Source organism: Crinia signifera, chromosome 2 (genome assembly GCF_055691185.1).
Source record: "Crinia signifera chromosome 2, ASM5569118v1, whole genome shotgun sequence".
NCBI lineage: Eukaryota > Metazoa > Chordata > Amphibia > Anura > Myobatrachidae > Crinia > Crinia signifera.
Window position 1 is genome coordinate 136,630,956 of NC_139218.1, and position 72,089 is coordinate 136,703,044.

General features: G+C 45.3%; 1 protein-coding gene across 2 annotated transcripts; it reads left to right on the forward strand.

Moving 5' to 3' along the window:
* Positions 1-11,452: 11,452 nt before the first annotated feature.
* On the forward strand, positions 11,453-57,260 carry CYB561D1 (cytochrome b561 family member D1). Of its 2 annotated transcripts, XM_083172938.1 has the most exons (5): positions 11,481-11,555; positions 23,017-23,090; positions 40,307-40,445; positions 48,041-48,078; positions 48,787-57,260. In XM_083172938.1, the coding sequence occupies exons 3-5, from the start codon at positions 40,310-40,312 to the stop codon at positions 49,288-49,290; spliced, it is 678 nt and encodes a 225-aa protein (XP_083029064.1). In that variant the 5' UTR covers positions 11,481-11,555; positions 23,017-23,090; positions 40,307-40,309; the 3' UTR covers positions 49,291-57,260. The 2 variants fall into 2 exon arrangements, with proteins under 2 accessions (XP_083029062.1, XP_083029064.1); XM_083172936.1 differs by lacking the exon at positions 23,017-23,090 and having other exon boundaries at positions 11,453-11,555.
* The last annotated feature ends 14,829 nt before the right edge of the window (positions 57,261-72,089 follow it).

A 72,089-nucleotide genomic window follows, 5' to 3' on the forward strand; every position in this document is an offset into this window, starting at 1 on the left:
GGGTGGATTTCTATCCTGTGTTTACCAGCTAATAAAGTACAGAATTGAAAAGCAAATTTACAGACGTATACAGTTCAACAGCATCTTTACATTTCTATGACCTAAAGGTGCCCATACACGGTACAATATTTCCGTACATTTTGAACTAGATCGCATCGCACACAAATCACATGCGATTTGCATGGGATGCGTTCCGAAGCTAGTTCAAAAAGTACGGGCTGCACAGACATTATGGGCCTTATTTTGGTTCACTCTTTCTGACAAAATACTTCTTAGATGGACAAAACCATGTGCACTGCAGGGGGGCAGATGTAACATGTGCAGAGAGAATTAGATTTGGGTGAGTAATTTTGTTTCTGTGCAGGGAAAATACTGGCTGCTTTATTTTTACACTGCAATATAGATCTCACTTTGAAGTAAAACCCCACCCAAATCTAACTCTCTCTGCACATTTTGCATATGCTCCCCTGCAGTGCACATGGTTTTGTCCATCTAAGAAGGATTTTGTCAGAAAGAGTGAACCAAAATAAGGCCCTATGTGCTGTGCAATGGGATGCTCGTACCGTGTATGGGCATCTTTAGAATGCTTATGCTGTAGAACCACTGCAATTTCTCATACACCAGAGAATTAGGGGTATGGCTGGGTCATAGGGTTGACAGAACACAGGACGGACAAAACCATGTGCACTGCAGGTGAGGCAGGTGTTACTTGTGCAGAGATAATTAGATTTGGGTGGGGTTTTACACCTGCCTCACCTGCAGTGCACATGGTTTTGTCCATCTAAGAAATATTTTGTCAGAAAGAGTGAACCAGAATAAGGGCCTCAGTTCCTGCTGGAGCCTGCAGAAAAATAGCCCTGGTTGTATTCTTACAAAGGCTGAATGCCATACATATGAGACTTACAGTATAACATTTTCCGCAATGGTGAATGAATGCAGTCTGGAGGTATTTATAAAATTCTATACAACAGGTTTCCTGCAGAATTAGCCATTGTAACTATCAGCTACATATCGCATCATTTTGCACTGTACAGGAAGCTACAGAACAACCTGGAGAGTGCGCATACCCAGTACAAAAACAGTGTAATACGCAAATGGCAAAGACAATGAAAAAATAGGTTTGTTAATGAACCTTGATGCTAATTGGCATGGTAAAAAGTAGACTTGAATAAACAGGCCCCCAAATCTGAGTAATGCTGCCTAGTTCAAAAAGGGAGCCTCCGGAATGGGTACATAAACCAGTGAGAAAGTTAGCCTGAGAGAATCACATGGTCGGACAGCTGTTACCTTTTCCTGTAAGTTGAGTTGTGTGAGCATGTGTTTGCTCTTAGACACACTTGTGTGGTCCGAGACAACACTTGCCTACATCCAGGGTGTAGCTAAAGATAGAAGATGTACAAGTACACAGCATGGAGTGGGCCAAATAAGCAGAGGACCTGATTAAAGGTTGCAGGTGCCCTAGGAATAAACATGTAGTAATACTGATAAACACATGTGTATTGGCAGAGGCGTAACTAGAATCTTGTGGGCCCCGTAGCAACATTTTTGAAAGGGCCCCCCACCATCGCTGTCACTATAATGCCCCTTAGGGGAGGAGAAGTAAAAGGTGAGCGGAGTGAGAGAAAGAGGCTGTCAGGAAAGAGAGAAAAAGTGGGTGAGAAAGAGAGGGAGAGCAGGTTGGTCAGGGAGAAAGAAAGGACTTCATTGAAAAAGAGGGAATGAGCGAAAAAGAGGCGCAAGAGAGAGGGGTGCTGGCGGGAGTGAGAGAGAATGTAAGGAAGGGAGCACGAAATAGTGGAGCAAGAAATATTGAAAGAGTGTCAAGGAACAAAATATTAAGTGAGAAAGGGTGTAAGGCAATGAGAGCGAGAGGGGTATCAGGAAAAAGGGGAGAGAGAGAGAGTCAGGGTGAAAGAGAGAGTGTCAGCGAGAGGGGGAGAGAGACAGTGTCAGGGGGAGGGACTGAGAGACCATTTCAGAAGGTGAAAGAGGGAGGAAAGGTGTCAGGGAAAGTCAGGTAGAGGGAGAGAGAGACCTTGCCAGGGAAAGATAGACATTGCCTGAAAGAGGGAGAGACATACAGGCCCTTATTCTGATCGGTGCGGCCCGATCAGAATATGCGGCCAGGACCGTGCAGACGAATCCCCGCCTTCCATACGGATCGCCACCTCCGTCCGTACGCGGATATGTGGCGATCCGCATGAAAGTGGACGGGGATACGCCTCCTCCATCTTGGGAGCAGCCCCTGCATTCGATGGTCGCCGAACATCGAATGCAGGGCCGCATGCTCCACCAGCGCCCGCCACCCTAGACCACACGGACACTTGTCCGTATGAAATCATGTATGGGGGCGGGCAGCTGACATCCGGCGATGTCAGATGCCCGCCCCCTACACATGCGTCACGGCTTCATTACCATGCATACGCCCTGCGTTTGCATGGGAACGCCCATGAAATGCGGGGCGTATGCATAGGGTAATGAGGCTAAGTAGCCCTTCACGCCCCTCTCCGCCCCCTGTGCGGCGTCTAAAGAATACGTTCGGCGAAACCGCTTGCACATGCGCAGAGTGACCTCTGCACATGCGCAGTCGAAAACCATCGGCGGTTCGACCGCATGCGGAAAAATCCGCACCGATCAGAATAAGGGCCACAGTGTCATGAAGAGTGAGGGAGGTAGAGAGTGTGCCAGGGAGTGAGAGAAGGAGATAGACAGTGCCAGGAAGAGAGTGAGGGAAACAGACAGTGTCAGAGAGACAGAGAGAGAGTGTGTGTGTGTGTGTTAGGGAGATAGAGGGAGGAAGTAAAGCAGGAGAGACTACCTGATTACGCCAGAGAATAGGGTGGGGGGCGTATAGACAGAAGGCAAACAGATGGAAGGACAGTGCACCATATGGCATGGATGGGGAGATGGCCAGATGTTCCGACAAACAGACAACACCACATGGGGAATAAACTGACAGACGGATGTGGGGGCAAAGATGGATAGAACACCATACAGGGGTATAGATGGAAAAATGAATGGGTGACGGGCACAGACATAAAAGGACAGACGCTATATGCGAGCACAGATTGAACACAGAATAGTTGGACGGAAGGGTGGAGGTCATAGATTGATGGACGGACATAGCACCACATGGGGCACAGACTGCCATACAGAAGGGAAGGGGCCAGCAAAGACAGACGGAAGGGTGGAGGGCATAGATGGACATATGAACAGAGCACCACATGGGGTACAGACAGATGGAGAGTAAGCAGCATAGAAGGACAGAAGGGTGGGGGTAATAGATTTACAGACAGAGCACCCCATGGGGCACAGACTGATAGAGGGAATGGGGCAGTATAGACAGCCGGAAGGGTATAGACGGACAGACAGTGCACCATATGGGGGGATAGATCAGGGGGGCTCACCATCACAAGGTCTGTAGCCTCCATCAGTTGTCTACATCTTCCTCTCTGGTGTGGATCCGGGCAGTGACAGCAGCAGTGGCTCCTTCCCCTCTGCCCTCACAGGAGCTGGTCTGTGCAGCACTAGCGGTTCCCCCTCTCCTTCCCATAACAGAGCGCGTCCCTCTACCATCCCCCCTTCATCCCCTCCACCCCTCACAAATACAGCGGCTCAGGCAAGGTACAGTGGTAGCAGAAGTTGAACCCGGCCTGTACCCTCAACCCCGGACAGCAGCTCCTCCTTCCTCCCTACATTAGCAATTTCACTTTCTGGCCAGCATCCGGAAACTACTTTGTGGCTTCTAGAAGTAAAACCCGGGCCCTGAACTTGCCGCGGCAGCGCTGCTATTTTAAATTACAATAAAAAAATTCTAAAGGGTGCAGGGGATTGCTGCTAGACATGGGGCCCCCCAAGCTCCCGGGCCCCGTAGCAGCTGCACCCCCTGTACCCACTATAGTTCCGCCACTGTGTATGGGCGTTCAGGGACTCGCTAGTCATACTGCCCTAGTGCATGTAACAAAGGTTATACAACTGGCATGTAGGATCTAATGATTGTGGCTTCGAAGGAGACTATGGGTGTGCCCACCGTTTTTGTGGGCGCACCCATGAAATGGTGGGTGGGCCCATCGGAACACCCCCTGCCTGTTACTCAGGCAACGAGTGCCCAAGCAAATTAAAAATTTGCCAGAGGCGGTCTCTGCGGGGGTTTGTACATGCGCATAATGGAGCAATATACGCATGTGCAGGGCCGCTGTGTGAATGTCACAAGGCATTCCCATGGGGGGAGGCAGTCAGTGGGATGGGACATGGGGACACCCAGTGTTTGCTGGGCGTTCCCACAGAAAAATTGTTCAGCAAATCGCTGGTCGTCCCCATCTGAATGTAGGCATGTCGGAGCTTGCAAGGGGCCATTCTCTTTATAAAATAAAAGTCAGTCCAGACTGACATTTATTTTCGGACGGGTCAACAATCATTCAATGGACGGCGAACATCAAATGATTATTGGCCCGTACGCTCCCATGCAAATGGATATGTTTGAGAAACATCCATTCGCATTGCAGTGGGGATGTACGCCTGGTGGTAAGGGGGCACTTTACTGAATTAGGCCCTTACTACAGTCTGCTATACCTAGGCTCCTCCATGCAGTATATATCACCAGATCATCTGTTCAGACTCAGAGTTGCTACTAGTGTTCATGTGCTACAGCTGTAGACAAGTACACAAGTACTAGGGGTCACATTCTTTATGCATTTACCAGATCGCTGGGCTCAGGTCTGAATCGGGCCCTGAGGACACTGCATTATGGTTTAACAAGTGTACTGTGAAAGTCGCTTCCTGCTACAATCCTCGAAGAAGGAGACTTCAAAAGTCAGCAACCCTGGGTCAGATGCACAAAGCTTCAAAAAGTCATAACGTGGAGAGTGAAAAACTACCAGCTATTCAGCTCCTAAAGGCCCATACTAGACAATATCTTTCCGTAAGGGCTTTTTGAACGATATTGTGAACAATATTGTCCAGTGTGTACGCTGTGCATCATTAACGCCGTGTCACACGTAGCCGCGACGGAGCGCGGCGGGTACAGTACTCACCCGTCCGCGCCCGCCGCCGGCTAGCGTGTGCAGGCTCCGGTCTGCGGTGTGCGGGTAACGGCAGCTCTGGGTAGGGATGGCAGCAGTAGTGGTGCCGGGAGGCCGGCGTCGCCATCTTGGTTGAGGGCAGGAGACAGATTGGCCCAGAGTGGAGGTTCCCTCCTCATCCTGTGCTGACAGCCAATGGCAGCCATCCCCTGGGGATATAGGGGATCTGCCTAGGCTGTTCAGTGTCAGTGCAATGAGTCTTTGGAGTCATTCACAACTCCTAGCTGATTCCCGGATCCTGGCTCTTTCTCTCCTGACTCTGGTGCCTTGCTCCCTGCATCTTGCTACAAGGAAGTTTTCTCCTGACACCAATGCTGCAAGTCCTACCTAGTGCTTGTTCCTGCTTGTGTCCCAGAATTACCCTGCACAGCTTCCCGCTGTCCTCCTTCATACAACTCATTCATTCCATCATCTTTCAGTCATCCGGATCCATTTCTTCTGTCATCAAATCAACCTCCTTCCGGATCCTCATCTATGTACTCTGGCTCACCAAGTATACGTTTCCAGATTTCCCTGCCCGTTATTAGTATTGTGCTGGACTCTATTTAATTTATTCCAACTGTCACTTAAAGAAGTATTTGAGTGAAGTTTATCATTTATGAAATCCGTTATTAAACCTGCACGTTTCAATCCTACTCCTCCTGGTCCGTCTCCGGTTCCTGTGCACCACACGACTCCATCCAGCCCTTTAGCCGTGACAGTTTGCACTGACCCGATGGAATCGGGTGAAGCACAGGCCTCCATGACGGATGTTCTTCAAGGCATCATGGCTCGATTGGAACAAGTAGAGACTACCCAGCGTCAAGTGGCTCAATTTCTCCAGACCTTGTCATCACCTCAGGCGGCTCCCTCAGTTTCAGCAGCACCAACCTCCGGAGCTTCGGCCCCTGCTGCTCCCCCTGGGCCAGCTGCTCCTCACCAGCTACACCTGTCAACCCCCAGTAAATATGACGGGTCCCCGAGGGGGTGTCGAGGATTCCTGAATCAATGTGACGTCCATTTTACCCTCCAGCCTTCCAATTTCCCCTCTCCCAAGACTCGGGTGGCTTACATCGTGTCCCTACTGGCGGGCCCAGCCCTGGAGTGGGTGTCCCCCCTTTGGGAGCGTGCGGATCCCATCCTCAATAACTATGAAGAATTTGTGGCCTCCTTCCGTCGCATCTTCGACGAGCCTGGCAGAGTGTCCTCCGCAGCCACGGAGATCCTAAGGATTCGTCAGGGCAGTCGCCCAGTGGGACAATATGTCGTACAATTTCAAACCCTGGCTTCCGAACTCAGATGGAACGAAGAGGCTCTCGTTTCTGCCTTCTGGAACGGCCTAGCCGGGCGCATCAAGAACGAGTTAGCAACTCGCGATTCTCCTTCCACCCTGGCTGAACTCATTTCATTATGTAACAAAGTCGATCTGCGACTCCAAGAACGCCAACTTGAGAGGAATCGCTCTGATCGCCTTCGCCCTCGATTTCCTTCCAATGTCGCACCAGCCTCCAAACCAACCCCGCCTCCTGCGGTGTCAACAGATGAGCCCATGCAAATCAACCGCTCCCGTCTCTCTCTCGAAGAAAAGTCCCGAAGACGGCGAGAGAATCTATGCATGTACTGTGGCTCCTCAGCTCACTTATTGGCTTCCTGCCCGCTGCGGCCGGGAAACGACCGCTCCTAATCTCCCCGAGGGAGGTCCGATTAGGAGTCTTGCTTCCATCTCCCTCTTCTTCTGATTCCACCATTCCGGTTACCCTTGTGTGTCCCCAAGGGAGAAAAAGAGTTCAGGCCCTATTGGACTCTGGAGCAGCGGGAAACTTCCTTTCTTCTTCTTTTGTTACCCAACATGCCCTGCCTGTGCAACCCCTGGATCACTCGCTGGTCCTCACTGCAGTGGATGGGAGTCGAATTCGTAGTGGACAAATCACCCATCTGACCACCCCGGTGACACTGCTCATAAGAGCTCTACATCAAGAGACCCTCGAATTCTTCATTCTTCCACAGTCCTCACACCAAATGGTCCTGGGCCTTCCCTGGCTCTCCAAACATAACCCACACATCGATTGGACCAATATGGAGGTCAAGGCCTGGGGAACAGATTGCCAGTCTACTTGCATTCCTCAGATCCTTCCAGTCTACCAGACCCATCCACAACGTGAGGGTAACTGTCCTTCATCCTCTTCAGCTCCACCCTTGTCGATACCCGCACCATATCGTTCATTTACAGATGTATTCAGTAAAGGTGGTGCCGACACCCTGCCTCCTCACCGTCCTTGGGACTGCCCGATAGAGCTGGTGGCCGGGAAATTCCCTCCTCGTGGCCGCATCTATCCCCTGTCGCTACCTGAGACTGAGGCCATGTCCTCGTACATTCAAGAGAACTTAAACAAAGGTTTCATTCGACCATCTACTTCTCCGGCCGGGGCCGGGTTTTTCTTTGTGAAAAAGAAAGATGGCGGTCTTCGGCCATGTATCGACTATAGGGGCCTGAACGACATCACCATTAAAAACCGCTATCCCTTACCCCTTATCGCAGAACTATTCGACAAGATCAGAGGGGCAGCAATCTTTACTAAATTGGACCTGCGAGGGGCCTACAATTTGATCCGGATCCGTCCAGGTGACGAGTGGAAGACGGCTTTTAACACGCGCGACGGCCACTATGAATACCTGGTGATGCCCTTCGGCCTTTGTAACGCCCCCGCTGTCTTCCAACAGTTTGTAAATGATATATTTCGGGACTTGCTGTACCACTCCATCGTAGTCTATCTAGACGATATACTCATCTTCTCTCCAAATCTCCAACTTCACAGACAGACAGTGTCCGAAGTCCTACGACGTCTTCGCCAAAATCAACTGTTCTGCAAGTTGGAAAAGTGCGTTTTTGAGGTCACGTCCATTCCATTCTTGGGTCACATTCTCTCCGCCACTGGGATAGAAATGGACCCAGAGAAGGTGAGAGCCATCCAAGACTGGGCAGCCCCCACAACACTCAAAGGAATTCAGAGATTCCTAGGGTTCTCAAACTATTACCGGCGATTTATCCGGAACTTCTCTACTATCGCTGCTCCCCTCACTGCTCTCACTTGCAAGGGAGCTGATCCAAGCCGATGGTCGCCAGAAGCATCCTCTGCCTTCCAGCAGTTAAAGAGAGCATTCATGACGGCACCAATCCTCCTCCAACCAGACCTCGACAGGCCCTTCATTCTCGAGGTGGACGCATCCTCGGAAGGGATCGGGGCCATCTTGTCACAAAAAGGTGAGGATCAAGAATTACACCCTTGTGCCTTCCTCTCCAAAAAATTCCTCCCAGCAGAGAAGAATTACCCCATCGGGGAACAGGAGTTGCTTGCAGTCAAAACTGCGTTAGAGGAGTGGCGATACCTTCTGGAGGGGGCTCGACATAAGATCACCGTGTATTCAGACCACAAAAATCTGTCCTTTCTTAAACAGGCTCAGTGCCTTACTGCCCGCCAAGCCCGTTGGGCCATGTTTTTTGAACGCTTTGATTTCCAAATTAAATTCCGACCTGGAACCACGAATACTAAGGCAGACGCTCTATCCCGCTCCTTTGAGACGACCTCTGACCTAGAGACACCTCCTCGTCCAATCCTCGATCCGCTGGTCTTCGCCCAAGTAACCGTACAGCCATCTCCTCCTCCAGGTAAAACGTTCGTTCCCCCCGAACTTCGCAAGAAAATATTGTCATGGGCACATTCTTCCCGCTTCGCAGGGCACGCAGGAGCACAAAAGACCTTGATGTTCCTGTCACGTTCTTATTGGTGGCCAACCATCCGCCACGACGTAACCAACTTCGTTGCCTCTTGTGTAAGATGTGCTCAGCATAAAGTGCCCAGAACAACTCCCGCTGGTCCTCTCCGCCCTCTAACCATTCCCACAGAACCATGGACCCATCTGTCAATGGACTTCATTTGCGAACTACCTCCCTCAAAAGGTCATACCGCAATCTGGGTAGTGGTCGACCGATTCTCGAAAATGGTCCATTTTTTCCCACTAAAAGGTCTCCCCTCTGCTCCAGTACTGGCTCAGCTATTCATCTCAACCATTTTTAAACTTCACGGACTGCCCAAAGAGATTGTATCCGACCGCGGAGTACAGTTCGTTGCAAAGTTCTGGAGAGCTCTCTGTGCCGCGGTACAGGTCAAACTCAAGTTTTCCACTGCCTTTCATCCCCAGACCAACGGCCAGACAGAACGGGTGAATCAAGACTTGGAGGCCTTTATCCGACTGTTTGTCTCGTCTTCCCAAGATGACTGGGTGGATCTTCTCCCGTGGGCAGAATATATGCATAACAACTCCTATCACTCTTCCTCCGGAACCACCCCCTTCTTTACAGTATTCGGCAAACATCCACGATCTCCGGATTTCTCAGAATTATCCTCTTCCGAAGTTCCTGCAGCAACCACTTCATTACAACGCTTTGCTAAAATCTGGTCGGATGTCCACACCGCTCTTCTTAAATCTTCCGCCCGATACAAGAGGATGGCAGACAGGAAAAGAAGGGCAGCGCCCAGATTGAAAGTCGGAGACCGGGTATGGCTGTCTACCCGCCATATACGCCTCCGTCTGCCCTCTATGAAGCTGGCTCCCCGGTTCATTGGGCCATACCCTATCATCCAAGTCATTAATCCTGTCGCTTATAGACTTCAACTTCCTCCTTCCCTAAGGATTTCGAATTCCTTCCATGTGTCCCTCCTCAAGCCTTTAAGGTTGAACTCTTATCAAAAGAAGATTCCCAAACCGCCCAAGATTAACTCCGAAAGTGGGGCTGAATTCGAGGTAAGACGCATTATAGACTCTCGTTGCCGCAATTCTCGTACCCAGTATCTGGTGGAACGGGTTGGGTTTGGTCCCGAAGAGAACTCTTGGGTGGATTCCATTGATTTGCACGCTCCAAAACTGGTAAAGCAATTTCTCCAGAGAAATCCGCACAAGGCCCATAGGCGCCCTGGGGTCACCCTGAAAAGGGGGGGTACTGTCACACGTAGCCGCGACGGAGCGCGGCGGGTACAGTACTCACCCGTCCGCGCCCGCCGCCGGCTAGCGTGTGCAGGCTCCGGTCTGCGGTGTGCGGGTAACGGCAGCTCTGGGTAGGGATGGCAGCAGTAGTGGTGCCGGGAGGCCGGCGTCGCCATCTTGGTTGAGGGCAGGAGACAGATTGGCCCAGAGTGGAGGTTCCCTCCTCATCCTGTGCTGACAGCCAATGGCAGCCATCCCCTGGGGATATAGGGGATCTGCCTAGGCTGTTCAGTGTCAGTGCAATGAGTCTTTGGAGTCATTCACAACTCCTAGCTGATTCCCGGATCCTGGCTCTTTCTCTCCTGACTCTGGTGCCTTGCTCCCTGCATCTTGCTACAAGGAAGTTTTCTCCTGACACCAATGCTGCAAGTCCTACCTAGTGCTTGTTCCTGCTTGTGTCCCAGAATTACCCTGCACAGCTTCCCGCTGTCCTCCTTCATACAACTCATTCATTCCATCATCTTTCAGTCATCCGGATCCATTTCTTCTGTCATCAAATCAACCTCCTTCCGGATCCTCATCTATGTACTCTGGCTCACCAAGTATACGTTTCCAGATTTCCCTGCCCGTTATTAGTATTGTGCTGGACTCTATTTAATTTATTCCAACTGTCACTTAAAGAAGTATTTGAGTGAAGTTTATCATTTATGAAATCCGTTATTAAACCTGCACGTTTCAATCCTACTCCTCCTGGTCCGTCTCCGGTTCCTGTGCACCACACGACTCCATCCAGCCCTTTAGCCGTGACACGCCGTCTGTGTGAGTTGTGTGTGCGCCTGCACAGACTGTGTCTTCTCTGAGTCTGGCTCAGCCAGTGTGTCACCAAAGCAGGGCCAGTGTCTCTTTTGTGCACTCTGGCCTGGGCAGGCCATTGTGCATCCGCCGGGCCACTAGGCTCAGGCTGGCTGTGTAAAGTAATGCACCTACATCACCAAACAGGCCAGAAGGGGGCTACTGAATTTCTGAATTCTGAGAAAATACATCATGTGTTCTGATAGCTCTTTGAATAATGTAGATTACAGAGAGACACATGTTACAGCTTCCTAAAATGTTTATAATATTTCTATAAAAAAATATTACATTTCTGACAGTAATTGAATACTACATTTTCATATAAATATGCTGCCATTACCACAACTGATAACTGATTTTTTTCAGCAGATGCTACGGACCTACTGAACCTACAAGAACCTAGTTGATCCTAGTGATGATGCGGAATTGTAGTTCCATGACAGCACTGCAGCATTAAGAGAAAAAATTCTGTATTCGAAATTAATATTGCAGTACTCGGGAGGCCCACTGAGTGTCGCTGCAGTCGCCGTTGAATCATTACCTGATACAGCAACCAGGAAATATATTAAGTAGAAAAAGCAGGAAGGAAGGGAAGGATCAGGTGTTGCTGCTGCTGTGCGCACATCGGTGTCCGGGGAACCGGGGCCGCGATCGCTCACGGTATATAGAGTGTATGGGGAGTGAAGCAATATGTATTGTTTTCTTCATTGTCAAGATTGATAACGCTTTTAAGTACAGCCAGGTCTTCTTACAAAGCCACTGCCTAGCTTTAGTTAGACGTATTTATGTTCTTATTTTTTTAAGTGTGTATAATAGTTCTAAAGTGTTTTAAGATATATACTGATCTTGTAGTTAATTTTATGCCAATTAAATATTTGTTTCGTATAGCACAAAGTCATACAGTAGCTACCCAACACAAGTCATCAGATTGCGTTAAACTTGACTTCTGCGGATGGGAACGTGCTTTAAACCTTTTCACTGGTGTTTTTTTTTTATCATTTTTAGAAATGTAACTGTTACTATGTATTTATATATGCTAAGGGTACCCAAGATGAGCACAGTGTATTAGAGCAATACACTTGCAGATACATTGACAAGCATCTCCCTATACAAAGTTGGTGATGAAAACCATTTTCAAGCATACCTAATAAAATTTGTTTTTACTAATTTATAATGTTAAGGGACCTGCATACACCTTATGTAAATGTACTTATTTGTTCTGTTCAATGTTTAGACTTAATTTAGTTGGCAGCACCTTCACTATACTGATTTTCCACATCTATCTTCCATGCGATACAAGTTGCATTATGCTTCTAGGTGTTTCTAGCACAGGTCTGGTTTGCATATCAGTGCTGATATACAGACCACACTGTGCTAGAAGCACTACAGCAGACAGCGACACCCCAGGCAGGGGAGAGGAACTGCATGGGTTTTCAAAGATGGCGGGTGCTAGAATAAACACTACTTAAGCACCACCTCTCTTATGATCGTCACCTAGTCTCCACCCAGGTTACTCCTATTTTTAACCCACCATCTAGTTGTTCTCTGGAAAGCCCACTCCTCTTTTCCCTAGTTCACTGTCCCTTAGCATATAAGAGGGGTTCACCTTTCTCATTTTTGTTTCTCTAGTTCTATCCTTGCTTCCAGTTCTCCTAGGGTATATGGTCACTAGGTTGACATGCACTGAAGGTTGACAGGGCTTAGGTCGACACCTTCAAAAGGTCGACATGACTTTAGGTTGACAGTCAGGCGGTATTTCATGCCCTAGCCTCCTCTAGGGCACGGAGGGAGAATATGATATTGTGCCAAGCTAATTGAGGCACCAAGCCCAAAACATTCAGGACAAAACAATGTGAAAACCCTGCGTCGACCTTTAGACTGTCGACCTATTGCTTGTGTTGACCTTATATGACCCTGTCGACCTAAAGCAGTGTTGACCTTTTTAGGTGCCGACCTTCAATGGTTGACCCAATACATGTTGACCTTTGTCGACCCAATGACTCATACTCTCTCCTAGTGCCTTTCACCAACTCTGTGTGCTCATCTTTCATTGGACAAAGGCATATTGAGTGCTAAATTGCTGTCCCCGTCCGTGACTCACCTCCACTGGCCTGTCAAGATACAGTGACTTACCCAACCCTCACCCCTTTGAGTTTGTTGGTTTATTGCTCTGTGTTGTTCCAGGGATATGTGAGCTTACATTTATTGTACCTATTATATGTAAAATGTTACTATTATTTTGTATGGTTTATGTATGGCACTTTGTCTTTTTATTGTTAAGGCGTAACCATTTCCAATCTTACTTTTCCTCTACGTTGTAGGCACAAATAGGTTAAACTACTTACCACTTCTGGTTTTCTCCTGCAGTTCAGGAATTTCTCCCAGATGCCCAGTTGTGGGATAAGCCTTGTTCCCAGTGCCAGAATCCCACCAAATTATCCTGAGATAATAAGTGACCTAGAGCACATTAATACCACTTTCAGGCATAAAATCCCAGCTTCAATCTATCTCATACCCAAGGCAAGGAACTTCGCTTGAATCCGGTGCTACCACTTTCACACATGGGTTATTCCTGTGTCGTCAACCTTCACACCAGACCTGGTTCTTGGCATTTAGTGGGCGTAAGGTGTTACCTGTGTTGCAAGTCCTTGGAAAAACTCAGTGTCGCGAGCCTGCAACTCTCAATTCGGGAAGACCTTTACAGACTTAGGTCCTTATTCTGTTTAACTTGCAAGGCTGCGCATTTCGCAGCCTTGCGAGTCCCCCAGCCAACCGATTGAATTATAATAACCCCCTTAAGCCGGACCCGGGTTGATGCACGTTCATGTTGAAAAAGCCAGGTTTTAGGCTTATGCCTAAAGGGTATAAGTTGTCTAAAACTTTGACTTCCATATTTCTTGTCTTCTCTCAGGCTCCATTTCAAATGGTTTTTCTGTTTGCATTCTCTAGAATTCTGTCTATAAAAAATTAGCTGTAAACAGTAAAATGGGGGCTAAGGACCATTCATTGTGCCAGTAGCACGGCCTCCGCTAGCAATGTCTTCTGCTGGCCCTGCAGTAGTGGAGGATGCCGTTGACAACGACGAGTGCGCATATTGTCAGCGGCATCAACTGTACACACTGGATGATATTTAGATTTGTTGTTCCGACCCATCGACAGCCAATAGGTCAACAAGATAGTGGTCAACTTGAGGGGTTTTTATTTCTTCTTTTTCATAATTTACCATCCACTTGGACTAAAACTGTGAATAGCAAAGTGTGCAGAGCGCAGCAGAGCGAAAGACTTCACCTGAAGCATAGCAAGTGAAGCAGTACACTGATTGGGAGTCTATGTGCTGTATGATAAAAATTGACACCCGAAAAACGTTAGAGGAAAAAAAAAGTGCTGATCTTTTCACATGTTGACCCTATGAACCAAAGCCACGGAGACAGTAGTTTAATATAATAAGTAGGTCTGGCAATTGAGCCTGTAAAGGGCCCCATACATCAGCAATTAATTGTGACAATTTTCAGATATGGAGATGATTGCCACAATTAATTTTAGATGTGTGGGCTCCCCCTTTTGGCAATCCCAATAAAAATCGCCAGTTGATTGCTTAATCAGGTTTTTAAACATGTTTAATAATCTGGTATTATCTGCGGATCGTTTTTATATGTGTGGGCATTCCCAGTTCGTCTTCTTCATCTATTTACATTATGAACAGCTGAAATGACAATCGATTGGGCAATTTCCAGATATGAAGATGCAATCTTTAGATGGAAAAATCTGCCGATCACTGAAATAAATCTGTAATGTGTGGGCAAAGTCAGATAGATTGTAAAATCCATTTATCTGGCCAAAAAATCCCTGTATCTGGAAATCCATAAATTGTGATTGCTGATGTATGGGGCCCATTAGTCTAGAAACAGCTGCACACTATTGGAATGCATTATAAGCTGTCACCACTGTTCTTCCCAATGACATCAATGTAAGTTTCTGAAATCAGACAATAGTTAATTCAATCCAGATGAGTCGAATCTTTAAGAACATTTCTCTCCAAAAATATCAATATTTTTTTTTCTTTGCTAAGGAGTAGAGGGTTTTCCCATTAGAATAGGATGATGGAGACCTGCAGGATTCTCCTCCTAAAACAAATTCAGCAATTGCCTGGGAAGCCAAGAAGACCAGCTTTGGTGAAGCAGTCACTTTGGTATACATTACCATGCAGCAAAGACATAAAATGGTATTTAAATGCAATTATGCAGAGAAAGGTTGGGCAGCTACAATAGGCTAGCTATCTATATTAGTTCCCTATTGTCAGAAGCAGAGAGGAACTCAGTGAATCTGGCTGTTGTCCTGAATTCAAAAATAAATATAGGTTTCAAAAGGTGGTTCTGTTTATGACTCCACCCCTTAAGCTGACGTGGTTAAGCAGGAAATGTAACCCTGCAATATAATTCAAGGCAACGTACTGTTTTGCTGTGACTAGCTGACAATTTACTTTACAAGTCTGTCAGACCAATCTGGAATTCACTTTATTACATACCCACAACTATATTTCCTCTACCTCCCCATGGCAGCCAACTCATGGGTTAAGTCCCGAAGGGTAGTATTCTGGAAGGAAACAAAAAAGAACACTGGCCCCTATATAAGCTCCACCTCCTTAGGACTCAGTGTCTTTTTTTTTCCTTCCAGGGTAGTGGAAGGGCTTACCCTGAGCTGCAGCCCTCTCCGCTGCCTAGAGCAGTCGGGGGTGAGGCATGGATTTAAGAAAAAACGGGTCCCCGCTGTCGAGGGCAGTAAGGGGTACCTGAGGTCTGCTGGAACCGGTGGCCGGACGGGGGCTGGCGCCGGAGGTCGGGTCTGGCGTGTGGCGCATGGCGTACCAGGAAGCTCTGTAAGGTCAGGAGCAGAGACGCTGTAGCCGGGCGCCCGTCGGGCAGAAGCCTAGGTGTCCGGAGTATAGCGTCTGACGTCAGCGCGCAAGGACGTAGGAGCCGGGCGCCCGTCGGGCGCTTAGCCTGGGGGCTATGTGCGGCGGGCGTCTGACGTCACGGACGCGCCGCACGCCAGGGGGCGCGTCACTAAGGCGCGTCACTAGGCTCCAGTAACTTTAAAAACGGAGCAGTAAGCTCTCTAAAAGGGGGCCAGTAAGCCTTTAAAGCGTACCAGGAGCTCTGTAAGGCGGAAAGCGGATAGACTGCGGGGAGCAGTGGGGTGGCAGACGCACGCAGTATTCCAGCAGACGGTAGGACTCCGTTAACAGCATTAGCTGGAGGAGTTATCACCATCCTTACCCTATGTCATTGCTTTAGCTACAGGCTTTAAAGCGGCCAGTATGGATGGGGAGAAGAAGCAGCACAGAAAGTCAGGGTAAGCCAGAGATAAGCACTGGTTGGTGAAGCATTTCGGGTACTGACTGTTGTATGTGTATTTTTAGATCAGATACAAGCAAGGGGCAGGCTGAGGCAAAGGCTAAGCACAAGAAACACCACGCTGCCAAGTGCAGTTTGTGTGACAAGGCCCTGCCGGATATGTGGATAGGCTCCGCGTGTAGCGCCTGCAAACTAACCCAACAGATGGGTATGCCCCAGATGACCGAGTTGGTGTCTATGCTGAAGACAGCGTTGGCTGACACATTTATGACAAAACAGGATGTGGAAAAAATGCAGGCAAAAAGGAGCAGAGCTGAGCTCTCAGGGGGATCCCAAGACTCGGCAGAGGGGCCGGCATTGAGAGAGGAGGAAATGGAAGAGGGGGAGATAACGCAGGATAAAACAGAGGCTGACTTTAACCCAGTGTTATTGGAGAACCTGTTGGTTCTTATCAATAAGTCTCTGAAAATAGAAGAGACCCAGGAGGAAGAGAAATTGCAGGACCTGCTGTTCCAGGACAAGAAGAAAAAAGGCAAAACATTTCCATTATCAAAAGCGTTGAAGGAAATGGTGGACGAAGAATGGAGGCACCCGGATAAAAAAGTGGCGGTGCCACTTAGGGTAGCTAAGATGTATCCATTCGAGAGTGAGCAGGTGAAACACTGGGAAGAGGCCCCGAGGGTTGATGCGGCTATCGCAAGAATTTCCAAAAAAACAACGCTCCCCCTGGAAGATGCGAACAATTTTAAAGACGCGATGGAAAGGAAGATGGAGGTCAGCTTGCGGAAACAGCATGTCACCTCGGGGGCAGCTATCAAGACGGCCGCAGCCATGGCGGTAACAGCCAGGGTAATGAGGTCCTGGTGTCATGACCTAGAGTCAGACACGCTGGACGGAATTCAGAGGTCAGATCTGATAAAGACCATTCAGAACATCCAGATTGCCGTGGAGTTCATGTGTGATGCGTCTGTAGACGCGGTGAAATTAGCGGCAAGATCAAGCGCCACGATGGCAGTAGCAAGAAGAGCACTCTGGCTTAAGCCATGGGCAGCAGATACACAGTCGAAGCAGAAACTGCTGGCTCTACCATTTCAGGGACAGTATCTATTTGGCTCCAAGTTGGATGATATCATCACGAAGATCTCGGGCGGTAAGTCTGTGTGGCTGCCGCAGGATAAGGGGAAGAAACCCTTTTTCAACAGGTCGCTTAAATTCCAGTCGCCGGACTTTAAGGAGGCAAGGGCGTATAGGCCAGGGAGAAGCTTCAGAAGGTCCTGGGCAAATCAGAGCTTTTTTCGAGGCCAAAGGGGCAGAGAAGGAAGGTATTCCGCAAGACACTCTAGCCAATGACGCCAGAGAGGCAGTAGGGGGCAGACTGCTGCAGTTCAAGCAGATTTGGTCCCAATCCGTCCAGGACAAATGGGTGCTGGACATAATAGAGTCGGGGTACAAAATAGAATTTGCGAAGTTTCCGGGTTACTGGAGGACGGAGTCTCCAATACCCCGGGAGCCGAGAGAAAAAGCCGCGTTACTGGACAGTCTACAAAAAATGATCAACCAGAAAGTAGTGGTCAAAGTGTCAAAGGAGCAAGAATGGAAAGGTTGCCAATCAAGATTTTTTATAGTCAGAAAGCCTTCAGGAGGCTTCAGAACGATCCTCGATTTAAGAAGAGTAAATGCGTTCATCATAACGAAAAAATTCAGGATGGAGTCACTAAGGTCTATCCTACCGGATATCGTGGAAGGGTCATTTCTGACCACAATAGACCTTCGGGACGCATATCTGCACGTACCAATATACGCAGGGCACCACAGGTATCTAAGATTTCGCCTGGGAAACGTAACATATCAATTTGTCGCCCTGCCTTTCGGCCTGGCTACGTCCCCAAGGACGTTCACAAAGGTGCTGGTGGTGTTGGTCGCCAACCTGCGGCAGCAGGGGATTTGCGTGTGGCCATACCTCGACGACTTGTTGATTATGGCCAGGACAAGGAAAGAGGCAGAGAGAAGCACGTCCCAAGTAAAGCTGTACCTGGAACAACACGGGTGGTTGATAAACCAGGAGAAGAGTCAGCTCATCCCGGCAAAAGCGGCAAAGTATCTGGGCGTCTGGATAGACACAGAACGCATGACAATCAAGCTAACAGAGGACAGAAGACAGAAGCTGAGACGCGAAGTATCTTCTCTCCAAAGCAAAAAAATCATTTCGTCAGGAGACTGCATGAAAGTGCTAGGACTCATTTCGGCGGCATTAGATGCAGTACGATGGGGCAGGTTCCATATGAGGGCTTTCCAAGGCTGCTTCCTTATGCAGTGGGACGGCGATGGAAAAAACAAGTCTCAAAGGATTGTCCTGTCAAAAAAGGCGCGTCAGGATCTAGCATGGTGGTCGGACGGACCAAGGCTAGAAGAGGGAAGAGTGTTCGCGGTGTCAGGACAAAAAGTGGTGACCACGGATGCCAGCCTGACAGGCTGGGGAGCGGTCTGTGGAGAGCAGATAGTTCAAGGGATCTGGACCCAAGAAACAGGAGTCAAGCACTCAAACGTCCGGGAGATGAGGGCAGTGCTTATGGCCTGCATACACCTACAGAAATGCCTAGTGGGAAGAGACATTATCGTGAGGTCCGACAATCAGTCGGTGGTGTCTTACCTGAACAGGCAAGGAGGGACAAAGAGCCGAGAGCTCATGTCGGAGGTATCGGAAGTAATATCTTGGGCAGAGAGCCACGTAAACAGTCTCACGGCGGTGTTTGTGGCAGGCAAGGAGAACCTGCAGGCAGACAGCCTCAGCAGGGAGATTGTGCAGCCGGGAGAATGGGAGTTGTCCCCAGAAGTGTTCAAGCAAATCGTAAAAAGGTGGGGTCAACCCCAGGTGGACCTTATGGCCACAAAGAGAAATGCAAAGCTCCAGAGGTTCTTCTCAAGGCATTGGGAGCCGGGGGCAGAGAAGCAGGACGCACTGACGTCAGTGTGGGAAGCAGAATTCGTGTACGCGTTTCCACCCTTCCCAATAATAGCAAGGCTGCTGAGGAAAATTCAACAAGAAAGAGTGACCGCAATAGTGATCCTTCCGTACTGGCCAAGGAGACCGTGGTTCTCCAAACTACTGGAGATGTCGATAGCAGATCCATGGCACCTGCCGGATTTAAACAACCTAATAGGTCAGAACAGGTTATGGAAGGCACAGCCCTGTACCTGGAAACTGACGGCATGGCTGTTGAGACACGTATGTTAGAGAAGAAAGGGTTTTCCAGTAGAGTGGTAAGGACCTTGCTCAAGGCCAGGAAAGAATCTACGTCCATTACGTACCATAGAATTTGGAGGAGGTACGTGGAGTTCTGTAAGTCAAGGAACAATCAGGCAAAGGAGATAGGCGTGGTGCTGGAGTTTCTACAGCAAGGGCTAGACAAGAATTTGTCCGTGAGCTCAGTTAAGGTGCAGATCTCGGCTCTGTCGGCCATGCTGGACTGGAAACTAGCAGATAATAAGTACATTCAAAGATTTATTCAAGCAGCTAAGCGGATAAAGCCGTCATTCCATAACCCGCTGTCACCTTGGGACCTCAATCTGGTCCTGAACGCGCTAGTAGAAAATCCGTTCGAGCCTTTGCAAGAAGTATCATTGAAAATGCTTACTATGAAAGTGGTGTTCTTAGTAGCTATCACATCTGCAAGAAGAGTATCGGAACTCCAGGCCCTTTGGGCAAAAGAGCCATTCTTGAACTTCTTTCCAGATAAAGTAGTCCTAAGAACGAATCCGCAGTTTCTGCCCAAAGTGGTGTCCACCTTTCATATTAATCAGGAAATCGTCCTGCCCTCGTTCTGCACGAACCCCGCTAACTCAAAGGAAGAGAGGCTACATACGCTAGACGTAGTTAGGGCGCTGAAAATATATTTAGAGAGGACAAAATCTCACAGAAAAACAGAAAGGTTGTTCGTGCTGACCGAGGGGAAGAATAAAGGGCAGGGGGCCAGCAAGACTACGATCTCAAGGTGGATCAAATCCTGTATTTTGGAGGCGTACAGAGTTAGGGGTCAAGATCCGCCGGTGGGCTTGAAGGCTCACTCAACGAGAGCAATGTCGGCCTCCTGGGCGGAAAAGGAGGCGGCATCAATTCAGGAGCTATGTAAAGCAGCGTGCTGGTCCTCAGTACATACCTTCACCAGACATTACAGAATGGATGTAGCGGCGTCAGCAGACGCCCGGTTTGGTAGGAAGGTGCTGAGCGCAGTTGTTTAAGTAAGGTGATGTAACCTTATTATTATTATTTCATTATTATTATCAGTATTGTGTTATTATGCCCGCCCAGTGTGGTAACTGCTTGGGTATTACCCATGAGTTGGCTGCCATGGGGAGGTAGAGGAAAGTACAGATTCCTACCTGTTAATATGCTTTCCTCTACTCCACCATGGCAGCATTATCCCGCCCGGTTGTTGGTGGTTAAATGATTTAAGTTGATGTATAATGGTGTATATGTATGCTATTTAATCAAGACACTGAGTCCTAAGGAGGTGGAGCTTATATAGGGGCCAGTGTTCTTTTTTGTTTCCTTCCAGAATACTACCCTTCGGGACTTAACCCATGAGTTGGCTGCCATGGTGGAGTAGAGGAAAGCATATTAACAGGTAGGAATCTGTACTTTTTTTTCTTTCAAATCTTAGAGAACTAGGATGGTACTCGCTTAGAAATGCCTTAGACCTGTGCCTTGTGTTTGATATGCCACAGCTGGGTATAAAATGATGATGTTGACCATATACATTGTGCATGTGTGAGAGGAATTGGCTTCAGGATAAGCGTATTCAGCTAAACTGACAGGAAGCTGGCATCTGGGTGTGGTGACCGCCATTTTCTGGGAGTGACAGATTGCAGGCGTTTTTAGGTAGGGTGTGTCTGCCTGTATCAGTCGCAGAGTTGTGGAAGGGTCAGACTTACATTTGCACAGAGTGAAAAAATAATTTGATGGCTTGTGGATAGTGGTAAGGTATCCATTCCCAAGTCACTTAAATTTACACAGGGCGGGTTTTCTTTCTGTCTGGGCGACTATCTATTTGCAGTCCTCTGCAACTTTGAAGATCTGTGATAAGGTCTGAATCAGGCCCCTGATCACCTTAGTGATTAGCTGACCAACAAAGCCAATTCGGTCCCTTTTTCGGGTCTCTGCCAACGCCTTGGAGTTATTGTACATTTTATACTAATTTTCCCTGGAACCTCTTCATCGCAGTCTAGCCACTCCCAAGTTCCTGCTGTACATGATATTCCCATTTATGTTCAAAATTATATTAAAGCTTCACGTTTCTAGCACACCTCACACCAAGCGCTGCCTTGCTCCGACAACGACACTGAGACCCTTACTATTAATAATCTGACAAGCCTAACCTCCGTTCACAGCCTAAACTTTAGCCTCCCACCAGCAGCCTAACCTTAATGTTGACATTCTGACCTGACAATAATCTGTCGTCATATCTGTCAATATTTTAGCAATGTTGACAGTGCTATTGCTGACCTTTCCATTATCCCGCACATTAGAGCCGATTCTGGTTCACATGGAGTGATCTGAATACCGCCCCTGCCCCAGGGCCGGACTGGCCATCTGGCACTTCTGGCAAATGCCAGAAGGGCCGATGGCCTTGTGGGCCGATTTTTGCAGAAAGTTCTTAGAACTTACAGGTTCTTTGAACTTTCTGCAGCCGCGCCGCGCCCGCCGCCCGTCATGATGCGGCTCAGACCCCCTGTCATGATGTGGCGCAGACCCCCTGTCATGATGTGGCGCCTCCCCCCGTCATCATGCGGTGCCGCCTTTTAGGTGGGCCGGTTTGCTGAAAATGCCAGGACGGATTTCTGGTCCCAGTCCGGCCCTGCCCCAATTGTTGGGGCTTGCGGATATGCAAAACCTGACTGCGAACGGCATCAGCGATTTTACACGGCATCCCCATAGGTACTTGGGCATGCCGAAGCCTGAGGGGGTGGGCGGCTGACATCACATGACATCACCCACCCGCTCTGTCTTTATCCCGGGGTGCTGCAAATATAAGTCAGTATCCACTGTGTCTTCATAGCACATCCCCTCGCATGGTTACTAGGAGAAACGGTAGTGGGGGGGTGGAGAGTCACAAGGACTCAGTGACCCCATTGTTTCCACATATATCACCCACGGCTGTTCCAACTGCACCTCTGCTTTTTCTGCATCTGTGCCCTCTTTAGTAGAGCCTCCCTATGCTTTGTTTTCATATGTGCAATTATTTAAAGGTCAGAAGATACTCCAGTGAAATAATGTATTCAGGGTTCTTCAGCATAAACCTTTATACTGTATACAATTCCTTCTAGTTCTGAGGGCTTTTAGTGAAGAAGCGTTTGACTATATCAAATCTGATCCTCTTATTATCCTTATCATTAGAATGTCAGGTGGTTTGGCTCAGCTTCTACAAGAAGAGCAGGGAAGATGGAATTACTGCCTATTGTTTTCAGGATTCCGTAGTTGTAATACTTAGGAAGCATTTGGGCTAAGAGTAGGCTCGCTTCCTGCAATTCAATTATTTATTTATTTTTGCCATTCTATCAAGATTTTCAGAAGAGAGGTGTTTTTTTTATTTTATGTATTTATTGTGGTAATGTACAAATGAAATAACAGGTACATGAGACATTCACTTATAAAAGAAAGACAAATATTGTGGTCACCATTCATCATAGGACAAAAGGGAACATACAGTAGTAATGTGAAGAATTGCTAATATGGTTCTGTAAAGCATAAGCCTATTTTTACATTGCAGTTGCATTAAAAGATACAGCAGTGATGGGAACTGTCCATCTCTGAATCAGCCAGCCAGTGCTAAGGAAGTTAGAGGTACGGAGCTATTGTTTTGTACATAAGAGAAGTGTAGTACCAGAAACTGTGCACATCTAGTTAGCTTGTACTCTACAAGGAGTAAAAAAAACATTTTGGTAGCGCAGTGGACACTTTTGGATTAAACCTAGGCTGTTATTAATTTTTTTTTTTTTATGTATTATTGGCCCTTTTCAATTAAGTTTTACATTTGTTCACAATTGATGGGAGACAATTCAGGTATAACCTTGTCTTGAACCTCCCACAGAATATGTTTCTTTAACTGTAGCAACCTAATGGACCACACTGACCTTCGTGATGGTCCCTATGTACACATAGCGTTTTCTTTACTCTTTTTGTTCAGAGGTCATCTACCACTCCAAAGGTTAAGGGTGAATGTACTGACCTGGGTGTAGGTCCCTATGTTCCCGTAATGGTTTCTTTCGGAGCTCAGGTTTCCTCAGATCATAACACCAGTACCGATAGCAGGTTTCTTTTCCAGAAGTTTTATTGTCACCGATAAAAAGTATCCAAACCAGATAAAAATAGTAAAAATACACAGGAGCCTTTACCAGGTGGAGCCAACAGAAAACATAATCCTCCTCACCCGGGATGAGATTGGGATAGAATGTCCGCTCAGATGGAATAAGACAAATGTTGGTCCCTCCTGGTTCTGGCCTCCTGATTACACCAACGCGTTTCTGACACGGTCCTTCCTCAGGGTGTAATTGCACTATGATAGTTGGGGGTTTTTATACCCTAAGGTGAGTGTTTGTGGGAGGGATCAATGCCCTCCTCCTCACTAGTTGGGCACAAAACCCGGCACCTAATCATAGTTAAAAACTGACTTTGCTTAATATAAACAGTAAAATTTACATCTACAACATATACATATAATAAAAATCCATAAACAGTACAAAATATACATACACCGTGTACTGCTACACATAAAACGATATTACAATCCAAAGGCATATTTTCAAACGATCCCATCCCTCCCGCGCACCCTCCGGTATCCTATCCCATCCGTGCCGGAAGTGGTGTACCGGCCGTGTCACTGACACGCAGACCCGGAAGTAGAGCGGCGGCTGTGAACCACATCGCCTCCGTGTTTTCTCCGTCCGTCCTCCTATATAGCGGGGAAAGATGTCTAGTAGTCCCCAAGGCTGCCATGCATCAACGTTGATGCTGTTCATAGCCCAGATGGCTATTTTCATTGCACGCAGCCGGAGGATCTTCAGGATATATAGACCACGTGACTTCCGGTCTATGAACCGCATAGACTCCACGGAGTGGAACGCAAGCTGTTGTTAGTGTAGTAGAGCTGTCCCTCTTTGTTACTAGCCATTGCCGAGGGCAACGCAACATGAAAAAGATAAAAAACAAATATATCAGTACAATGGAGCTGGGTTAAACATATTAGGATATTCATACAATACTTTTGGACAACCATATTTGAGCATACATATATTATAGAGCATTCCTCAAAAAATAGATCTTATTATGAAGCATTCCTCAAAAATAGATCTTCTAGGTAAAATGAATACAGGTTTAGACATTGGATCAAAGGTTAGACAGACTAAGGCACATAACACTGTTGGACAGTTATCTATAAACATACATATGTTGTAGAGCAGATCTCATGAAGGCGATGGATACGTCCCTTCATATGTCATAAAGGGTAAACCTTGTGTCCGGCCAATCAGAGGAACCATTTTAATTCGAAATCCGCATTGAGTCCTCGTGGAACCAAGGTCCTCAATGCGTATATCGTTTTCATCTCTGATTTGGCCAGAGCCGTGTCCCTATCCCCATTCCTCCACTGAGTAGGTATCAATTGGATACCACAAAATGATACCAAGTGTCCGATCTTTTTATCATGTGCAGTTTTAAAATGCATGGAGACATTGGGGGAAATTTACTAAAGGAAATTTGTAAAAAATAGGTGTATTTGTATCCAGAAATACACTTATTTTTGACATTTACTATCCCGAAAATACGGCAATTCGTAGTCGTATTGATGTGCTATCAATACGAATACGAATTGCCGTATTTTCGGGATAGTAAATGTCAAAAATAAGTGTATTTCTGGATACAAATACACCTATTTTTTACGAATTTCCTTTAGTAAATTTCCCCCATTATGTCTCTCTATACCTAATCTAATGTTTCTCGCATGTTCAGCAAGTCTAGTTTTGAGCATGCGGGTAGTCCTCCCCACATATTGACTCCCACATGTGCATTCCAAAAGATAAATAACATATTTTGAATTACATGTAATAAAGTTCATTATTTCATAACTTTTCCCAGTCTAGTTTGATTTTTCTCTTTCAATGGTCCTGGTGACACAGCTCAACACTGGGATGTAGGAGGGTCAGAAGGAGCCAGGCACCTATCCTAAAGTTTTCAGAGGGTAGGCTCCTCCCCTAGTGCATCCCGGACTCTTCAGTTCGTGTTAGGTGCCCACTGGAGTGGGTGCTATTCTAAAGGGCTGCAGGAGCAGCTGAAGAAATAGAGTAGTTAGGGGATTTTTATTATTTTATTAACTTTCACTCTAGCTAGGTAGGCACAGTGTGAAGATTCTTACTAGTGAATCCTCACACTGCTAGCGCAGCAGGAGCTGACAGAAGCGCGTCCTGTCAGCTCACTGTGCACAAGGGACACGCTGTCTGGCCTCCCTGTGCAGCGCTTACAGCTTCTTTTAAGAAGCTGCCTGGGCTCCGGAGCGTCCTGAAACCGGCTTCACGCTTAGGTGGGGATCATGGGGGACAGGCGCTCCGTGATGGCGGCGGCCATTTTCAGCGGAGCTTACACACTGAGCTCCTGTTATGAGAGGACAGCAGTGTTGTTACAGGCATGTTCCAAGTGGTCCCCAACCGAGGGGGAGATACTGGAACTAGGAAATCCCACTAAGGGAGCGGCTGACTGGGGGTGGTTGGCGCCAAAAGTCACGGACCTCGCAGCAGCAGGGACTTGGTCCCTTCCCTCACTCTGTTTTTGGCACCTTTCAGAACGCTTGCAGCGGAGCTGAGCTGGCTTACAGATCCTGACAGAGTGTTTGGATTTCCTGGGCATCGTTTCCCCGCATCTGAAACCTACAGACAGATAAGTGACTGCGTGCATTAATTCTGTATAAGCGCTGTTGTACATTGTATGCACTGTGTGGGTTACTTTACATCATGTCTGAGCAACAAGCTGTGGTTTTGGGGGAGGGAGCCCTTATTACACTGAGCACTTGTAATGTGTGTACACAGAAATTTATACCTGAGCAGAGGGCCAAGGGGGGCTTGTGAATTGCTTGCGCTGCTGTGAGACCCATGGGGAGTGAACCCCAGAGGGCAGAGCAGATTGAACCCGCGTGGGCTAGTGCCCTGGGCAGGTCGGTTAATGCCTTAGTGCAATTGTTGGACAGACAGGGAGATGTCTTGGTAGAATCTCAGAGACCTATGTCACCATCCCAGCAGTCCTCTGGCTCCTTGCCTCTTACCCAGGCAGATCCTGCCTTAATACAGGTGATGCAGGATACTGCAAAGGGGATCAACAGGTTTAGTGACTTGCTAGACAAGATTGATGTTGATGCTGTAGGGACCCCTAAGAGTTCTTATTCGGTACCTGTATTGGTAGATGAAGAGGAGGGAGCATATACAGATATTTACTATTTATATAAAACTTTCAGTGGAGGATAAAACTCCTGCTAAAGGTGTGTTTAAACGACAGCGAAAGGAGGCTGTTACATTTCCTTCTGATGAGGGATTACAGGAAATGTTAGAAGGGGCCTGGAAAACCCCTGATAAAAGGCTTCAGATGCCAAAGAGATTCCTAAGTCTCTACCCCATGCCAGAGTCTCATGCGGAGCTCTGGGAAAAAGTGCCAGTTGTGGATGCTTCTGTGGCGCGTCTGTCTAAGGCTACTGTATTGCCAGTACAAGGGGGCGCAGCCTTTAAAGATCCTGTGGACAAAAAGCTGGAGGGTAACCTCAAGGCTATATTTGAAGGGGTGGGATTCATCCTACGTCCTCTTATTGCTTCAGCCTGGGTCTCTAAGGCCATGATTGAGTGGGCTAATGATTTATGCACCATTTTACATGCTGATCCTGGTGTATTGCTGCTGGCGGAGAAACTTAAGGCAGCAGCTGAGTATGTGTTGGAAGCGGAGGAGGAAGCGCTCAAAATGGCGACCAGAGTTTCCACAGTATCTATCAATGCCAGGAGAGTACTCTGGCTTAAGGCCTGGGAAGCAGACAATGAGTCTAAGAAGGCCTTAGAAACATTAGCTTTCAAAGGAAAGTTATTATTTGGTTCTGAATTAGAAGAGATTATTAAGCAGGCCACGGGTGGCAAGAGCACCTTCCTGCCTGCTCCCGCGGCAAAGCAGACATCCAGATTCTCTGCTTTTAGGCCCTCCTTTCGGCCCTCCCCTAGAGGTGGTGCGTCCTTTCGAGGACAGTCTTTTAGGGGAAAGTTTCAGTCAGCCAGGGGTAAGGCCCCGAAGTCAAAATTTGGCTCCTTTCACAAGAAGCCTGTCACCAAAGGAGAGGACAAACCCTCCGCATGACTGTCAGAGGATTTGCCCGGCAGTGGTAAAGGTGGGGGGGCGTCTATCACATTTCAAGGACGCATGGGCTTCTCTAGACCAGGATTCCTGGGTGTTAGACATTATAGCCCAGGGCTACAAAATTCCCTTCAAAGGTCTTCCTCCGAGAAGATTTATTCCCACATCTTTGCCAAAGGAAGCTCGGCTCCGTTCAGCTCTTTTAAAAGCAGCTCACTCTCTGTTAGAGAAGGGGGTGGTAATTCCGGTTCCCAGGGCGGAGTGGAAGAAAGGCTTTTATTCCACTCTGTTTCTGGTGCCCAAACCAGACGGGTCTTTCAGACCAATACTAAATTTAAAGTCTCTAAATGTCCATTTGTGGGTGGACCATTTCAAAATGGAGTCTCTACGGTCAGTGCTGCTAAGCCTGGACCAGGGAGAATTTTTGGCGTCCATGGATGTCCAGGACGCGTATCTTCATGTACCTATACACCCAGAACATCAGGCCCTGTTGAGGTTTGCGATAGGAGATCTGCATTTACAGTTCCAGGCGTTGCCCTTTGGTCTGGCCACAGCGCCAAGGGTATTCACCAAAATAATGTCTGTAATGGCGGCTGTGCTTCGGCTGAGGGGAATCACAGTGATACCTTATTTGGACGACCTGCTGTTCAAAGCAGAGTCAGCAGACAGGTTGCAGAGTCATTTGGCAGAAGCCATCAATTTTTTACAGGCTCACGGCTGGCTTTTAAACTTACAAAAGTCTCAGTTGGTGCCGTCACAGAGACTCCAATTCTTGGGAGTCATTCTGGATACCCATTTACACCGGGTATTTTTACCGGAGACAAAGGCCAGGGATCTGGTTGCTTTAGTCCAGGAGATTCTCAGCTCTCAGAGCACATCAGTGTGGAGGTGCCTCAAGCTGCTGGGGAAAATGGTGGCGTCGTTCGAGACGCTGCAGTTTGCCAGGTTCCACTCTCGGGTGTTCCAGTGGAACATCTTAACGGCTTGGTCAGGAAACACTCAGACCATGAAGACAGAGCAAATAGTGTTGTCGTCGGAAACTCGAGCCTCCCTGAAATGGTGGACAGACGGGATTCCCTTCAGTGGGGTCGGTCACTGCAGGCCTGGAGCTGGTGGGTGGTAACTACCGACGCCAGTCTCAGGGGCTGGGGGGCAGTAGTCTTGGACCTGCGGCTGCAGGGCTTGTGGACTCCAGAGGAGTCTGCTCTTACGATCAACATCTTGGAACTGAGAGCTGTCTGGAAAGTGATTTCTCTGGCGGGAGACATGCTACAGAGACTCCCTTTAAGGATTCAGAGCGACAACGCCACAGCTGTGGCGTATCTGAATCATCAGGGAGGTACACGCAGCAAATTAGCCATGTGGGAGGTGTCCAGAATCCTCCTGTGGGCGGAACAGAATGTTCCAGCAGTGTCAGCTATATTCATACCAGGAGTGTAGAATATAGAGGCAGACTTCCTGAGCAGGGAGGAGCTGAAGGAAGGAGAATGGAGTTTAAATCCTCAGATATTTCATCAGCTTACCCTGAGGTGGGGAACTCCGGATGTGGACCTGATGGCATCCAGGTTCAACCATCAGGTGCCCAGGTTTTATGCCAGAATGAGGGATCCACTGGCAGAAGCAGTGGATGCCATGACTATCCCCTGGGAGGGGAATCTCTTGTATGTTTTTCCGCCAGTCCCAATGCTGGCGAGACTATTGAAAAGGATACAGGCTCAGGCAATTCCGGTGATCTTAGTGGCCCCAGATTGGCCGAGGAGGTCCTGGTACTCGAGGCTTCGGAGATTATCAGTGGACTCGTGGCCTCTGCCTCTGAGACCAGACCTTCTAAGACAAGGACCGTTCAATCATCTGGATTCAGCTCGATTAATTTTGACGGCCTGGCTATTGAGATCGCCATTCTAAGGAATAAAGGTTTCTCAGAGGCAGTGGTTAATACCATGATAAAAGCCAGGAAGTCAGTGTCTTCTGCAAATTATTATAGGGTCTGGAAGACCTACATTCGATGGTGTGAGAGACGGAAGTCACATACATCACGTTTTAAGTTGACAAAAATGATGGAATTTTTGCAGGATGGCTTTTCTTCTGGGTTAAGCCTTCAGTCCTTAAAGGTGCAGATCTCGGCTTTGTCCATCTACTTTCAGAAAAAGATTGCTATTTTACCCGAAATCCAGACTTTTCTGCAGGGGGTGTCTCGGTTAAAACCTCCCTACAAACAACCAGTAGCGCCTTGGGGCTTATCACTGGTTTTGGAATGCCTTCAGAAGGCACCCTTTGAGCCTTTAAGGTCGGCGGACCTTAAGTTTCTCACATGGAAGCTGGTATTCTTGTTGGCAGTGGCATCGGCAAAGAGGGTGTCAGAGTTGGGAGCATTGTCATGCAAGTCTCCTTTCCTGATATTTCACGATGATAGGGCAGTTCTTCGGACGGTACCTCAGTTTTTGCCTAAAGTAGTCTCGGCTTTCCATCTAAATCAGGAGATAGTTCTGCCTGTGTTTCAACCCCCAGAGGGTTCTAGAAAAAGGGACAAATTGAAGAATTTGGATGTGGTGCGTGCCTTACGCATTTATGTGGACAGAGTTAAGAGTGTCAGAAAGACTGACACCTTGTTAGTATTGTATGAAATACACAAAATTGGTTGGCCTGCATCTAAGCAGACCATTGCTAGGTGGTTGCGCTCTGTTATAGCGTTTGCATACACTAAAGTTGGTAGGCCTGTTCCGGCCAGAATTAATGCGCACACCACCAGGTCAGTCGCCACCTCTTGGGCGGTTCGACATGGGGCAACAGCTGAGCAGGTTTGCAGGGCTGCCACTTGGTCGTCTGTTCATACCTTTGCCAAATTCTATAGGTTCCATGAGTTCGCGTCGGAGGACGCATCATTCGGGCGAGCAGTGATGAGAGCTGCAGACCTGAGCGTACCCACCCAAAGGACCGGCTCTGGAACGTCCCAGTGTTAAGCTGTGTAACCAGGACCATTGAAAGAGAAAAAAGGGATTTTTGTAAGAACTTACCGTTCGAATCCCTTTCTCTGATATGGTCCTGGTGACACAGCGATCCCTCCCTTATGCTCAGTAAGTATGCCAGTATTCATGATGTTCATGTTAAAATGGTTAATAAACAGTTATTGTTTAAAAATGTGCATATAATATGTGCAGGCGTTTGTACTGAGTTAATGTATTCCAGTGGCTTTGAAAGACTGAACTGAAGAGTCCGGGATGCAGTAGGGGAAGAGCCTACCCTCTGAAAACTTTAGGATAGGTGCCTGGCTCCTTCGGACCCTCCTACATCCCAGTGTTGAGCTGTGTCACCAGGACCATATCAGAGAAAGGGATTCGAACGGTAAGTTCTTACAAAAATCCCTTTATAGTGTGTTATCTTAGGTACATCACTTTTACACAATCTACATAAACAACAAGATCCACATCGGTAAAATCCTCTTGATTTAATATTACCCATAGGGTTGGGGGTATTGATGGCACTCCGTACCAAAGCATCCTTGATGTTATTGGCCTTACGGAACACAAATCTGTTTTTTTTTTTTCCTATTTGTTCCTTCAATAGAGGATCCTCTATTGAAGGAACAAATAGAAAAAAAAAAAACAGATTTGTGTTCTGTAAGGCCAACCTCATCAAGGATGCTTTGGTACGGAGTGCCATCAATACCCCCAACCCTATGGGTAATATTAAATCAAGAGGATTTTACCGATGTGGATCTTGTTGTTTATGTAGATTGTGTAAAAGTGATGTACCTAAGATAACACACTATAAATCAAACCAGACTGGGAAAAGTTATGAAATAATGAACTTTATTACATTTAATTCAAAATATGTTATTTATCTTTTGGAATGCACATGTGGGAGTCAATATGTGGGGAGGACTACCCGCATGCTCAAAACTAGACTTGCTGAACATGCGAGAAACATTAGATTAGGTACAGAGACACATAATGTCTCCATGCATTTTAAAACTGCACATGATAAAAAGATCGGACACTTGGGGTGACATTCTATGCTCTGCGCTAAATGCGCATGTTTAATTCGCACACTATATCGCCGCAAATCGCATTTTTCTAACTCGCACTTTTCAGTCCAAATTCGATTATTTAATGTGATGCGCATTTGAGGCTGAAAAGTGCGAAGAGTTGCAATTTGCGGCGAATTTTAGTCTTAAAAAAAGTGCGATTTTTAGTATGAAAAGAGTGTGATTTTTAGTCCGAAAAACGCGCCATTTCTTCCGCTGGTCATGTGCGAGTTTTGGACCAACCGGAGTGCGATTTACAAACCTGTCTCCGCATGACTAAGAACCCCCAAACCTATTGGCCCACCTATGTCCCCTCCATTATGCATCACACCCCCTATATAAAGGGCCATTGGCGCCATTTCACTCTTTGATAGGAAGTAAGGAGCATGGAGAGGAGCAGTGGAAGCGTTTGTGCAGGAAGAGGAACCAGTGGCAGAGGAACCAGTGGCAGAGGAACCAGTGGCAGAGGGAGCACTGGCAGAGGGAGCACTGGGAGCACTGGCAGAGGGAGCACTGGCAGAGGGAGCACTGGCAGTAGCCAGACAAGTGGGAGAGGCAGCAGTGTGGGAGGCAGCATGGCCACAGCAAGGCCAGCCTCAGCTCAGACCCTGGCCGTCTAGCCCCAGCAGGAGGAGGTGGAGGATCCGCTGGCATCCCCATCCTACAGCCAAGCCCTAGACCATACCCCACACCAGCTGCAGGAGGGCCACATGTCAGAGGTGGATGAATATGCTGGTGAGGAGGAGGAAGACACTGCCATGGAGGAGGAGGAGGGTGACATGGCTGGTGCAGAAAATGAGGAGGAGGAGGAGGAGGTGGTAGCTGGTCGCACCAAAAGTGGCCGCATGGTCAGGTTTTCCTATGAGGAAAATGTGGCACTTGTGAGGGCTATCATGCCAGTGTACGAGAGGCTGCTTGGCAAAACCAACTACAAGACCACTGCCCAGCGCAAGTGCGCTATATGGAAGGACATCACCCAGGCGGTGAACGCTGTGAGTAATCACAAGCGCCTGGTGCGCAATGTGAAGAAGCGCTTCAACGATATCAAACGCCAGTTGAAGCATAAAATGGCCCTGGAGATGGAGGAGGCCACCAGGACTGGAGGAGGAAGCCCCACCACTGTCAGCTACAATGCATATGAGGTGAAGCTGAAGCGCATCATCCCCCCTGAGGTCCTGCCTGGGATGCATGTGGCGGATACCGACAGGGCCCAAACGCCACCGCGAGCTGGTAAGTGTGACCCCATGCAAACTGTAACATACATGCCAATGTATTATACCTGTAATGTGCACTTTTATTGTTATGCTTTGTAAAGTGCTGCTGTGGAACTACATAGCCCAGCAAGGTCATGCACAAGAAAATGGCTGCTCCTGCTTTGAAATTGCTGATAATGCTGGCCCTTGTAGTTCCACAACTAATCTGATTGATTATGAGTGTACCATTCTTTGCAGCAGACTACCATCTATGTGTACAAAAACCCTGTGGTGTAATGGAGGTTTAGCTGGCATGCCTACATACCACCGAATATCCTATAGTTGTCATGTGTACACTAGTTTACTACTAAGTCTGAAATGAAAGATTTGCCTGAAAACTAAACAAAGGGTGGTCCAGATATAATGCTGCCCTTTTCTATTGGGTATTGTCCATTATTGTGAATTCACTGCATGTTTTCTGAAAATGCATATCCATTGCAAGGTCCATAATGCCTGGCCATCTTTCCTTGTACAGATTGTCCGTCCCGAAGTGCTGCTGCAGCATCTAAGAGAAGAAGGCCCGTTGCTGCAGAATCTGCGGAAGCAGGTAAATGACTAAACAACACACCATTACACATACAGTACACACACCCATGTCACATCAACAATATCTCACACTACATTCTGCTCCTGCTGCTACATTGCAACGGAAATGAGTGTAATCTGAGCTAGGCATGTGACATATTAATAATGTCATTGTTGCATGCAGTATCGGGGTACATGTGTAAGTGCATAACACCCCTAGGTATGGGCGTCAGCCATCTATAGGCCTATGTAAAACAGTATAGAGGACAGTGTGGCCTATATATGCATGAGTACTTACCTCTTCTCTGTATCCACAGGTGCTATACAACTAGGGTCAAACCAAACAGATTCTTCAATACTGGTGCTAGACGAAATGGACATCATTCTTGATCCGGTCGACACCTTTGCGGCAGAGGAAGAAATTCCGGGCTCGTCCCAGAGTGATCTTCCCCCAAGTGGGGTGCCTCCCAACCCACCCCCAACCACCCAGCAACCCCATACACCAGCTACTGCTTCCCAAGTAGCTAACTCCTTGGTGAATTTCAAGGACAAGCAGCTTGAATTCATGGCCTCCCAAAGCCTCCAAATGGGAAATATACAGGGGTACATGCGTGACACCTTCCTGCAGTTGCGCAAAATGGCACGTAGTGTAAGGGTAGCTGTAGGCACTCAAGTGCGCATTGCCAACAGTCTTGACAGCCGTTTTGCAGAACTAACTTCTGCAATACGGGAGCAGAATAGCCATATTGGGAGCCTGGCCCAAACTCTTACAGCCCTAGCCCACACATGCACAGCGCAGACCAATGCCCTCCTAGCTATGCAGGCACAAATACAGCAGCAGCAGGAAGCCAATGTGGGAGGTGGCACTACCTCAACCCTCAGCAGTGTCTCCAGCACCCCAATAAGTGTCTCCCCCACTTCCCTACCCCGTCGTAGTGTGAGGACCCGTGGTGGGCTTAGTGCCAGCTCTAAAAGTGGTGTAGGGCTGCCTGATGCTGGCCGAAGGTAGCTGCTACATCAGTGTTTCTACATTCAAAAAGCCCAACTATCTGTCTACATGGCCCCACAGTTTGTATTTTGCACATGTTACATTGCAGAATGGTTTACAGCAAAACAAGTAAAGTTTGCAAACCGCATTCCATTGTGTTTGTGTCTTTTTCTCTATATAAATTAATGTGTGATTTTATAACATATTGTAATGGTATATGACTATGGGATTGCAGTAAAGTAGTGTGGTATAACTCCTTGGCTGGCAAAGGTTATAGATGTACATTTTCCAGCAGGCTCTGACACTCATGGTTTGGACTGTAATGGTTGTAGTGTGTCTGGGCATGCTGGAACATGTAGTTCCACAACACCAGTGAGCCATGTTTCACAGAAAACTTAATTGTTACATGTACCAAGAGTACTTAGAAGGTAGATATCAGCAAGGGATAGGTCAGCACCACCATGTGCATCTGTTGTGGACTGGTGTTAGGTTAAATATGGGTGGAAAGTGGTGGTACTGGTCAATAATTTGATGAGTACACTTCCAACACTGGTACATTTTGGAGTACAGGCCACATGTGCTTACCAGAAAAGCTACGCCTGCTGATGTATGTCTGCAACAACTTCTTTATAGCAAGTAACAGTACAGTACAATTCTTAGACAAAGTGGCCTGTGATAGCACCAAGGCCCATGAGGTCACAGACTGAGTGGAGGCTGTGGACAAATAGTAGAGGGCACACATTAATGAGTGCTGGACAGACACTACATAGTTGGCACCCACAAAATGGGCACAAGCATCTCTCACCTGCTCATATAACTCCGACAGGGTAATGGGGTTCAGCGTAACCATCCCCACAACCTGTTGTTCCGACAGGTAGTCCAGGTACAGGTGGGCACCATACATACGTGGGGTACCCAGTAGTGGGGGGGCAACCAGCAGCTTTTGCCCACCTTCCTCCCTCCTGCGTTTGCCCTCCAATTGGGACACATCACAGATAAGCAATTTTAAAATAGTCATACAAATCTACATGAATTAAACCCTCACAGGTGTCCTTACTAATGTTGGGGTTAAGGTAGGGGGGTTTGGGATTGATAATGAAGGCACCTGTGTTGAAATTAACCATGTGCGCACTTGACCAAAATGAGGTGTGTGGAAATGCGCCAAACAGAACCAGGTCTGAAAAAAGTGCGATAAATAGACACCGCAAAAGTGCGATTTGCAAATGCGCATAGCATTAAATAAGCGGTTTGTATAGTTTTGCATTGGAAAACATCTGGATGCGATAAAAGTGCAAATTAATCTCGCACTTTTGTTCCGCATACCTTTACGCACAAAATATGCGATTTCTGTCCCTTAACGCATCACGTTAAATTGGCGATTTCACTGAAAAATGCGATATCGCCATTTTGTGGTCTAAATAACGCCAAAAACAGAAAATCGCAGAGCATAGAATGTCACCCTTGGTATCATTTTGTGGTATCCAATTGATACCTACTCAGTGGAGGAATGGGGATAGGGACACGGCTCTGGCCAAATCAGAGATGAAAACGATATACGCATTGAGGACCTTGGTTCCACGAGGACTCAATGCGGATTTCGAATTAAAATGGTTCCTCTGATTGGCCGGACACAAGGTTTACCCTTTATGACATATGAAGGGACGTATCCATCGCCTTCATGAGATCTGCTCTACAACATATGTATGTTTATAGATAACTGTCCAACAGTGTTATGTGCCTTAGTCTGTCTAACCTTTGATCCAATGTCTAAACCTGTATTCATTTTACCTAGAAGATCTATTTTTGAGGAATGCTTCATAATAAGATCTATTTTTTGAGGAATGCTCTATAATATATGTATGCTCAAATATGGTTGTCCAAAAGTATTGTATGAATATCCTAATATGTTTAACCCAGCTCCATTGTACTGATATATTTGTTTTTTATCTTTTTCATGTTGCGTTGCCCTCGGCAATGGCTAGTAACAAAGAGGGACAGCTCTACTACACTAACAACAGCTTGCGTTCCACTCCGTGGAGTCTATGCGGTTCATAGACCGGAAGTCACGTGGTCTATATATCCTGAAGATCCTCCGGCTGCGTGCAATGAAAATAGCCATCTGGGCTATGAACAGCATCAACGTTGATGCACGGCAGCCTTGGGGACTACTAAACATCTTTCCCCGCTATATAGGAGGACGGACGGAGAAAACACGGAGGCGATGTGGTTCACAGCCGCCGCTCTACTTCCGGGTCTGCGTGTCAGTGACACGGCCGGTACATCACTTCCGGCACGGATGGGATAGGATACCGGAGGGTGCGCGGGAGGGATGGGATCGTTTGAAAATATGGATGGCTATGGATTGTAATATCGTTTTATGTGCAGCAGTACACTGTGTATGTATATTTTGGACTGTTTATGGATTTTTAAGAAACATGTAATTTTAGCATTATATGTATATGTTGTAGATGTAAATTTTACTGTTTATATTAAGCAAAGTCAGTTTTTAACTATGATTAGGTGCCGGGTTTTGTGCCCAACTAGTGAGGAGAAGGGCATTGATCCCTCCCACAAACACTAACCTTAGGGTATAAAAACCCCCAACTATCATAGTGCAATTACACCCTGAGGAAGGACCCTGTCAAAAACGCGTTGGTGTAATCAGGAGGCCAGAACCAGGAGGGACCAACATTTGTCTTATTCCATCTGAGCGGACATTCTATTCCAATCTCATCCCGGGTGAGGAGGATTATAATGTTTTCTGTTGGCTCCACCTGGTAAAAGCTCCTGTGTATTTTTACTATTTTTATCTGGTTTGGATACTTTTTATCGGTGACAATAAAACTTCTGGAAAAGAAACCTGCTATCGGTACTGGTGTTATGATCTGAGGAAACCTGAGCTCCGAAAGAAACCATTACGGGAACATAGGGACCTACACCCAGGTCAGTACATTCACCCTTAACCTTTGGAGCGGTAGATGACCTCTGAACAAAAAGAGTAAAGAAAACGCTATGTGTACATAGGGACATCACTAAGGTCAGTGTGGTCCATTAGGTTGCTACAGTTAAAGAAACATATTCTGTGGGCGGTTCAAGACAAGGTTATACCTGAATTAACTCCCATCAATTGTGAACCAGATCAGCGCTTGGTTCCTGTCCTTTTCTTTGTATACCTGTATTGTGGAGGAGTGGTGCTCCTGTGACAGAAACTGAGCTGCAGATCTGGAGGCGCTGTGTAGTTGGGAATCCCTTGTTTTTAAGTTTTAAATTTGTTTATTTTTTTTCTTAAAACTCCGTAAAGTATGAACAAGCATAGTATAGAAGTGTGAAGGCCTGTAGGTCTAATAAAGGTCCCAACACAGGTCTAACCGCAGATGAAAAGCACAACCGTGTCGGCAGATGTTTACCAAAATAAGTGTCTCCTCCATTTTGTGGGAGTACCCAGGCCAGGATTTCCTGGCCTTTTGCTGTGTGCGGCCTGCTTGAGGGACCTCATGGATGTCCCAAGTGCTTTTATGCTGTGTCATTGGACAAATGCATGCAGGAGTTGTCTGCTTATACTGTGCACCTCCTACTGCATTAACAGACCTAGGACCTTATTCATATATAAAACTGTATACAAACTGTCCCATGCATGCACCTAACATTGCAGGGTGGTCGTGGGGCGGCGGGCCAGGATACTCACCCATAGGAACACCCAGCTTTTCATGGGCATTCCCATGGTAATTGCCGGGTGCCAAGGGCAGGCAGCCGCCATCACCATATATCCGCTCCCCGCCAATTTTGTTCTGAAAGTGCACGCATATATATGTGACCTGAAAGTCACTTTATATATGCGTGCACGCACCACATCCTTTGTATGGTCGGAAACCATCAAAAGATGCGGGTGTTCGCCCGCAGCCTGCGAATGGATGTTTGTTAAACATCCATTCGCAGCCAGTGCAAGCTATGGGTGGAGGCCATTCGCTAGGTGGGGTTTGGTGGACTTGCAAGGCTGCAAATTTGCAGCCTTGCGAATCAACTGGAATAACCCTACTAGGACCTTATTCAGGTCTGGTATGCTCGCATGGGAGCGCAATGTTTTTGAAATCTGCAACTGCATTTTAAACATTGGCATTCCCATGGTAATTGCTGGGTGACGTGGGTGCCAATGTCGGGCAGCTGACATCACCGGATGTCAGATACCCGCCCATTTCAGTCCAACCGCATCTGAATCGGGCGCTGTGTGCTGTGCTTTGTCTAGTAGTATAGCTGTCTTACCATTTGAGTCATGTTTATGTTTAGCTGCATTCTGCTCTACACATTATTCAGTAAATGGCTTTTTCTACTTAAGTGGGTGTAATGCTGTTAGTACGGTTGGTATTCCTGCAACTCGCATTGCCGCACTAGTTTCACATTTGTTTACACCTAAGGTAGGTGTGAGCAGAAATCTGTTCAATTCAATAGTGAGTTTAATAATGTATTTTAACCTCACGTTATATGTCCTATTGTCCTAACCTGTCACATCACATAGTATATTCAATAAATGTCTGGTTTTGTATGGCTTTTATTAAATTGCTCCCCCCCCCCCCCTCTACACCTCCTGTGACTGACACTTTCTGAATGGATCAAAAGTTATATCCATTGTCATTGCTTTTTTTGCTTCATTTTTATCAGCAGTTGATTTTATTTTGTAGCTAGATCTTACACAAATATATATATTAATAAATAGTATATGTGCTGTACCTAATTAAGTTAAGCCGCAGACAAGTTTTAAAAGATATTACTGAGAAGGGGCCTTCTGAGCGATCTCTTCTAAAATCTTTCTAATGTTTATGATCAGGGTTACTTCCAATGCATGCTCCCTCGCATGGTTAATGGCTGCCCTTTTGCTGAACATGAAGGTACATTTTGGCTATGTAGCCAATGACCTGCAGAAGAGTTACACCATGTGACATCTCTGAACGATATCCCCAATGCTATCATTTAGTGTGTATGCACTATATCGTTCACTGGTAGCCACGGGTAATTTAGTGTGTAAGGGACTTAACTGTAATGAAGAGAAACACTGCTGCTAGTAAATGTTTTGGTACTTGTGTATTATCACGGCGCCCATCGCATCGTATACCATATCACTAAATATGGTATACAATGGTATGCGATGCAATATTGTACAATAAAATATCACATCCAATTTTTTTTTTTTATTGTACAAGCACCCTGATGGGTCCTTACAATGTTAAATGCCCCCCCCCATTGTGAACGCCACCCCCAGTATCAACGCCAACCCGAAGCGTGGCGAGCGGCGGCGGTACGCGTCCTCCGACCTTTTCATACCCCCACTATCCTCGTCAGGGTGGAGTTGATTTTAGATAGTGTGGAAAGCCACAGAGCCCAAAGTGTGGCGAGCGCACGCGGAATACATGTAAAGTAATATGCTGGTGGTATGAAAAGGTTGGAGGATGCTTACCGCCACCCCTCGCGGGCTCGCTGCGCTCGCCACGCTTCGGGTTGGCATTGACAATGGGGGGGGCATTTAATATTGTAAGGACCCATCAGGGCACTTGTACAATTAAAAATCGGATACCATTGCATGCATATTATGCCGCTATATGGCATGCGATGCGATAAGATGCCCTATGAGGCACATCGTGGGCACTCTGCTAATACACAAGTACCCTTGTTTCTCTTGTGTTTTACTAGGAGGACCTATTGATCGAATATAAAAAAAAAAAAAAAAGTTATACTCATATGGGTACGTACGGTGTATATATTCCTAGCTCATCATCACTGTTCCACAAAACACATGTTTGAGTCAATATATATTGTCATTTGTTTTTTGTGTGTAATATGTTCCGAATGTTGTAGTTTTACTGTTGTATGTGTTTCAGTAAGTATACACCATTTATTTTTGTAGGTGATGTCTGAGGTTTTAGGCCCACGGGTTCCTGATTTTTGGCTTTACCGCTGTCTGCGAAGATTCAGTGGGTTCCTGGCACATGTCCTAGCACTTGGGTTTACTATATTCTTACTCATACTTTCTCGACCTGGCACCAGTAAGTACACAATTCTAACCATGACTAAAGAAAGTAGTAATACTCAGTGTACAAAAGATATATATTCTAAAATTAATTGGAAATCCTGCCTCATACTTTTGTTAAACTACTTAACAAGAGCACAAAATATCATCATGTAGACAGTGATGTAATGTTTGACATGTTTGTATGGTGGCCCAGTGGTGACTAACCTTCTTGCGGCATCTTCTGGGCCCCGGCGTTCGTGTGACTTATGAGTCGGGCATCTGATGCTTTGGATTTCGAGTCTCATGTAGACCTTTTCCTGTGTCAACTATGTTTATGTCAATCTTCTGTCAGTTGACCATCTCATTATCAACGTAGACATTGTTGACCATTTATCCCAGTACCTTGAAATCATTCTCATTGCTGTACCTCTTTATGCAAACAGGGAACAACAGTCATTGTATTGTTTTGTAACAGTAAGACAGCTTCATTATGTAGCATTGTTTGGCTGGGAAGCGGTCATCTATTAGAATGAACTTAGGTCTACAGTCATTAGGTCGACCCCCACTAGGTCGACTAGCAGGAAGGTCGACCTGACTTAAGGTCGACATGGGCCAAGGTCGACATGACTTAAGGTCGAATTTGCATAAAGGTCGACATGAGGAAGGTCGACTGGTCATAAGGTCGACATGGGGTTTTCACTGTTTTTTGAGCCGACATGTGCCGACAGGAGGTATTTCATGCCCTACCATCCACTAGGGCGTGGTGGGAGAATAAAATAGTGTGCCGAGCGCAGCGAGGCACCGTGCCCGAAGCATTGCGAGCGTCCGATTCTCATTGCCAACTGTGTCCATGTCGACTGTGTCGACATTCGGATAAAAAAAACAGTGAAAAACCCATGTCGACCTTATGACCAGTCGACCTTCCTCATGTCGACCTTTATGCAAATTCGACCTTAAGTCATGTCGACCTTGGCGCATGTCGACCTTAAGTCAGGTCGACCTTCCTGCCAGTCGACCTAGTGGGGTCGACCTAATGACTGTAGACCTAAGTTCATTCTGACAGATGTCCCGATTCCGTTTGGCTTGAATACAAAACACTGCTATGATTTTAGGTGGATTTGCACAAATGCTTAGTTCTGTCAATGTGTTTTTATAAGAAAATGTAGCTGTAATATAGTAATGAGAGAGAGAGAGAATGTACAAGGGCATGTAACAAGGCAGCTTGTACCTGATATAGTGTCTTTGATCACACCTCAGAATATGTGATACAATAAGGTTATCTGACAATGCTAAGTAATAAAACATTTATTGCTAGTGGTGATTCACTCACATATGTAAATGACCGGTATATCTGAATTGACAGGACACACTGGATATGTGCATCTAATTATATGAGCAGCTCACTCTGGTCTTACTTTATACACATGGAGCTGGTAGTATTTTAGGAGACATAAAAATGATCATAGAACATATTTTGCTACACACAAGTTCCAGTACTGTCTTATTATTACTTACATGTTTTAGGGCTTTTGTGTTGCATATTGTATGGTAGTGTGCTAAATAGTGTGTTAGGGTTCTAAAGCAGACTATAATGCTGTGTAGAATGTACTAACAGGAAAGCATCACATTAAATATACATTTTATTCACACACTCCTCTTAAGTGTGTGTAAAGTGGCAATGTTTAATAATTAATCAACACTATTTAATTTCTGTTTGCTCCAACTTGCACATCATTGCTTAGAAATCGGCACCGTAAAACCGTATGTGTTTTTCTCCAGTAGCCTGCATTTAACCCTACATAAATGACCTGCAAGATAGGTTCTTTCTCGCCAGTATTGACCCCAATACCATTGTGTACAGCCATCTGGTCACACAGCTATAGAAATAGACACCAGTGGAACAGCTTGTAAGTGAGACTGTTGTATACTGGTGAGGTGGCTGCACAGCCACGGTGGATCTCTTGCACCAAAGATAGGTCTGGTCTAATGCACACTGATGATGGTGCTTATGCAGCGAAGCATACATACAGCAAGTCGGGAATGTGTGCATACATACCTCTCATCAGTCCCGAAAACCACGGAATTGTCCTGGTTTTCGGGGACATTCCCGTGTCCCTCCCGCGGCCGGCTAAGCCCTGCGGCGAGTGGGGGGGGGGCTGTTGGGAGTCCCCACTGTCGGCTGCTGAGCAGCGGGGAATAAACGCAGCGTCTATTCCCGCAGCCATGGGGCTGGGGGGCATGGCCAGTGGCTCACAGATCCTCTGGGTCATGCCCCCATAGCGTCAAAACGGGGGCGTGGCCTTGCAGGAGAGCAGCGAGTATATGCCATGCCCCTTTAATTAGACCACGCCCTCAACATTAATTTTTTTGAAAGCGCCGTAGACGCGCATCCCTCTATCCCGCCTCCGTCTCCCTGAAAGTAGGGAGGTATGGTGCATATAGGACATACAGTATATACATTTTATGTGTAACTGGCTCTACTAGGGACATGATATGTAACAGCACTACAGAGGACATGATATGTAACTGGCACTACTGAGGACATCTGTAACCGCACTACTGGGGACATGAGATGTAATGGCACTACTGGGGACCTGAGGTATCTGGCCTAATATATAGGACAGATACAGGGGGCAGTTTGGCACACCACCAAGTACATATACTGTATACATTTATGGCCTGTGTGCTTGGTGCCCGCGATTACAATGCTGCCATTGACAGGGGGCAGGGAGAGGGTGGTGCTCCAGGCCTGTCGTTGGTCATCCGAGGGCGGGAAGGGGAAGGCCAACACCTGAGATTGGCGGCCGGACCCGCTCATCCCAGGAGTGCATCGACAACATTCTGACCGGCAATGTGAGGAGACAGCCGCAGGCTCCTAGGACCGGATCTTCATGCCCAGACTCCCGGGACCCGCAATGTGGGTGCGCTGCCCGCTGCTGTGCCTGCTCCTGCCCGGGTGTCCGCAATGTGAGGAGACAGCAGCAAACTCCTGGGACCGGACCGGAACTTCATGCCCTGACTCCCCATACCCGCGATGTGGGTGTGCTGCCCGCTGCTGTGCCTGCTCCTGCCCGGGTGTCCGCCGATCCGGTTATAAATGTGAATAATAGAAGTGACACCCATGTCCCCCTCGCAGTGTGGCTGGTCTGCAGCCGCCAGCTTGCCTGTCTGCTATGGATGACTGGTCCTGCTGGTGTTTAGCTGTGGAATATCTATCTCTGGCAGACTGCCATAATTGTATGTAAGCTCCATGCTCTAATATAATCACTGCTTTCATTGTGGCAGCAGCCTGTAGCCCAGTGCATTGTGGGACTTCCCATGTAACAGGTTATGTGCAATCAGCAATCCACTTGTGTGTCAGTGCCCAGTGGTCGCTTTGTTTCTAATTGCCCCAAATAGGGTCCTTTTAATCCTTCATAATGTGTTTTTTTTTGTCAGCTACAAGAAATTGTTACCATACCGACATCACAGACGTCGACTACAACACTCACTGCACGCCTCCCCCTTCCCCTCACAAACTACAGCCACAGGCCACACTCAAACCCATTACCTACTACACCTTCAGTCCCATGCAGTACACACTGAAGCTAAACCCATCCGCACACAGGCGGGGGGCGCCGGGCTGCCTCATTACCATATGGGAATGCCCAGCGTTCCATGAGGACGTTGGCCGTTCTCATGGTAATGAGGCAGTGACGCGGGAGTGGGGGGATGGCTGCTAACATCACCGGATGTCAGATGCCCGCCCATATCCGTGCCAGCTTGCACGCATATGTAAGTGACTTACATTTCCCTTTTTTATGTGTGTACCTTCCACATCTTTCGATAGTCTCCAATCATCACAAGATGTGTCCGGTTACCCGAGGCATACGAATGGATATTTATGCAAAACATCCATTTGCAGCCTGTACGGCCGAACCCGCACTGCGAGAGGGTGGCGGGTGGGCGTTCTTTTACCGGGAGAGGTTTGGTGGATTTGCAAGGCTGCACATTTGCAACCTTAAGAATCAATCAGAGTAACCCCCATATTTCATGCAGTACAGCCATTCACACTTTAAGGGGGCAAAGCCCATTACGAGGATGAATCGCCTAGTACGGAGTAATCAGTTATCCAAAATTCTTCTGGTCCCGAGCATTTTTGATCAGGGATACTCAACCTGTATCATGGGTTAAAGGATTCAGATTAAAAAAAAAAAAATAACATTTGGTTCTACTCTACCAAAGAACACTTTAGTTCTAAACCGAAAGTATGGCTTGTGGAAGATGATAGGGAGAAACCTAGCACATCGTCAAATATGAATTAAGAGATGATTTTGATCAGCTGTTAAGGGGAAGCTACAAGATAAAGGGCTGAGGTTATGAGAGGCTGTGTAAATAGAGAGACAGCTATTTTTATGCTGGCCACATACATTGTGCATGACACACTTGGCTTGATGTTGCAGTGTTTCTTGTACTAAAAATACCCACATGACTAATAGAAATAAGACCAACATTGATCAGATCATTATCAGACACTTCAGTAATTGCCGTTATGACTTCATACAGCCTCTGTTTGGCTTTTAACATGCATGTGTCATTCATCAAGGTATACAATGGCTCAGCAGAATGATAATATCCTTAGAATAATATGCAACACAAAAGAGTATCTATTATTTACGACTCCAAGTTATATTTCCATATTTGCAGCATGTCTGCAAAATACAATATTCAGACTTACTCTGACTTTCCACTTCAACTTTGTTAAAAATATATACAAAAGATGCACTGCGCTCCATTTCTAGTTGGTGTGTGTGTGTGTGTGTGTGTATGGATGCACTGATAATGATGAATGTCTCGCTCAATGTTACAGATAACAGGTGAGGTTTTTTTTGTACTGTATTTGAAACCGCTCTAATACACGAGATCTAGTTTGAATAGATTGCTTATACAGTGTCAATCACGATTTGCAGTGTTAACATTGTAACTTTTGTTGGTACACTGTGAATTATACTAACCAAAATTAATAAATGATGTGCATATAAACACAATCGGAATAGATGGTTCTAGATGAGAATTCGCATAAGTGTTGTTAATATATCATCATGAGCTCATGAGTCCACCAATCGAATGCCATTATAATGTTAAAAGGATCATATTACTGATTTTAAGAGACTGTTTGGATAGGACCCCAATTTGCCGGACCCTAACCTCTTTCTGATCTAGACCCTGATTGTACCAGAACCTTTTTTCTCTGGTTAAACTTACCAAGACCATCGCAAACCCCGGTACTCTTTACCTAGCACGGCGCCCATCGCGGTCATCGCGGGCATTGAATGCACTAAAAAATCGGGTGCGACGAGACCGACGCGATGCCCGCGATTTCCCATAGGGACCAATGTTAAATTTCTCAATTGACCCGATTTTTCTGTTCAATGCCTCAATTGACACGATTTTTCCATAGGAATCAATGTTAAATGGCCCACAGAGGCCAAATAGCCACCCTGAAGTGTGAAATGGCCCCCACAATTGTTAACGCCACCCCACGATCAACGTGAACCCGAAGCGTGGCGAGCGGCGGCGGTACGCGTCCTACGACCTTTTCATACCCCCACTATCCACGTCGGCGTGGAGTTGAGAATAGAATAGTGTGGCGAGCCACCGAGCCCGAAGCATGGCGAGCGGACGAGGATACCTGTGAATCCCGCGAAGGGACGCGTTTACCTGTGAAGGTATCCGCGTCCCCTCGCGGGGCTCGCCACGCTTCGGGCTCGGTGGCTCGCTGCGCTCACCACACTATTCTATTCTCACCTCCACGCCAACGTGAATAGTGGGGGTATGAAAAGGTCGTAGGACGCGTACCGCCGCCCCTCGCGGGCTCGCTGCGCTCGCCACGCTTCGGGTTGACGTTGATCGTGGGGTGGCGTTAACAATTGGGGGGGCCATTTCACACTTCAGGGTGCCTATTTGGCCTCTGTGGGCCATTTAACATTGTTTCCTATGGAAAAATCGTGTCAATTGAAGCATTGAACAGTAAAATCGGGTCAATTGAGAAATTTAACATTGTTCCCTATGGGAAATCGCGGGCATCGCGTCGGTCGCGTCGCACCCGATTTTTAGTGCAATCAATGCCCGCGATTTTTTTACGTACGATGCCCACGATCAAAATCGTGGCCGCCGTGCTAGGTAAAGAGTACCCAAACCCCTGATGAAGTCTCAGTAGAGACGAAACACGTTGGGGGGATGCGATTCATGTACATTGAATACCTTTATTGAAAAGAGACTTTTAGTAAACAATTTCTTATAGACTTCTTTTGTGGACTTTATTTAAGACATCCAATAGAGGTGTACAAAGGACTAATTGAAAGTTTACAAATACAGGTATACACAGCACCATCCCATATGTGCAAATGTGTATGTATGTATGTATGTATGTATGTATGATCCAATCAGACTAGAGCCAACCGTTTGGAAAATTAGATTTTCTTGTGACTACCATTGCATTAAATAAGGTCATAGACCAGGGTTGGGTAACACCGGCCCTCCAGATGTTCATGAACTACACATCCCAGCATGCCTTGTGTCAGTTTCAGCATGGCCACATAGCAAAACTAATACAAAGCATCCTGGGATGTGTAGTTCACTAACATCTGGAGGGCCGGTGTTGCCCAGCCCTGTCATAGACTAAGCATTGAATAGCAGAGTAGCATGTTCACAGTCTGTTGCATTCCTTGATTTTTTAATAGTATTGGGCAGGTATCAAACTCAGAACAACACTTGCATTTTAACAGTTTATCCACATACACATAAAATGTATACAAGCAGGTTTAATCAGAAATATCAGCTGTTTTTTGACAAGAATAGGTCGAATTCACATTTGACCTATTCAATGTCCGTTCTGATCTTCCGACTTTCGGAAACCTTTTGAAAGTGGAAAAAGACGTGGATCAGCGTATTCACATCTTTGTTTTTTTTTCAGAAACGGATGCTAATTCAACAGTTTATAGCGTTCGTTTCCGACAATGCAGATTCGACTTCTAAAAGTCAAATCTGCAGCGGCGAGTCCCAGCAGAAAACGGACGGGATTGAATAGGTCCTGGCTGATATCTCCGACTGTCGGACATATCGTCAAGGATTAAATACCCATTGATGGCATACAGGGTCAGATAAAATGCCTGTCACACCGATTTTATATGTCCTATCCCTCAGATATCATGAACACATTGATATCTCAACACAATATCTGCAGAATGCCCCCTGAGGATGGGACATTTAACCATTTCTCTGCTGTTAAGGAACTAAGGAAATATCTGTTGGTCAGCCATGGCAAGCCGTAAAATTGCGCAATGCGGCCAACTTGCAATTTCAAAATATCACATCAGGTGGACGTGCTGAAGGATTTGGCATGTCTGAATGATCTTTCCAGATCAGTCGTACGCATACACTCTACAATTATTTTCAGCAATCCACTGATGTCTTCTAGATCGGCCAGATAATTGTATAGTATAGTCCCAGTATAAGAGGAATTTGACAAAGGTTTAGTAACCATTTGCAAAGTAAAGGCACACACTACTAGGGTAGGCTGTTTCACCAAGATGGATACTCATCCAGGGTGGGCTTTTAACCTTATTTATCTTCATCTTCTCCCCACAGGTCTCTTCTCATGGCATCCTGTATTCATGGCTGCTGCTGTAAGTGTTATGGCAATTTGTTATTCTTTCTAATTTTTGTTCTCTAATTCGATAAGTATTTTCCTTTCCATATTTTTTCTAACCTGTCTCTAGTGCTTTATCTTTTCCTCTGTTGTAACCACTTTTTGTCTTTTACTGATATTCCACAAAGTTAAATGTAAGTTGCTTTAATGTCAAATCCATTCTAGTAACATTCTTAAATATGTTAACATGTAAAATAATTCTGAATATCTGTTGCACATTCAGAGCATTAGATGGCAAACGGCACCATTTTATAGCTTGATATGAAAGCTGCTGTGTATATGAGGAGTATTCAATGCCCTGATGGTAAGTTAACTCGCCGTCAGGGTATTCAATGAATCCTTGCCTGTTCCCTGAGGCGAGGTGGCAGCAGTGAGTGTGGCCAATCAAAATGCGGCGGACAAGCCGTGTAAGAGGATCCTCGCCGACATCTCATGGCAAGGATTCAGCCCCAACATTGAATACGATGAGGGGTTTCATGGCAAGGATGGCTTATTTTCGGTGTGGAAAAGCCATCCTCGCCATACTACCCCATTGAATACTGCTATAAGTCTGAATGTTCCACTATGAATTGAATTTTTTTTTATTTCGATATGGTCCTCACACTGTCAACTCCTGTTTTGTTTCTGACTCTCTCAACCCCCCCCCATTATCCATTGAAACTTGTATTTTTATTTTTTCTTGCAGTTTTGCCTATGTATGACTGAAGCTGTATTACTGTTGTCTCCAGAAACCTCCCCCATCTGCCCCATTTCCAGAAAGTCGAAGACCCGTCTGCATTGGGTTATACAGCTGTGTGTGCCTGGTTTTGCAGGAGCAGGTCTAGTTTTTATTGTCTGTAGCAAGAACCTTATGGAGCAGACACACCTAACCTCTTGGCACAGCATCCTGGGGGTCATCACTTTGGTATCCACATGTTGTCAGGCCGGGTGCGGACTTGCATTGCTCTGCCCCCGGCTGGCCCGGGTAACTGCAGTATCAAGACTAAAATTATACCACGCCACTTGCGGCCTCTTGGTATACCTGCTGGCGACCTCTACTGTACTATCGGCTTTGTTCTCAGAGTGGTTTCAGGCACAGATTAAGGGACCACTGTGGTATATTTGCCTTGCAATACCTCTCTATCCTGCACTGGTAATCATGAACCAAGTTCTGGATATATATCTACCAAAGAAGAAGGGTCAAATATGAGCAGGAAATGTGCACTAATTATGGCTGATACAAATAATGACAACACTTGAGGCATCCGCTCTGCTAATCTTTTTGTTGCTCTGTTTTCTGTTACTCATATGTATGTGTTTGTTGTCAGTTTTTACTACAGTACTGTAGAGGTATGTGGGTTGCTGTTTAACTGGCACTGCCTCAACTTCCTTCTCTAGCACTGATTATGCATAGGTAAGCGCTCTGATTTAGGGCTACATTTAATTATTATATCATCTGGGACCCTTATCAACACTATTTGCGACAATAACAAATTAATTCATCCAAACGTATTAAAATACACCTGCAGGAACAGGAGCTGTGCACTGTATGAGTAGTGAAAGCATCCCATTTGCATTCCCCTCCATGGTCTGCTGCTATGTAGTCATAGGGGGTATTTACTAAAATGGGAGTCCTATTGTTATTTATCACCCTCTAGAAGATAATAGTGTCTGATTGTTTGCCCATAGTAACATCCCATGTGGAATAGGACTCCCATCTTAAAGCTCATACACATTAGATTTTAATTTCCAAAGACTCACAAAATCTCCAAATACTATATCTTTCACCAAAGTACTGTATACACAATGAGCTATTTTCCCAAAGAGCAAGATATTTTCAGGAGGTAAAAGACTTTGGTTGAATATCTTTCATTAGAAAATCTATTTACATAATGGGCTGGATTTGAATTCCAAGGATGGGAGCAGGGGCCATTTTATCTCACTGCGTTTCTGTTCTTGGTTTGCTAGGAAGCTAGTATCATTGCTAGATACCCCTATTGTTCCCGGTGGGAATATATGTTCTTTTAGGTTTCAAGAAATTAATATATGTATGGACAGCAAAGAAACACAACAGTTTGACCAATACAATATGGATTTATTATACTCAACTTCGGGAGGTTAGTTCAGTTAAGACAAACAGTCAATGATCACACATCCAGGGAGGCTTCGGTTGTCATTTCAACACCTGTGTGCTGAGGAATAGCTTAATTCTGTCCATTCCGTCAGTTCATCTTCTGTCCCAGGGTGAGGCCTAAATAGGTAACTTTTCTCCATATGATTATATACACTTCAAGGGCATTGGCTCAGAAAAATACTAACGTCCTGTGTGCCCTAAAAGGTTAAGTCACAGTTGGCCATTCTCTAAAAAATATACATAGGCAAGTGCTGCATGGTACAGATGTCCTTATTCACATAAGGACACTGTCACATTTTCAAACCTGCTGCCTTCATTCCTAATATACAGTAGATCCACTGGTTGCCTGGAAAACATGAACTGTTTGTGGACCTTTTTTTAGTAAACAGAATGGTAACATGAGAATACTTTGACAAAACCAATAACATAAGGCACTCAACAATTGGGGATGTACAGCTCATAGAAACAATGAGGCTCACATACTTAGGGTTTGGAAGAAGATACAAAGTGAGGCCAAATCATTTAAAAGGACAAAATAGAGAATAAGGTTCACAGCGTTCATATTCAAGGAACAAATAAAGTCCATTCTTATGGTTCAAATGAGCAACTGCAAAACACCATGGATAAACAGCCATGAGAATGTCAGAACTAATTATGAGGAGCCATAAATTTGAAAATCGCATTAGAAAACAAATCACAAATTAAAAAAAACCTGGATCGTCATCTTCAATGGATTCTTCAAGTAAATGCCACTGGTGGACGCTGATGTGGTGCTGGGGAGGGTGGCTGTTGTGGGAAGGGCAACCGACGAATGAAATGGGGGAATTGACGGATGTGTTTTCCATGCTGAAAATGTGGGGGGTGGATTTGGACACAGGTGGATAGATGGGAATGAGTCTGAGAAGTGGTATATGCCACTATGATTTATTTATTTTCTCAGCAGCTGATTCCACTACCTTAAACCAAAGTGCTTGTTCTGGGGACATTTCTCGCATTTCGGCAGTCACATGCATTCCAAAAATTGCAAATTTGTCTGGGATTTTTGAAAAAATTCCTCAGTGTTCATCAAAACTCTTCCTGACAATGAAGGTGTCCCAGCCATCGTACTCTGTGCCGCAACTCTTCTCCTCCTTGATGGTGCAAGGGGACTTGTAGTTAGTTCTTCTGGCTCAATCTCTAGTACGACTGCTTCTTGCACACCTGCTGGCTACATTTCCCAAATTGGAGTTGGCTGAAATTAGAGCAAACAAATAAGCACATGTAATATACTTTGTGCCCGACTCAGACCTGCTCGTTAGGGTGCATATGTTCAGAGCCCAGCAAGCAGGTTAACGCTGCCCGGCCTAACACCCACTGGCCTTACCCACCCCTCTGCAGGGATATGAATGGATGTGTACGGGTACACATCTGTTCGTAAGCGAACGCACAGAGGAGAAATTATTCGATAATTACTTACCATAGAATGATTTCTGGCGCTCTTAGTCACCGAGTAACCCAGCAGCCACTAAGCGGGTGTGAGGATTTTAGCGATTTCTGGGTGGGCACTGACCTCATGTTCCAACTCCTAGCATGCAAAGGAACGCATGCATAGTGTTGGGCATTCCCAGCGTATCTATGGGTGCGCCCACTGTTTTGTAGGTACGCCCATAAAACGCCGGTGGTCCAAACTGGCATGCTCACTGTCTGTCAATCAGGGTGCAAGCGCCTTGGCAAAGGCAAAATTTGCCAAAAGTGCTCGCTGACGGGCCATGCAATATAGAAAATGTGCATGCACAGTTGTCCCACCATTGGACAGGGGCCGAATTCAGGACCTGTGCCAGCAGGTCTGAATCGGCCCCTTTTGTTACTTGAAAAACATCGTATTTACTTACCGGATCCACACTCAGGATTCGTAGGATTAACCACGAGGGTATGAAACCTCCAAACTCTGGGATTCGGCCACGACTTATTCCTCCAGGGTGAAAAGGAGAAGTTCATAATACCATAAGGATGGTATAGACATCACTTGTTTCAGCATCTGAACACTGTGAATCTTTAACGCGATTATGTTCACCAATTGTAGGAATACTTATAAAACAGTGGTAGCCAACCCTAGCCCTCGAGAGCTACCAACAGTTCACATTTTCCAGACAACCTAGCTGCTGCACAGCTGCACTCATTAATCACTGACACATTTTAAAAGATCCACAGATGGAGCTAATTAGCTCACTTGTGGTTCTGTGAGGAGACCTGCAAAACATGCACTGTTGGTAGCTCTCGAGGACTAGGGTTGGCTACCCCAGTTATAGAACAAAGGATGTGAATCCAGACCTTGCGCTTAAGACAGAATAGCAGCTGGTCTCCCTGAAAAGGTAGACGTCCAACCTTAATTACACTAGAACACCCCTCCAAATGTTTGTGTTCAATTGTAGGAATAACTTCTTGTTTCTGTCAAAGTAATCTCAGCTTTTTGTTTGCTTCAGGCATTCATTCTCACGATACAGTTCTATGAATCCTGCCCAGAAGTTTTTTTCACGTGATTGTGGCATGTTGCTAAAAAAAACATATAGCAACCTATACCAGTTGTCAAGATGCTATTAAAATAAATACAAGGGGGGGTCAGTGGGCATTGGTGGCTTGCACCAGCAATGTATACGTTACATTGGTGGTCAGTGGTTTGGTTATAACTATACCAGCATATTCATAATTATTGGTAGGCAGTGGTGCAAATATTGTGCATAATCGCACAGACATTTGCAGTGTGGCTACTTTTTGGGTTATTCTGGTTGATTAGCAGCAGGGCTGCATTCGTACGGGGACCAATGTTTTTGTACTGCGCATGTGCATTACTGTGCATACGCAGGGTGCCTGCACCCACCACAATGAACAGACTGTTTGCCGGCGTGTGCAGAGGCCGTGGGGCAGCGGACGGCCCTATTAGCATATTGTAACGCTGGACATTCTCATGTTAGGACGGCCATGACACAGGTGCGGGAGGGCAGGCAGCTATCAGCTGCCCACCCATTTCTTTCCCAGCGTGCACGCATATGTAAGGTTGCTCAGAGCAACCTTACATATGCATGCACCATCCACATCTCACATGCGCTAGCCAACCATTCGCAAGGCGAGGTTTGCTGGACTTGCAAGGCTGCGAATTCACAGCCTTGGGAATCAAACAGAATATGATGCTGCTTGAAAAATGAACCATCATCTCCAAACATGCTGGTAAAACCAGCAGACGGCCCATCTTGCTAGCGATAATGCGGGAGCGCCCACCATCGTTAGTTGGGCATCGCTGCGGCCTTTAGTAAATTTCCCCCATAGAGTTAATACCATTTTTACATGGACCATTGCAGAGCTTGGTAAATTTGGCTAAAAAGCAATCCCAGTTAACCTATGAGATTTGCTCTTTTGCAAGTGAAAGCTGGAGACTACAGCTGATCTATCTGACTTTGCTAATATTTTCAGATCTTTTACATTTTCATTCAGTCTATTTTTGGTCTCATACGTGTGTGTGTGTGTGTGTGTGTGTGTGTGTATAGATAGATGGATAGAGGCATCCTGGATTAAAATATTGATATATCAAGCAGGTGCCTCCTGCTGCTGTAGTGATACCACCTGTGTCCTAGAAAGTAGAATCTGACCTCTCGCGTACTTCCATTGCAGAGGTCCAAAAATCCCTAAAATCTACCCTCCCCCTTAACACCATTTTCAGACAAGGAGGCTGCCTCCACCTCTTAAACTTCCATTGCAGGACCTGATCAGACATGCACAGACCAGGACCTTTCCATGCACAAAATACAGCTAATTACGCATAATGTGGCAATAGGTGCGAGATCTCAATAACAACTGGCGTCTGTACTTTAGTCGACAGTTGGTTGTGTCCACTTTGCAATGATGGAACAATTAACACTATTGACTGTTATATTGAATTGTTACTCATCTGTCTCAGTGTTTGTGTCAGCAGTACACCACTGGCTTAACAATCTGAACTCGATCACATTCTCCAAGGGTGTTGTGTTCTCTATGCATTGGCTGATGTGTTCTGTCCTCAATGACCTAATAAGTAAGCACTTAATGGTTTGGCTCTGGGTGTATCCTACTGTGTTTTAGCTACAACTCTATAATTTGTGACTTAAGTAACATACAATTCCTGTCAAACTTCATCTGGTCCATGAAACTGCTTTTGAGTCAATTGTCCACTTTCTTTTAGTCACTTGAAAAAGCGCTGGCTACAAACTGCTGTAATTCTTAAACCATTCCAGCAAATTGGACGTAAATTCCCTGAAATTGAAATTGAAGCTGATATTGTGAAATTTACATACATTTTTTATTATGTAACTGTAACTCAACTATGTTTTAGTAAACCGCTAAAATGACAAAAATCGTTTGTGTCCAACCCCCATTTTTAAACGCATGCAGTTGAATGTTTCAGTGTACTTTTGAGGCAAATAACCAAATGGAAATGAAAAATACATCATAGAAATATTTTTAACAAGATGTAACCTGAATGGATACCTGAAAGTACAGTAGCTGCCTTTTTGCAGACATCACCACAGGACATGCTTGTCATTTGGTCTATAATGTTGTTGCAGGAGTTCCCACATGTGTTGCACTTGTAGGATGCTTTGCTTTCACCAAACCAGCTAAATGGTATTTACTTCTGTAATCTTGTTTTTTTCCTCAAGGGTAGTTCTGACATTGGCTGAAGATGTTTTGTTTCTGTAAGATGAGCCCATGACCAACTATATGTGTAGACCAGGGGGTATTTCTTAATGCTGCACACTGCTGTGGGTAAAACAGTGAGATTAGAGAGTTGGTGCTTACCAGCCAGTGAGGTGAATGGCTGGGGAGGCACTGGCTAGTATCTGAGCCAGGTTTACACATAATATACGAGCCCATGGGTTCATATGGGCATTATATACCAGTGCATCATTATATACTGCTGGAAATTAGGTGATTTTTATCAAAGATGTGCACATACAGAAGGCAGGGGGGTGGCAGTGTCTCATCTGTCATACTTCAGTATACTTCAGAGTTTTAACTTCAGAAATGATTAGAATTATATAAAGATGGTATTTCTCATTTTTTCCTTGTAATTTTTTTAGTCCAAACTCTGGAGTATAACAAAAGAAGAGGCTATGGGTGGTATTTAATGCTGCAGCAAGGGGGTTTTTCTATGGCAAGGATGACTTATTTTCGTCGAGGAAAAGCCATTCTCACCATTAAACCCCCTCACTGTATTTAATGTTTGGCCAGAATCCTCACCTTTTTAAATGGCGAGGTTCTCTGCAAATGTAGCGATTCCGCTGCATTTTGTGGCGAGCCCTGCTGTTTTAATGGCAACACTCGCCATTTCCACCTCGCTGAAGGGAACAGCGAGGTGGAAACGGCAAGTGAAGGAGAGAGCGTTGAATAATCTGATGCAGAGTTATTGGCACTGCTCGCTGTCAGGGTCATTGAATACCCCCCTGTCTCACCTGACCGCACACCACTGCTTGCACATCTACAGCTTACTGTCACTCATTTACACATACTCATTTAAACATTTATCTGCATCAAAGCACATAACCTAGGTGAGCGCTTAACAACTACTATTTGCTTTAACCCATAAATTGAGTGTGGACCACTCAGTTAAGCTGCCCCCACATACAGAGGGATAAGCGCAGTAACCTCCACCAATTCTACCTCCGCACACCACTGCTACCAGCAAGACCAAAACCCAAACAAGCTTATAGGTAAATCAGACCGTTTAGCTGGTATGTCTGCTATCTGTAACTGAACAAATAAACAAATTGCTTTTTTAATCATACAATATTTAGGCCTAAAGTTAAGTCTAGAACTTAAATAATGGCCTTAAATGGTCCATCATCCAAAATGAATGGTGCCACTGCAAATACAAAATGAATGATTGTGCACATCCTATAAAACTGTGTGTGTGCTGGGTTCTACTGTATATCTCATACTGCGTATACAGATGTGTCCTCATACAGTTTTGCTGCAGTCATGCCAAACAGCCCCTCTTGGCACGTCATGCCGTGTGAGAATTTTCAACAGTTGGGCATCTTTTTTGCAGAAATGTAGCTGTCGCAATGTGACTGCTGATTAGTCTGATATGACACTTGTATATCTGTGTGTAACTGAGTCTCTGAATCTGTATACAAAGTACTACAATGTAGCAGCTTTTTTCCAGTACAAGTTCTGTTCTGTGTACAGAGTCCATAATGGGTCCTACACACTGCGAGATGTGTGCTAGGTGTGATTTGAGCTATGCAATTTGAACTATACCTGATTTTTGACGACCCTACAGTAGTGAATTACAGGGTGCATGTGATCTAGTTCAAAAATACCCTGCATACACATACTATTTTGCCTTGCAATATTGAATATGTGGCATACTGTGCGTTTCACCGAGACTCAATGTGATTTGAACTAAAAAGATCAAATCGCCCATGATAATCGCACTGTGTTTAGGCCCCATTACACAATATACAAGTGTCATATCAAATTAATCTCCCTGTTTGTACTAGTCTCATTGCATTACAACTAAGATGCATTTTCAGTAAAGAAAAGACCCGCAACGTTAGCAATTACAAGGGACCTGCTGGCTCACTCGCGACAGGCATCTCTCCCTGCATTGTGTGTTGAGGCTAGATGTATGTGGACATATCTGTATTATGGCACCTATATATTTGAGCAGGGTAGGGACTTGTTCAAAGACAGCAGTTTATGTGTTGACAAGGTACTAAATATGTGTGGGATTGTATGCTCGGGTACTTAGTGTACCAGGTGTGTACAGCGAGGCACACTTCTGTGAATGTAGTGAAGAAGAGGCATTATGTATGATGGTTTTTGTTGTTTATGTTTAGTACTATTTATGTGCATAGCGTATATTTGATGTGTGTTTGTTCTCCAGAGCAATACTGTTTTTAAAAGCACATCATATTTTCCATACTAATTCAGAGACAATGTTTCATCTGGCTGACACTTGATATTTATTTAAGTCTTTATTTATAATGTCTATGGGTTTCTGTGTTCTTTTCAAATAAAATTGTATTAATGACCTACCTGTTTGTACACAATGTTGTGTGACTGTGTTCATCTTTTTAATCCTAAAAAGAAGGTTCTCATTCACTGTCATCAGAGGATGAAATGACTGGAATGGCTATATCTGGGAAGGTTTTATGCTGGGGGAATTCATCATTCCAGACATCTGAAATATTACAAACTGGTTCACAAATGCAGATGATAAATTCTAAATGCCACCATTTTGTTGTCAAACAAAGGAACAGACCCAAGGAACCCATTTGTCGAGACTGATTCTGAGTCGCTGGAGAGCTGCAACCGTTGTAGGGCGGAATGTGCTAACATCCGCCACCCATTTTCAGAGTGACGGCCTGCCGACAGGGCATGCTGGGAGGGATCCATGATGGATCTCTCACACAGCACTGTGGAGAGAAGCCCATAGATTTCTACAGGGTATCGCCAGCAAAAGCTAGTGATACCCTCCTCAGCGCTGACCCGGCGGAGGGGGGTTAGAGAATAAGGAAATGCAGTAAAAACTCAGATTACAGTGTTTTTTACCGCGTTTTTGAGCCACAATCTTAAAATGAACTAAATCTCCACTGTTTTATTACTGTTAACTAATACTGCATTCACACTGCAAAACCTGCTTTGACCCGGTTTTTGAAACCTTTCTTTAACCGGGTCAGAGCAAGTTTTACTCCTATCACACTGCATGTTGTAAATGGTAAAATACTGCAACATATTTTGGTGGGTATATATATATATATATATATATATATATATATATATATATATATATATATATATATACTAAGCAGTAGGGACAGATTTTTATATACCTTATCTCACCAACTGAAGCATTTTTGTTGTTAAGCCCTGTACACACTTGTGCTGCTGAGGGATCTAGTTAGCGCAGATGTGTTGAGGGATCTGTGCCAGCCAATGCTTTCTTTTGCACATGCAGGTAGGTGCTCTATCTAGATTTTGACTGCAAGTGCTCAAGATCTGAACGGACGACTGCTGGCGCATCACTATAAGCATACACACAGGGCAATGTGTTCTTAATTTCTAAGCAATCAAGACAGATCAAAAAACAAGGAAGAATTGCCCCATGTGTATGCCCCCTTACTTGTATGGATATGGTGTCAGTATGGAGAACTAGTAAGGAGCTTGCTGGTCAAATGGCCTGCAGAAGCGAAGAAGCCAACAATGTGACAATGGTAATGAAGAAGAGAAGCAACATAAAAAAAGTAAGGCAGCTGGAGCAGGATAGAGACTGGCATAACACATGGTAAGTGTAGCATAGATACGTTTGGGAGCAGGGTAGGATATGTAACCATGGTGGTAGCAACTGCAACCTCTGCTGACTGCCCATTTACCTGTAGCGCAGCACCACGTCAGTATTTAATGTACCATTACCTTTCCCTTGTTGGCCATTCTTGCCCTAGTCTCACACTGGTATCACCAGATAACAATACCTGACCTTAATGTCAATTGGCCAAGCATTTGTTTCTCATGACCTCCTAAAATTCTGATTGGAGGGGGGAATATTGTCACAGTTGAGAATTCTCATACTGAAACTACACCCAGATACAAGGCTGCCTGGACTTTGGCCTCTTACCATGCCTTCTATTGCGCTGATGAACAGCCCAGTAGGCACCACTTCATGTAATTACATGTTTGGCACAATACAGACTCTTCATGTCTTTGTACCCCATTTGTATTTTTTTGGGGAGGTACAAATCATAATACCACCAATCTCACCCTTGATTTTACCTCCGTTACTAACAAACACACAGCCATTGTCCTACATTTCTGCAACCAGTTTACAAAACTTTTTGACCCTTTTTTTTTATTCTTTAGCAGGTCTCCAGTTTTTGAGATGTAGGCCTCTACCAAACGGTTCAGAAATCCGTTTGTAATCAACTTTTTTTGGTGCGGACCTCAAAGGGTTAAGGAATATTGCTCAGCACATCGCGGTACCATACAGTACCTCCCAACATGACCCTCTCCAGGAGGGACACATTGCTCTGCTCCTGGACTTCCCTCTTTATTTTTATTGCCATCACCTGTGGAGAAACACCTCTCTTATTAGTTAACCTGTTCAAAAACAGGTGCTGGCAATGGATCATGTTGGGAGGTGTGCGGTACACCTGCAAAGCACACCGCAATCTGTGCAGAGCGTGACTAAAGCCCCGTGCATACGGGGGAGATATATTGCTCAGCCATATATTGCTAGCAATATATGGCTGAGCAATATATTGCTCAGTTTCTCCTTTTCATCAGCGACCAGAGATGGCCGCTGATGAAAGGGAGCCTCTGCCGGCGGTGCCGCAGAGGTAATTAGCTGGTCGCGATTTATAATGGGGCTGAAAGCGGGAGCGCGCACCCGGCGATTTATCGCTGGTGCGCACTCCAATCACTGGCAATATGGTCGCCTGCGACCATATTTCCAGCGATTTCAGCCCCTATCGCAGCCGTGTGTACACAGCATTAGCCTATTGTTTATAGGCAAAGCCACATGATCTAGCAAGCACTGTCTTTTCCTGTGAGCGATGGCAAGACTGTGTAATGTCGTCGCTTGGTGCTATACATACAGAGCGAGTAGTGCTAAATTGGGGTGAAAATTGCCCTGTGTGTATGCCCCTTTAATACACTCAGAATTGACATCTTGAAAATATCCTCTGCTTTTGTTAAAATATATTTTCCTCACTTTTTACATTACTATCGTAAGATCCAAGCCCAATGCTAGATCTACACATACATAGGCCACCCTGTAGTTCACTCCAGCCCCACTGTTGCTACAATTTCTATTATGCAAGCTCTAGGCCTACCTGTAGAGAGCAGTACTTGGAAGATTGTTGCCTGCATAATCAGTGCCAGCTTCCGCCACTCTGACTCAGTCACAGCTTGTTAGCTAGCCCCCAATCAACCCCCATCCTGGACCCTGTTACGCCCCCCAAAATTAGAGCTTGCACAGGCAGCCATCCTCCAGACCCAGTGACTGCTTACACTCAGTTCCGCAAACCCCCCTTTCACCTCCCACATCTTTGGACCTAGTGACAGTTTCGACAGACTTCACCACTGACCTGGTGACAAATCTATGCACACAGTAAATGTTGTAATGGTGGCGGACGAGGAGGAGCCCATCGGAGAGTCTGAAGAGTTCTGCGCTGTTGACGGAGAACCGCAGTAGCTCAGGATGCCGTGGTCATCGAGCGGCATGTGCAACTATCCCCTGCCTCATCCAATGGACCCTCAACCACTCACGCTATGACAGGTTGCGTATTTGACCCCCTCCTCAGCATCAGATGTTGGGCCACTTGCAGCTTGTGGCCGGATTGAGAGCTAGATTCTGGTTCACTTCCAAAAGCAAATTCTCTCTCTAATGGACAATACTATGTGCACTGCAGGTGGGGTAGATGTAATGTGCAGAGATAGTTAGATAGGTGGGGTTTGTACTTCAAACGTATATCTATATTGCAGTGTTAAAGTAAAGCAGCAATATTACTTTGTACAGAAACAAAATAACACCCAAATCTAACTGTCTCTGTACATGTTACATATGCCCCACCTGCAGTTCACATGTTTTTTTTTCCATTAGTAAGAATTTGCTTTTTTACAAATAAACCAGAATTAGGCCCCTTGACCCTGTTGAGTGGCTTGTCACTTCCCACCGGCTTCCACCTTCACATTCCTCTTCTACCCCTATACTGCCAGGCTTGGAAACTGGGTGCTGGGGAAGCAGATCTTCAGCGTGTTGGGGGTTTTGGGCTGCTGTGTCTCCAGGCTGGCTGCGGTATAGTCCTTCTTGAGATTGGGTTGTAGTGTGATTGGGTGCAGGAGAAGCTGTGGGCCCTAGAGATACCTCTGGTCCCATAGCAGCTGCATCCCTTGTACCCTTGGTAGTTATACCACTGGTGATATCACTCAGGTGTGTGAAAAGGAGGGGTAATACTGTGTCAAAAACTAACAAACATTGCCAACTGTCAAAGGTTTTCTGAGAACTGGGGGTTCCTATTTCTATATCTAGGTGCAGGGTGTGGCACCCAAATAATCAGAATAAGCCAGAATGCCCAGAGCAGCGCACCAGTGAAAAAAACTGTTGGGTTAATAAATGTTAGTGGAGCTAAAACTTATATATATATATATATATATATATATATATATATTATATATATATATATATATATATATCTGTAAATACTTGTGTACATCTGATTTCTTAGTTTATTTTTTTTATATAAATTAGGAAAGTTTTCCCCAAAACTTTTTCACGTTGTCTATATAGGGAGTTGTGTGTAGAATCTTGAGGGAAAATTTTATTTATTCAATCTAAGAATAAGGCTGCAACATAAAATGTGGAAAAAGTGAAGCGCTGTGAATACTTTCTGGAAGCACTGCCTACAAGAGGAGAAAAAGAGAACAGAAAATATGTGAAAGTGGAGAGAAGAAAGAAAAGAAAAGACCTATAGCAATGGAAAGGAATATCTGGCAGTAAGTATAGTTGAAAAAAAATATATATCCAAAAATCAACAAGTCAAAGGAAATCTAGTTTCTTACTTTTCTTCTAAATGTACTGTATCTAGATTAAGTCAGTAAAGTAGGAACCAAAGCCTTATTCGTTGGGGATCTTATAAATGAACAAGTGTGGAATGGCGCACTTCTCAACTTCAGCCCATAATATATTAAACAAAGTCCATAAGTTGGTGTTATTCTCTTTATCAAAAGTCTTTAACCCCTTCCCGACATATGACGTACATGTACGTCATTTGACGGTTGCGGGGGAATCAAGCCAGCTCACGGAGTGAGCTGGCTTGAAAGAGAGCAGGTAATGGCTGTATATTACAGCCAGGTACCTGCTCTCACGGCCACGAGCGGCGAGTTCGCCGATCGTGGCCGTTTAACCCTTTAAGCACCGCGGGCAAAGCGCCCGCAGTGCTTAAATAGCTGATCGGAGGGGGGGCGCCCCCCTCCGGCGCCGATCGGGGCCCCCCGCGGCGAGATCGGAGGGTGCCGATCGGTTGCCATGGCAGCCAGGGGTCTAATGTAGACCCCTGTGCTGGCCATGTCAGCATTCCTATTACATCCTGCCTGAGGCAGGATGTAATAGGAAGTGCTGAAAATCACTATGTTCAGCCATAGAGCTCTATGGCTGAACCTAGTACAGGCGATCGCGCCCCCTAGTGGTCAAGTACTCTAGGGGGCCTTGTAGTAAAAGTAAAAAAAATAAAAAAAAAAAGTTAAAAAATTTAAAAAAAATAAAAAAATATTAAAAGTTCAAATCACCCCCCTTTACCCATTTCACAAATAAAAATAAATAAAAAATAAAAAAAATAAACATATTTGGTATCGCCGCGTTCCTAAAAGTCCGATCTATTGAAATATAACATTAGTTATCCCGCACGGTTAAAGGCGTAAACGGAAAAAAATTCCCAACGCCAAAACTACGTTTTTTGGTCGCATCGCCTACCCAAATAAATGTAACTAAAAGAGATCAGAAAGTCGCACATATCCCATAATGGTATTAATTAAAAAGTACACTTCAGCCCGCAAAAAATGAGCCCTCACCCAGGTCCGTAGGTGGAAAAATAAAAAAGTTATAAGCCGCAGAACATGGCGACGCGACGCAAATTAGAAAAACCGTAAAATTTTCTATTTTTTTTTTAGTGGTAAAACGTAACGAAAACTATATAAGTTTGGTATCACCGGAATCGTAACGACCCATAGAATAAAGATAACCCATCATTTTAAACGAACTATGAACTCCAAAAAAACCGTAACCAGCGCAAAATTGTGGAATTGCGTTTTTTTTCCTTTTTACCCCACATTGAATTATTTCCTGATTCCCCAGAATATTATACGGTATAGTAAATGGTACCATTAAAAAGTACAACTTGTCCCGCAAAAAAAAAGCCCTCGTGTCTATATAGCCGGAAAATTAAAAAAGTTACGTTTATTTGAACGCGAGGAGGAAAAAAAAAAGAAAAGTTAACAAAAAACGCCCGGTCGGGAAGGGGTTAAAGACAAAACGTGCTGTGTGTGTGTGTGTGTATATATATATATATATATTTCTAGAAGAATAGACAAGAGCGCTCCATAGTGCAATAAATCAAAGTATTTATTTCTTAAAAATGGACTTTCTCCGTACAGATAGATAAAATCACGTACCACACTGGGCGGTATTAGCCACCGCAGGAATAACAGCATAAAAGTCAGTCGGAGCGGTTACACTCTCACGTTTATGGAAGTCCAGCTCCCAGACGCGTCAGAAGGAAAGGTGGACAGACTGCAACGCCAGGCCACGCCCCAACGCGTTTCGTTGAAGTCAATGGATACTGGACTAAAATTCGATGTAAAGCTCAGATTGTAATCGATGTTATGGATTGATTGTACAAATTCATTGAATTGATCTTCAGTACCTTTCCAAATTACCAAAATATCATCTATATAGCGCTTGTATAGCGCTATATAGTCTCGAAAGGGGTTGTTGGCATATATAAATTGTTTTTCCCATTCCCTCAAAAAAAGATTGGCGTACCCCGGGGCACAAATTGTGCCCATAGCAGTCCCGTGGGTCTGAATATAAAACTCATCAAGGAAAGAAAAATAATTATGGGACAATACAAAATGTAAACAATCTATAATAAATTTAATTTTTTCAGATTTCATATTAGGGTCATTTTTTAAGACATTTGTTATGGACTCTAAACCTTTCTGGTGTGGAATTGACGTATAGAGGGAATTAATATCTATAGTTCCCCACTTAAAACTGGGTTTCCACTGTAAATTTTCCACTAGCTGGAGTATAGCAGTGGAATCCTTCACATAGGATTCTAAACCTGGAACATAGTTTTTGATATTCACATCAATATATTCAGAGATACGTGCTGTCAGTGAATCAATTCCTGACACTATATGACGGCCAGATTGCATATCGCTGCTAAGTAATGCAAAGTATGTGATTGAGTCCAGCTGCATGCGGGCTATAAGAGAGGCTACTGACCAACGCCAGGCCAGCCCTCTGATGAAGTACATGATTACGAAACGCGTTGGGGCGTGGCCTGGCATTGCAGTCTGTCCACCTTTCCTTCTGATGCGTCTGGGAGCTGGACTTCCATAAACGTGAGAGTGTAACCGCTCCGACTGACTTTTATGCTGTTATTCCTGAGGTGGCTAAGACCGCCCAGTGTGGTACGTAATTTTATCTATCTGTACGGAGAAAATCCATTTTTAAGAAATAAATACTTTGATTTATTGCACTATGGAGCGCTCTTGTCTATTCTTCTAGAAATTGCTTCACCTGTGGGATTCAGGTGCCTCTGGAGCTGCCGGGTCAATTGAGATACCCTGAGTGCATTTGAAAGGAATACTGAACGGGACTATTAACCCTTACTGCTGTGGATTAACCACGTGTTCTTTGGTTCATCAAGGTTTCTTTTGCGCACTTATTTCCTTTGTTTTATTTATATATATATATATATATATATATATATATATATATATATATATAGATACAGAAGTACCAACACACTCGCCATTCCTAGGAATGGGGTGCAAACAGCACCCACATCCCAGGGTGGGGTGCGGTGACCTGTGAATAGATCCTTCATGGGAATAGAGACCCCCCTTAAAAATTGGAGAGGGGGTAATCATATAGACACTCTCAACAAACGAGAGCTTTTCTGGATTTATACCATCAAGACACTTAACCCAAACGGACTCAACATTGATTTTCATAACAGCCACTTGGGCTAAACCCTGTAGTCCTAACCCTATTGTTTATAAAATGAAAATGTTAACATACTAGCAGACACTGTGATTTTCGCCCATTACTATCCATCCTGCAACCACCCTCTAACACACAATAAACTGATACTTCTCCCACTACCTCATCTCCATCACTTAAGAACCAAGATATCACCCCTTACTTGCGCCACACACCACACAAGAACTGACATCCAGCCCTAACAGGGTTAACAGCCCCTCGTCCCACATACACAGAACACATCTCTTTCTGATTGACACCACACAACAGCCAATCAGAGACCCACAACCCAGACCAATCAAATCCCATGGTTACGTTTACAGACACGCCCCTTCAGCATAAATCAAGCTGTACCCTCATCTGCACCATCCTTGACAAAGGCCCCAGTGGCTGAAACGCGTTGGATACACTACAAGAATCATCTTACAGCATCTCCAGCATCTACTGCAACACAGAACGAAGTCTCCTCCAAGCCGGAGTCGAGCGCTCAGTACCCCGGTGACGTCATCGCGCCAACCCGGAGGTAGCGTCCGTACAGGCTGCACTTCCAGCTGACCGGCTACAAACCTCTCAGCCAGCCGGGTGAGCATCCCTCACCTCGGACTGGCACAAACAGCCCGGGACTCCAGCACAGCACCGCTGCGTACTACTCTGAAAAAGGATCATCTGGGTAAGACTCCTGGGAGCAGGACGCCGCCACCCAGCACAGCCCACACAGTGATCCAGTGACTTTGCCTCCAGCCCCCGTTGTTGGTGTTGTTCTGGACTTTACCTCCACCCACCCGCCCCACAGGCTAACCCCTTTCCCCCACCAACACGCTCATCTGCCTACATAAGACATAAGCCTGCTGGCTTATGGTTAAAGGGTTCTGCTGACCCCTTACACCCGCAAGGGCTTATCACTGGAAGCATCCACACCACCCAAACCTGTATGAGACATAAGCCTACTAGGCTTATGGTAGAAAGGGGCCTGCTGGCACCCCAATTCCCCCACGGGGCTCATTCAAGGCCCTCACCATTTACCTTATTTTCATATGTACATTTGTTTGCAACTTTATAAATAAAAACATTTTTGACTTCACACTATCAGCATCTTTTCACTCATTTTCACATACAAAGGAGAGCGCTTAACTAAAACCTTTGATTAATACTATTTTTGAGCACGGACCACTCAGTTAAGCTGCCCCACATACAAAAGGTTTATAGCGCTGTAACCACCCCAATTGTTTACATTAATACTTTGAAGGAAAAAAAACCCTTATGAAGTTCCAAACCGGAACGAAACGCATTGATCACAGCTTTTTAAAATAAAAGGAAAATCATCTCTGAAAATAAGAAGCTACAAGTGTATTCTTTTATTTATATTTTATGGAACCATTTTATGGACATTACATACAGTCGAACAATTGGTTTTAGTGCTGCGCTCTGCCCTTGCTTATGGTTGAAAAGAATTTGTATTTGAATAAATGAATGGAGAAAAGAGATGTGTTTTTCCTTGGATAAAACAAATCTTTACTGGTGTTCGCAGAGATGATACTAAAGATCAATACAATGATTTAATTAGTTCAATACTCTGATGCATGCATAAAATAACAAAAATACAAATATACAAATGAAAATGATATTACATGTAATAGGGATCAAGAACTCTGTGGTTCAGCAGAGTTAGGTTCCCTGAAGTACTTAAAGTTCCAGTTCTGTTTGTTCTCTTCACAAATACAGATACTGAATGTCTGGTTTAGATTGAATAATAACAAAACTAAAAGAAAAAATATATAAAAATGTGTAACCAGAGTGCTGGTTTTTCAGTCCGATAAAGATGATTTGATGTCCTGTAAAGGAAAAGGTGCGTATGTCACCACGGCGTCCCGTTAAATGACAGAGTTTCACGATGTGTGCACAGTCCTTTCAGTGATTCTTCAGGTACCTCTTTAACATTGGTGGTCAGTGGCGCCTGGTTTTCGGGGGAATGTACTCACCTACCGCCGCAGGTTACCCGGACTTTAGGAGACTGGTACAGTGGGACCGCTTGCACTCGGGGCTGTGTGTTAACACTGCTCCCTGTGCTGCGGTGCGCACACTGTGACGTCTCCCTGTCTTGGAGGCTTGCAGGACACCGTCACGGGTACCGTTGTGGTCCGCGGCTGTGCCTGCTTCACCTCTCTACGGGCTTCCTGCAGTAGCTGGCTTCCCTCTCCCCGTACTCACCTCTGTTGTTGCTCGCTTCGGTCCCACGCTGTCACTGACGCGCACAGTCTGGCGCGTGCACCCGCCTGCTGTCAGCGTCTTCTGTTACGGAGGTATTTGGAGTCTCAGCCTGTCGGGGTAGCTGTTTACGTGTGGATGGGTCAGTAAGTATCCTCCAACGCGTTTCAGCTACCTTGTAGCCTTCTTCTAGGGAGATTCATGCTGTTCATATGTCCATTGAGGGTTTAAATACCCCTCTCATTCCCTTTGCTGTCCCACCATTGGTTGTTTCCTGAGTTGGTGATTGGGTGTCTCTGTATGACGGTTTTTCTCCATCCGCCCATCTTTGAAAAAACTGCTAATTCTGCAAGCTAGTGCAAGACATTTGAAAGTACATTTGTCACAGTTTCTAAATTGGAAGAAATGCTGCTATAGTGATCAAAGTGTCTATTACTGTTTATGCAGTGATCTTTGTTTTAGTACAGTTCTGCAGTGCTCTCTTAATAAGAATAAGAGTAAAGGGATACATAGTTGTGTTTTTAAACGGAGGTGGTTAGGTTCTGCTATATTGGACAAAGTTTACTTTGTTGCATTATTTCTTTCCTACTATTGCTTTGACCTCATTGTCCAGGTTAAGACCTCTGGGTTTCAATGTTTTTAGGGTATACATCCATTTTAATTCAAGTTTATTTATTTTCATTTGGAAGTCTCCGCCCCGCCAATTTTGCTCTACTGTTTGAATGCCTGTGAATTTTAGTGAGCTTGGGTCTCCGTCATGGTAGTCATTGAAATGTTTAGATAAATTGTGCTCATCATTTCTCTTTTTAATATTACGTAGGTGTTCGTTAATCCTCGTTTTTAATAGTCTGGTGGTCCTCCCTACATATTGTTTTTTGCAGCTGCATTCTAACAAGTAGATCACCCCCTTACTATTGCATGTTATCATATTTTTGATGTTAAATGTTTCTTTGGTTTGATTAGACATGAATGTTTTGGTTGGTTTAGTGGATCTGACATTTTGGTTTTTACAGCCTTTACATGTCCCACAATGGTAAAAACCATTTACTGGTCGTGTTGTCAGGGTGGTCTGGATTTGTTTTTTGGGGGGGATGTGGTTGTTTACCAACTTTTGTCTTATGTCTGGGGCTTTCCTGTATACAATTTTCGGTTGATTGGGCAAGAGGTCTGCCAGGGTCTCGTCTTCTAGTAGAAGGGGCCAGTGTTTTTTAAGGATCCTGTGCATTGTGCCTGATTGTTGGGAAAATTGAGTAATGAATGGGATTTCTTGATAGGGGGTATCAGTTTTGTTTTTGTACTTCAGAAGATCTGCCCTGTCGGTTTTTTGTACTGTTTCTAGTGCTGTCACAAGTTGGTCATTGTCATAGTCTTTTTCCCTGAACCTTGCCGTCAGTTCTGTGCTTTGTTCTATGAAATCTTTTTGCATGGAGCAGTTTCTTCTGAGTCTGATATATTGGCCTTTCGGTATTCCCTGTAACCACTTGGGGTGGTGCCAACTGCTGGAAAGTATGAAACTGTTTACATCAACAGCTTTTTTGAAGGTTTTTGTGTGTATAGTGGAATCCTCTATAAAAATGTTGAGGTCCAGGAATTCTACGCTGAGTTTACTGTAATTCGTCGTGAATACTAGGTTGTTGTCGTTTTGGTTCATGTTTGTCAAGAAGTGTGTTAGTGAATTTTCGTCCCCTTTCCAAATAAACAAAATATCGTCAATAAAACGGTTCCAGAGCACGAGATTCGCCCCGGGTCCGCCCCCTCCCCATATGTGGTGATCCTCCCACCAACTCATGAAGAGGTTTGCATACCCCGGAGCGAATTTCGTGCCCATTGCGGTCCCCGTGGTCTGTAAGTAGAAGTCATTTTCGAACCATACATAATTGTGCTTTAAAATGAAGTTAATACTGTCAAGGATGAATGTGAGTTGTTCTTGTTCTATGGATTCGTCTTTTGATAGGTGATAATGAATGCTGTTAAGTCCTTGGTCGTGGTCAATAATGCTGTATAGAGAGGTGACATCGGATGTCACCAACCACATGTCATCATCTTTCATTAGAATGGTCGAAAGAGAGATAGAGAACATAAACGATAGACCCAAAACAAATAACCTAACAAAAAAAGAACAACAAGCCCTTAAAGACCTGCAAGACAACAAGGGGATAATTGTAAAACCAGCAGACAAGGGAGGAGGAACAGTAATACTGGACAAAAGCGACTACCTTAAAGAAGCACACAGGATACTTGACGATGACAAAACCTATACTAAACTGACAGAAGACCCAACAATTAAATTCAAAAACCAATTAGACAAACACCTCACAACAGGACACCAAAAAGGAATTATCAATCAGCAAGAACTAAAATTTATCCAGACACCCCACCCAGTTATTCCAGTATTCTATTATTTGCCTAAGATTCATAAAGACCCGATTAATCCACCCGGCAGACCAATTATTTCAGGAATAAATTCACTAACCACCAATCTTTCAAAATACCTCGATACCTTTCTTCAGCCATACGTCCAAAAACAGAGATCATACATCAGGGACACCACACACATTCTACAACTTTTACAGAACATAGGATGGGAAGATGACATGTGGTTGGTGACATCCGATGTCACCTCTCTATACAGCATTATTGACCACGACCAAGGACTTAACAGCATTCATTATCACCTATCAAAAGACGAATCCATAGAACAAGAACAACTCACATTCATCCTTGACAGTATTAACTTCATTTTAAAGCACAATTATGTATGGTTCGAAAATGACTTCTACTTACAGACCACGGGGACCGCAATGGGCACGAAATTCGCTCCGGGGTATGCAAACCTCTTCATGAGTTGGTGGGAGGATCACCACATATGGGGAGGGGGCGGACCCGGGGCGAATCTCGTGCTCTGGAACCGTTTTATTGACGATATTTTGTTTATTTGGAAAGGGGACGAAAATTCACTAACACACTTCTTGACAAACATGAACCAAAACGACAACAACCTAGTATTCACGACGAATTACAGTAAACTCAGCGTAGAATTCCTGGACCTCAACATTTTTATAGAGGATTCCACTATACACACAAAAACCTTCAAAAAAGCTGTTGATGTAAACAGTTTCATACTTTCCAGCAGTTGGCACCACCCCAAGTGGTTACAGGGAATACCGAAAGGCCAATATATCAGACTCAGAAGAAACTGCTCCATGCAAAAAGATTTCATAGAACAAAGCACAGAACTGACGGCAAGGTTCAGGGAAAAAGACTATGACAATGACCAACTTGTGACAGCACTAGAAACAGTACAAAAAACCGACAGGGCAGATCTTCTGAAGTACAAAAACAAAACTGATACCCCCTATCAAGAAATCCCATTCATTACTCAATTTTCCCAACAATCAGGCACAATGCACAGGATCCTTAAAAAACACTGGCCCCTTCTACTAGAAGACGAGACCCTGGCAGACCTCTTGCCCAATCAACCGAAAATTGTATACAGGAAAGCCCCAGACATAAGACAAAAGTTGGTAAACAACCACATCCCCCCCAAAAAACAAATCCAGACCACCCTGACAACACGACCAGTAAATGGTTTTTACCATTGTGGGACATGTAAAGGCTGTAAAAACCAAAATGTCAGATCCACTAAACCAACCAAAACATTCATGTCTAATCAAACCAAAGAAACATTTAACATCAAAAATATGATAACATGCAATAGTAAGGGGGTGATCTACTTGTTAGAATGCAGCTGCAAAAAACAATATGTAGGGAGGACCACCAGACTATTAAAAACGAGGATTAACGAACACCTACGTAATATTAAAAAGAGAAATGATGAGCACAATTTATCTAAACATTTCAATGACTACCATGACGGAGACCAGAGGCAGAACTCTGGGAGGCAATGGAGTCATCTGCCGCCGGGCTCCTGCCCTCAAGGGGGCACCTCTCCACCACTGACAGTTTAAATCCATTAATTGAAAGCCATCAAAATCTCTTCTGTGGCTGAGTTCTGAAATATATATGTGTTCTCCCTCTCTTTCTGTATATACATACAGTATATAATATATATTTCATAACACACTATATATATATATATTGAATAACGTTGTGTGTGTGTGGGGGGGGGGGGGGGACCAATATTCATCTTGCCTCCGGGCAACTGGGACAAACTTACGCCACTGACGGAGACCCAAGCTCACTAAAATTCACAGGCATTCAAACAGTAGAGCAAAATTGGCGGGGCGGAGACTTCCAAATGAAAATAAATAAACTTGAATTAAAATGGATGTATACCCTAAAAACATTGAAACCCAGAGGTCTTAACCTGGACAATGAGGTCAAAGCAATAGTAGGAAAGAAATAATGCAACAAAGTAAACTTTGTCCAATATAGCAGAACCTAACCACCCCCGTTTAAAAACACAACTATGTATCCCTTTACTCTTATTCTTATTAAGAGAGCACTGCAGAACTGTACTAAAACAAAGATCACTGCATAAACAGTAATAGACACTTTGATCACTATAGCAGCATTTCTTCCAATTTAGAAACTGTGACAAATGTACTTTCAAATGTCTTGCACTAGCTTGCAGAATTAGCAGTTTTTTCAAAGATGGGCGGATGGAGAAAAACCGTCATACAGAGACACCCAATCACCAACTCAGGAAACAACCAATGGTGGGACAGCAAAGGGAATGAGAGGGGTATTTAAACCCTCAATGGACATATGAACAGCATGAATCTCCCTAGAAGAAGGCTACAAGGTAGCTGAAACGCGTTGGAGGATACTTACTGACCCATCCACACGTAAACAGCTACCCCGACAGGCTGAGACTCCAAATACCCCCGTAACAGAAGACGCTGACAGCAGGCGGGTGCACGCGCCAGACTGTGCG

Bases quoted from the DNA above. Each gene is read 5' to 3' on its own strand.
- CYB561D1 (XM_083172936.1), top strand. From the start codon at position 40,310: ATGTCTGAGGTTTTAGGCCCACGGGTTCCTGATTTTTGGCTTTACCGC. The intron at 40,446-48,040 runs GTAAGTACACAA...TTCTCCCCACAG, and splicing joins ACTTTCTCGACCTGGCACCA to GTCTCTTCTCATGGCATCCT. The intron at 48,079-48,786 runs GTAAGTGTTATG...TTTTTCTTGCAG, and splicing joins CTGTATTCATGGCTGCTGCT to TTTTGCCTATGTATGACTGA.